The 69,967-nt window shown below is 40.4% G+C and overlaps 7 protein-coding genes and 1 pseudogene across 8 annotated transcripts; 3 read left to right on the plus strand and 5 right to left on the minus strand.

Annotated features, from left to right (window-relative positions):
• Positions 1 to 7,323: 7,323 nt before the first annotated feature.
• On the minus strand, positions 7,324 to 10,037 carry LOC104438380. 2 transcript variants are annotated; one of them, XM_010051522.3, is made up of 3 exons: positions 9,737 to 10,037; positions 9,238 to 9,514; positions 7,324 to 9,138 (listed from the first exon to the last, which is right to left on the minus strand). In XM_010051522.3, exon 3 carries the CDS (start codon positions 9,079 to 9,081, stop codon positions 7,828 to 7,830), a length of 1,254 nt encoding a protein of 417 aa, XP_010049824.2. In that variant the 5' UTR covers positions 9,082 to 9,138; positions 9,238 to 9,514; positions 9,737 to 10,037; the 3' UTR covers positions 7,324 to 7,827. The 2 variants fall into 2 exon arrangements, with proteins under 2 accessions (XP_010049824.2, XP_039163897.1); XM_039307963.1 differs by having other exon boundaries at positions 7,324 to 9,514.
• A 1,324-nt stretch (positions 10,038 to 11,361) lies between these two features.
• LOC120291074 lies at positions 11,362 to 18,746 on the plus strand. The gene is made up of 13 exons (XM_039307965.1): positions 11,362 to 11,581; positions 11,729 to 11,777; positions 11,886 to 11,934; positions 12,960 to 13,030; positions 13,852 to 13,910; positions 14,069 to 14,167; positions 14,573 to 14,621; positions 15,651 to 15,796; positions 15,876 to 15,932; positions 16,074 to 16,171; positions 16,592 to 16,791; positions 17,187 to 17,310; positions 18,264 to 18,746. The coding sequence occupies exons 1-12, from the start codon at positions 11,570 to 11,572 to the stop codon at positions 17,255 to 17,257; spliced, it is 960 nt and encodes a 319-aa protein (XP_039163899.1). The 5' UTR covers positions 11,362 to 11,569; the 3' UTR covers positions 17,258 to 17,310; positions 18,264 to 18,746.
• A 346-nt stretch (positions 18,747 to 19,092) lies between these two features.
• On the minus strand, positions 19,093 to 27,720 carry LOC120292109. Its single transcript, XM_039310008.1, has 14 exons — positions 27,580 to 27,720; positions 27,016 to 27,475; positions 26,663 to 26,718; positions 25,100 to 25,209; positions 24,260 to 24,334; positions 23,988 to 24,135; positions 23,045 to 23,233; positions 22,116 to 22,419; positions 21,957 to 22,027; positions 21,771 to 21,810; positions 21,508 to 21,550; positions 20,690 to 20,778; positions 19,803 to 19,859; positions 19,093 to 19,724 (listed from the first exon to the last, which is right to left on the minus strand). Exons 1-14 carry the CDS (start codon positions 27,718 to 27,720, stop codon positions 19,576 to 19,578), a joined length of 1,932 nt encoding a protein of 643 aa, XP_039165942.1. The 3' UTR covers positions 19,093 to 19,575.
• Positions 27,721 to 28,562: 842 nt separating this feature from the next.
• On the plus strand, positions 28,563 to 31,545 carry LOC104446990 (cytoplasmic 60S subunit biogenesis factor REI1 homolog 1-like). The gene is made up of 5 exons (XM_039308253.1): positions 28,563 to 28,704; positions 29,733 to 30,284; positions 30,414 to 30,583; positions 30,768 to 30,986; positions 31,130 to 31,545. The coding sequence occupies exons 1-5, from the start codon at positions 28,600 to 28,602 to the stop codon at positions 31,290 to 31,292; spliced, it is 1,209 nt and encodes a 402-aa protein (XP_039164187.1). The 5' UTR covers positions 28,563 to 28,599; the 3' UTR covers positions 31,293 to 31,545.
• Positions 31,546 to 32,205: 660 nt separating this feature from the next.
• On the minus strand, positions 32,206 to 38,207 carry LOC120286344 (HBS1-like protein). The gene is given in 15 exon segments (XM_039307921.1): positions 32,206 to 32,690; positions 32,807 to 32,941; positions 33,031 to 33,131; positions 33,134 to 33,269; positions 33,553 to 33,721; positions 34,328 to 34,712; positions 34,715 to 34,814; positions 34,914 to 35,024; positions 35,129 to 35,340; positions 35,436 to 35,597; positions 36,298 to 36,375; positions 37,099 to 37,135; positions 37,138 to 37,262; positions 37,730 to 37,833; positions 37,918 to 38,207. Coding segments are annotated over 14 exon segments (1,983 nt in total). The 5' UTR covers positions 37,830 to 37,833; positions 37,918 to 38,207; the 3' UTR covers positions 32,206 to 32,558.
• A 2,553-nt stretch (positions 38,208 to 40,760) lies between these two features.
• LOC104438374 (protein ACTIVITY OF BC1 COMPLEX KINASE 1, chloroplastic) lies at positions 40,761 to 47,460 on the minus strand. Its single transcript, XM_039310420.1, has 15 exons — positions 47,045 to 47,460; positions 46,634 to 46,840; positions 46,441 to 46,530; positions 46,182 to 46,328; positions 45,501 to 45,665; positions 45,266 to 45,406; positions 44,999 to 45,178; positions 44,142 to 44,329; positions 43,889 to 43,896; positions 43,039 to 43,166; positions 42,408 to 42,479; positions 41,596 to 41,712; positions 41,367 to 41,486; positions 41,223 to 41,292; positions 40,761 to 41,109 (listed from the first exon to the last, which is right to left on the minus strand). The coding sequence occupies exons 1-15, from the start codon at positions 47,348 to 47,350 to the stop codon at positions 41,045 to 41,047; spliced, it is 2,004 nt and encodes a 667-aa protein (XP_039166354.1). The 5' UTR covers positions 47,351 to 47,460; the 3' UTR covers positions 40,761 to 41,044.
• A 15,578-nt stretch (positions 47,461 to 63,038) lies between these two features.
• LOC120292251 (flowering-promoting factor 1-like) lies at positions 63,039 to 63,637 on the plus strand. Its single transcript, XM_039310497.1, has one exon. It carries the CDS (start codon positions 63,139 to 63,141, stop codon positions 63,457 to 63,459), a length of 321 nt encoding a protein of 106 aa, XP_039166431.1. The 5' UTR covers positions 63,039 to 63,138; the 3' UTR covers positions 63,460 to 63,637.
• A 5,053-nt stretch (positions 63,638 to 68,690) lies between these two features.
• LOC120291241 overlaps positions 68,691 to 69,967 on the minus strand; it is a 1,913-nt pseudogene continuing 636 nt past the window's right edge.

The following is a 69,967-nucleotide window of genomic DNA, read 5'->3' on the forward strand; positions in this document are numbered from 1 at the left end:
CTTTTTCGGAAAGTTTCCCAACACTTAGCAAATTCTAGAAAAGTCTCGGCACAAAGTAAACGTCTGCAATAGTAACATTAGTACCATCTTTTGATTTGATATCAATGTCACCTTTGCCCATCATGGGAATTTTGGATTTATTCTTGAAGTTGACTTCACCACGAACCATCTTATCCGTCTTATCTAACTGCGAGAATAGCTCCTTTCGGCCACACATGTGATTATTGCACCCAGTATCGAGGTACCAAAATTTTGAGTCCATGGTACTCAAGTCATCCGTTTTGCATGCCAATACCACGTTTTCATTTGCAACGACGACATGTACATGTTCTGGCTGCTCGTGCCCCATGTTTGCTCGGCATTCGGATTTTTAATGTCCGAATTTGTTACACTTAAAACACTTGACTTTTGATTTGTCACATGTTTGATATCTTCTAGTGGAATTCGGATTTTCACCTCTACCTCAGGCACCTCCACGACCTCAGCCACCATGACGACCTCCTCGATTTGAGTGAGTGACCCAATTCCGCAGTGCTTGCTCAAGATTCGAACTGATAGACTTCTGATTCATTCTTTGCTCATGCGAGCATAATGAACCCATTAACCACTCCAACATCTTGGTTGATATATCTTGGCCATCTGCGATCACTACAACAACGTAGTCAAACCTTTCAGTCAAAGATCTCAAGATTTTTTTCTACAACTCATACATCCTAGAGTTATCAACCCTCGGTTGGTTAACGATGGTTTGTATACGATCAAAGTAAGCCGAGATAGATTCAGAGTCATTCATGCATAAAGACTCAAAATATCCTCGAAGTGTTTGAAGCCATACCCGCCTGACATGATCATCGCCTTTGTAGGATTTTTGCAACGTATCCCATGCTGCTTTCGCGGTCTTTGGGCTCGATATTTTTTGAAATATCGATTCCTCTATGGCTTGGAAGATCGCATACAATGCTTTCCGATCTTCCTTTCAAGACTCCTCCAACAATTATTTCTCCTCCTTTCTCAAAGCATTGAATTCTTTAGCATCAGCTACTTCGGTGTAGCCATTCTCCACTAGGTTCCACAAATCTTGAGATTTGAAAAGAACCTTCCTCTGAACAGACCACCTATTGAAATTCTTCTTGTTCAACTTTGGAAGTTGTAACTGAACGGAAATGGTGGATGCCATTGCTAGCTCTGATATCAATTGTTGAAAACAAAGGATAAATGACGTTTGAAGGATTTGTTGAGGAAAGAATGCAAACACACAAAAGAGAGGATATAATATTCAAAATGATTTGCGAAGGCTTAATATAGAGTGTACACCACACTCTTACAAACTTAACAATACAAGCTTTGCTAAGTTTAACTCTCTTTCTCTGTATTTCTCTCTCTATGCTTCTAAAGCTCTCTCTCTACATCTAAGTTCTACCAAGTGAACATATATATATAAAAAAGAAAAACAATCGCCAAGTGAAGTTGGCAAGAAAGGTCCAGCTGGTGCAAGCACAAATCTCTAAGCTAGCCTGTAACCAGCCCGCACTTGATCACTCCTCTCTGGCGGTTTGCAGAGCTCAGTTGATGGAGGCGGTTAAAGGAGCAGAAGCTCCATAGCAACTTGAAAATTCAAAAATTGAGAGGGTGACGTGTGTGCTTCAACAAAACCAAAGAGTTAAGGAAATAAGGGCCTGTTTGTTCCTCGGAACAAAATTTATGTTCTTTTGTTCCGAGAAACGAAAAAAAGAATAAAAATGCGTTTGGTAAAATTTTTGTTCCCATAAACAAAAAATCTATTTTTTTATTTCCGGAACAGATTTGAAACAGAAACAAGAAGTAGAAAAAAGTAATTTCTTATTCCCGAGAATAATTTCTAGAATCAATTTCTCTCTCTCTCTCTCTTTTTTTTCTCTTTTCTTCTTCTTCTTCTTCCTTTTGCCGGCCTTGCCCATGGCCGGCACGACAACCGGCTAGACGAGGGCCAACGACCTTGCTAGAACGTCGCTACTCGCTGGCCCTCGGAGATATTGAGCCACGGCAAGGCCGGGCTAGCCTCCAGTGAGCTTGCCGAGCCTCGCCCTGGCCTAGCGAGGCTCGGCGAGAACGGACCATGGTGGCGACCAGCCAAAGAGAAAAAGAAAAAGGAAAAAATAAGAAAATAATTAAAAAAAATAAGAATTTTACCAAACATATTTCTATCCTAGGATTAGAAATTTTAGTAAGTTATCAAATACATTATTTTGCTCAGAAACTATTCCCAAAAACAAAAACAGAAAAAATCATTTCTCATCAAAAATTATTCCCCGGATATAATGGTTACCAAATGCACCCTAAATCACCGCATCTATCTTGTCTTCTCTGATCAATCCTTTTGCACAAACATGCTTGTGAGGACAAAGTTAGCCGTAACTTTATCCAACGACAGGTTCAATATTATCTCTTTCAACCAAAAGTCAATTTTACTTATTTTCTAACAAGTAGAAATGCGTTTTATAATCAAATGAGTGGATATATTATATAGAAATTCCCTTGAAGGAATATTCAGCGTGTCTCCTATAAAAAAAACTATCATTCATATTAACGGATTCATATGTCTGTTCAGCAGCTTAACACCTATATTCTAACGAAGAGAAAAGCTTAACCTCTATCGAAATTTTAGTCATCAAGAACAATGCTCTAAGTCAAGTCCATCCCCGGAAATTTCTCTAAATGTGTGTCGACATGAGTGATAGAGTACGCCTTGGAAGTCATGATAATATCCCCCGTTACCCCCAATCGAGTAATTTTCTGGGAACAAGACCCTTCAGAGTAGCCCACAAAAGAATATCCTTGTCATGATTCGGAATCATGACCACGCTTTCTGAGGTGGAGCATGTTGTTTTGGTTACAAACCATCTCAATTAATTCGGCAACGATTGAACTATCATCGCGCGATGGCACTTGCCAACAAGCAGCAGCATAAGTTGAAATATAGCACGAAAAGAAAGTTCATCCCACCGTCCACAGCAGCGTTATCAAATTATCAATGGACCGCGACAGGGCTTCGCTTCCTAGGCTTTGTCTCTTTGTCCGGCTCCAAAGAAGCCGGAACTGGAGGATAAAAAGTAGCGGCTGCTGTCACAATCTCCCAACACCTTCCCGCTTGTCTTCGTTGGGAAATTTCACTGCAAGTTAGAGGGATCAGTCGATTGCTGGAACCTATAAAATTGACTCTTAGAGTTGATGCTCTAACCTGACAACAACACTTCAGGTCGATGAAGAAACATTTTATGAGAAAATTAAAATGGTTGGGGCCAACAAGGAGCTTAAGGAGGATCACTCTAACTGGTATTAGCAACAATATAAGTCGTTGGCCGTTTTGCCATAATAAGAACGGTCGTGCTCCACTGCACCGCTGGATTCAACATCTAAAAGCGAAGAAGAAGCAAAAGAAGCTGCAGCAGAACTTGAAGAAGTCATTTCGAAAGCTCCAAGGTAATAACATGACGACCATCCATCAGATAATCAGCACAATTCAAGTTATCATAGCATGCTGGGGTTTCCTTGATTCATTGTCGCAGTAAAGCCCGTTGTTCCTTTTAAATTATTCATGCAAATAATTACTTTGTTTATCTCTCATCATCCACCAAAACGTGACAGAAGTTGATATTTTTAAATTAACTCACTCGAGGTATCATTTGCTTTGGCTCATCCCATATCTAGCCTCACAGTCTTATCATTTAGAGTACACACTATCACTTTCCCAAAATATGTCACCCATCATAATAATTCTCTATCCTGAACACGTTAATTTCGAAATGAAACTTGTCGTTATGTCAAAAGACCTCTTTTCACATATACATGTTGGCATGCTCTCCCTCTCCATTTTTGCTCCATTCGTCCTCCTAAAAGCCTACCGGAAGCCACTCCTTGTCGAAGGCCTCTAGCCCCAACAATCACTACCCAGCCTCATTGAACTGGATCATTACAATTACCATCTCATATCTCCAAACTTTCACAACAAAATCATTTGCCCTTATAATTTTCATTTGAGTTGTCTTTGAGAGTATGGATGCGATGGTGTTGCGGTGCATTTTCAACTGCTGCTTCCCACCCCTTTCTTGATATGCATGATTTGATTTCAGTAGACATGAGGACGCCCTACACGACTTTCGACAATCTTTGTAGAGCAAGGACTTTCTCTTGGTTCCAAGCGTTTCTCTTTTCTTCAGATAGAAAATTTCTTAACATCTATCCAAGAATTGTTGGAATGGGGGGAATTTGATCAATTTTGGAATTTGATTGCACTTTTTGTAAGTTTCAGAATTCAATTACACTTCCGTGATAAGTTTTAAGAAGTGCAGCTTAACTGGTTAGGGTTAGTTAAAGATAAAAGGATATGGTACAAAGTAGACATTAGTACAATTCACCACCATCACTTCCGCGTAGAAAGTGAAGAAAAAATTGTTGGATGACCCCCAAACCAAAAAAAGAAAAAGAAAAAAAGAATCAACAGCTCGAGTTGCACGTTGCAAGTGAAGAGTGGACCTTCGTAAAGTCGAATAAGATAAGACTCTGGCCTCACAAGCTCTCAAAAATAACCCAATTATTTTGGCCTCAGACTAGTACTTACATCCAGGCATTATTCTTTTAGTCTTCTTGGATCGCGTTTATCCCAGGACACTCTCCTTGACCCAAGCTTGACCAGTGCTGCATCGCAACTTAAGAAGAGCATACTTAACCAACAGATTGCTCTTGCATGAGCATGTCTAGTGCACCGTCACTTCATTTTGTTGCGCCATCGCAAGACCCAAGATCTGTTTTTGACAGCATGCAGATCGCACTCCTCCAAAAACATTGTATACAGTTAGGGGAAAAAAGTAATATACAAAGACCGATCCAGCGACAAATTGGCACACAGGAGATAAGAAGACTTGTCCAGTTTGACTTTCAACTTCAGTAATATTGCCACGATTTAATCCATGAAGCACAGCACACCTCATTAATATGAGACTCGACATAATGCATCAGCAGTGGTGCATGTTTTAGGCTAACTTTGTGATGACATCATCACTTACATACCAATAAAACGATGTTGTTAAGACAAGTTAATACCTGGTGGAGTACGTCTTAAGATGCAGATGCTAAAAAATAGTTATGGCAAACAAACCTTCCGACACATCTCTAGAGGAATATCGGACCAGACATCACTGAGTTTGAGAATGCGAGCATTACCTTTAGAAACTATTTCATCAGTCAGGAAATACTCTGTAGCATTTGCCATAGAGTTCAAATGCCTAACCTCATGAAAAAGCGGGGCATCAACAGTCAGCAATTAGTTTCTCCTCAGACTCCTGCTGAATTTACTCCTGCAGTTTCATTCTGCTCCATAAAACAAATTTAAAAAAGATAAAAGAAGGTAAAAACACAAGCTCACTTTAAAAGGAATGTGATTGTTTGTAAGAGAAGCTGGATAGCCTCAGACTATCTACCAAAAGTCACTGAATACTTCAAATAAACAGATGCAGACCTGATCAAGACACAGGAAAACCCATGTACTGTGTGAATATATATTTCTAGAAGCCTCAAGACAGAAAAGAAAAAAAAAAAAACTTACCTGTCTTATCCAATTTAATCCACAGTAATAGATGCGGCAACTAAAATCAGACAGATATTGGGGTTACAATCTGTTTCTGTATATCTTTCCAGTGCCGATAAGAAGTACTCAAATCTGATGCACCAATGAATGGCGATCAGCTGTTGCTCCTCCAGTCCTCTCTTACACAATACGCTTCAGATGCAGTGCCACACTGAATTAATTTAAATATTTCCAAACTACCAATTGATAAGCAATACATCTTCCTATTCCTTTCACAGAAGAACTATTAAAAGAAAAGGCAGTGAACAGATGCATTATTCTAAAGGAATAGAAGGAATTAAGACTCATGGATGACACAATTAAGTGCGAAGGAAAAATAAAGAGTCAGTAGATTGCTTCCGCTATATATAATGCATGCACAAGTGTTGAATATCTAATGAATAATAACTCCAACAGTTCATTTGCATGACAGAGGCTAACTTCACCTCCTCTCCCTCATGCTCATTTGATAAACCCAGGATCTAATTCCAGGTCGCCAGATGTTTCACTACCTAATTTAGTTGGGACTTTGGACAAAAAGTTCCTCCACTACATCACAACTCATGCTTGAACCTTTGCTGACAATACCTTCAAAATGAAAAGTGTCGGCTTTAGGGGACGAGCCTCTCTTATCTGTGAATGCACTTCTTTTCTTACTCCATGTGAAATTTGGAATGTCATATATGAAGCCACACTATTGTAGCTGTCTTCCACACAACTGCCTACGTGTCACGCGAATGACCCAAGCATTGCGGGCTCCTGATGCCAGCATACCTATCACGCTAGCTACCATCTTCTCAAGCCACTGTCCTACCAGACCAAGATGCACTCAAAATTTGCACATTACACATACCACAAGCGTTTTTCACAACTTAGATACTACTTTGTCTCAAGACATACTTAAATCCACATGGGCCCCAGGCATCTCAAAAGAGTGTGTCAGCCTGCAGAAATGTCCAAGCTAATGATGGAGGCATATAATTGACACCCAAGCTGGAACCCAGGTGCAATCAAGAAAGATATTAACATAACAAGACTATATGTGGTCCTCTGCAATATTAGATTGTACAACATAAGAAAAAATCCAGGATACATTGTATTACCATTGTTGTACACCTTCTTCAGCATGTTTTCAAGATGAAGCTCAACAGGCATTAATCTTTCAAAACTCAAAGGATTTCTCCTAATACCAATAATAACATAAGCAAAATATCTGAGGGTCTGCATCGTAGTTCATACGAATGTTGTTAATCTACAGATCTAGAGAAGTCCAAAAGGCATCCATCTTTTCCAACATACTTATCCAATTTCTGCAATTTATTACATACCAATTATCATATCAATGACAATAAACAGAGTCAACTAAATTCAATAGAACTTATCAATTTCTCATATAACTAATACTACGGCCAGGTAATGGGAACGCACAACATTATTGTGCAGCATGGTTATAGGGAGTTCTGTTTGCTTAGATGTCAGGATCAACTGTAAACTCACGTTGAAGGCACGTTCTCATTTTCAGCAGAAGTTTAACGAATATAATCATTGCAGCATCATGCTAATAATGTCAGTAATTTAGGCAAGAAAGTATGTGTTTGTCTTCTATACGAATCATGAACGCCATGTATTCTTATTGATGACAGCCCAAGGAAAAGACAAAATGATCAAAGCATGAACCCTCAAAAATTCATTTACGAGATACCCAAATACAGAAATACGGAGAAGTAAATGGAAATCAATGTGTTATTAATATTGGATTTCAAACAATCATGAGGTTCTAAAGTTACATACAATGGAGTACCGCAGCTCTTACAGAAGTGATTATACCTTAAATCAAGTTACATCCAGTTATCCCGCAAAACATCTTTGAAATCATCCTCATCAGCCATAAATAATAGGAAAAGTTCGAGTTGCACGTCGATGGAAGAGGATTACAAAGATTTTGAACTTGCATATCTGTAATAGATCAACTGGTAATGGGTTATGATCGCAAGTTCCCAATGTGTGGTTGCTAGTACTCCAAATTGTGCCCCATGCAGTGCAAGCTGAAGAATGCACACTGCGCTGAGACCATGTATTTCAAATGGTTTTCTGCATTATCCACCGGACTCCTCATGGTATCAAGACGAGATGGCAATCAAATGCCAATTGCCAATGACATCTTTCTGGAACTTTTGAACCAGAATGGACACACATTTGGCATGATCAAGGCATACCCATCACGTTTATTTCTCAAATGAACTCAAAGAAATCTTTTCAAGCAGCAATGGCCAGTCGTCTCCAAGTTGCTGTGGATTCAGCTCCATTGCAAGCTTAAAATCAACCAGAGATACAGAAATTGGGAATTTCTTCTCGGGCATCCCTCCAATGACATTATTTCGCATATGTAAGTGATTACTAGCAGGCCACGTACCATTAAGGACCTTATCTGGAACCTGATGCTTCTGGACGAGATGACTATGTGGCTCAGGTGTGGACCTTGCTCCGACCACCTGGATACAAGACTTTATAAGCCGCTTCAAGTAGATATCCAACATCACATTTAATATATTAGCACACTCAACCGACACTCCTCCAATTCCTAGTGCAGTCGCTATATGCTCTATACGTCTCCTCAGGGATTCCGTGTCAGACAATTCCCCAGTGTCATGATAACTAACAAAATCATCAGAGTTCCCCACCGACATGGCTTTGCGGCCACCACCTACGCTAGCAGAACAAAATGGAACTCCAAGTGGTGCATGCAAAGAAGTTCTAGATAAACTAGAGAGGGTTGCCTGGTCCACCTCCTCCCCATCTTCCACTATGGCCATTGCAGCCTCATTTTTACTGTGCACTCTAGATTTATCTGCTGGTTCCTGAATAAGACCTCTATCCTTCTCAAGCAGCCCAGGAACAGATTGATAATTCTGCAATGATCTTCGGTAATCACATGGAGACAAAAGCCCATTCTCAGTCATAACCTTGCTACCACTATCTTCTGTGGCAGTTGAATGATACAAGCTTTCCCCCTTTCCATTTGGCCCCAGCGGACTTGACCTATCCTTGAGCTTCCTTTCACGAATTCCAGATCTGGCCTTTCGGAGAGGGACTTGAGGAACTCCATTTGACCAAATAGAGGAACTCTGGTTTTGATTTTGAATAAGTGACCCATTTTGGTCAGAACCGTCTTCTACGCTAGGTGAAAGTTTGGTGGTTCGTGAGACAGATTTTGCAGGATCTGCTTCATAAACTGGTGGCGGTGTTTTGGCTTGGCATGCATTCTTCAATATCGACCTTATGAACTGATTGTGCAATGGGAGATTCTCCCTTCCAAGCACTCGACAGCATAGCTTGTCGAAATCGCCCTTACTGAGCTTTTGGCTCAAGAATTGGTTCAGAAAATAAAAGTAGCGTTTTGATCTGTCCACTCCAATCCTCTTCACAATTTGAGCTTTCAGGTCACCCAGATCGATTCTGAAGCTCTGCTGCGGTTGCATTTCTTAAAGAATAGGATCGTGCACCAAGCACGGCCCCACAAATGCCCAAATTAACAACTGCAGCCACAAAACTGCCGTTAATTCCAACTTCGAATGACCTGCAATACCTGATTTACACCCATCAAATGCAGATAAATTCTCGAGCTCAGCACATACCAGCAGACCAGTAAACCATCTTCATACGCACCAGAACCCCATCAAAACACCCAGCCACTGCCGCTACTTCTGTTTCCAAAAGAAATATTCAGACAGCCACATGTCCAGAGCGCCAAGGCATATACAAACTCCGGGAAATCCCGAAAAAACCCTAGGGCAAGAACTTCCGCGAAGAAAATTCGCAGAAAACCAAAATGGAGCTCCCCAATTGATCAACAGCGGACACGAATATCAGAAACCCTAAGTTCCGAACCACCGAGCTCGGCGCTTCCACGAGCTGCACGGACAAGAAATCAAATCAGCTCCCCCGGGTAAAACGACCGTTCCCACACGCAATTGAAAAGCTACCCACTCGAAAAAGAAAAATTACAGACCCAAACCCACGGCAGTCGAGTGGAACGGAGGTGGAGGCCGGGAACAGAGAATGCGGTGCAGCAAAAGAAGAAAAAATTACGAATTGACCGGCGATTAGAGGTGCGCGGAAGGACTGAATTCTGACCTGGCGGAAATTGCGAGCTCGAATCTCGCGGGCCCCAACGCCTCTCGGTTCCCCCGCGCTCTATCTTCTCGGGGGGTCGTCTTCAGGAGAGAGCTCCGTGGGGTTTCGGATGCGGGCGCATTGAGCTGAGAGACTGCAGGCCGAGTGTTCGACACGAGGAAGCTCGAGTGTTTAGGGGAGCGCAGCAATGGCGGAAACTTTTTTTTTTTTTTTGAAATTGCAGGCAGCAGCAGAAGGAGCAAGAAGAAGAAGAAGAAGAAGAAGAAGAAGCAAGGAGCAAAAAGTCCGTCTTCGCTGGCTGGCTGGTCTTTCTCTTTCTTCGCTCGATTCGCTCGTGCGTCAAAAAGGTCGGGGCCGGGGGAAGGGGCGATCGGGCGGGTCCGCGCCGACCGAGCCGTGGCGACTCGGCTCGCGCCAACTCCGTGTGAATGTCTCCTGGACCCGATATCCGGATCGGATTGGATCGGATCGAATCGGATCCATCCATCATCTGGACCCCCCGGCCCGTTTCTCCTACCCGATTCCAAAAACCCATCTCGGACCAAAGTAGAACCCTAAAAAATGCCTACTTTGTATTGCATTAATTATTAAGCTTTAGACAACACAATTTAACCCATTTCAAGGTTTACTTACATGAATGAGTAATATGTGCGGGCATCGCAAGGGTTTTTCTTTTTTCTAGGTACAAATGACTTTATTAAAATGTCTCATTGTCGACGGTTGACGTAATAATTCTTAATCAAAGTAAATAATCATACAAGAACATGCTTGCATTAAGTGAATAGTAAGCGTCGTTTAATTAGTCCAGTTCTCGTGAGGCATTGTTTTCGTTAGTTATCACGGAACATAATCGTAAGATAGCGAGAATTTTTGTATTTTAGAATTATGAATTAGAGAATTAATGAAGGTTTTAAATGTCTACAACTCAATATTAAGAAAGCGCGAAGCCGAGATAAACATAGAGTGTAATCATACAAAATACGACTTAAGAGCCATTACTTTCTCAAAAAGAACACCGTAATATATAAAGTTATTAATGATTTAATTAAGCAATTTTTAAGTAGATGTAATGTTTACAACGATGCTCCATACATATCTTAATTTTTTACAATGATACAATTGTCAAAAAGAGTCTTAAAAGATCATATAAGGTGTTGGCAAATTTCTTGAATTAATAACATCGTCACAACCATAACTACTTTTCAAAACAATCCTAACGCGGCCATAATTGTCCCTAATATCCCTTGCAAGCATGCGACCGCTTTGTCCTTTTTTTTTTTCTCCTTTTTTGTCTCTCTTTCATGTCAATAGAAAACTGTATGCTTCTATCTTTTTCCGATTTGCTTGTGTTTTTTTAGCCGGTGCAAATGAAATTCCAAAGGGCACAAAATATAAAAGAAAAAAGTCCAACCGAAAACCCGAACGTAACCGAATCGGTCAGTCTGGGTCATAATTGTCCAGCCCCACGGACAGACGGGTCGGGTCGGGTCGGGTATATCCGAAAGCCCATGGAGACCCGCTGAGTTCCGGTCCGGTCCGGTCCGGTCCTGGACCACACGACACGAGATGAAATCGTTCCGAACCAGTGCCACTTCAAAACTGCAAACTCCTCCTCCTCGCTGATTTCCAATTGTTCCACGGAGGCGAAGCGGCGGTACTCTCTCTCTCTCTCTCTCTCTCTCTCTCTCTCTGCATCCTCTGAGATTCACGATCAATCTGAAAACTTTGGGAGCACTCGAAGATCATCATCATCATCATCATCATCATCATCATCATCATCAGCATCAGCTGGGGTTCAATCCGTTCGTTCCCTGACTAAGTCCTGCCGCGGCTATGGCGGAAACGGTAACTGTCTATTCTCTCTCCTCTTCTCCTCCCTTCCCTTCCTTCTTCTTCAACATAATGACCGCCCCAAAACTCCTTTCTTCTTCCTCCTCTAACTGTCCTCGCTCGTCTTGCCCAAACCCCCGCGGAATTCGCCAATCCCCTCAGAGCTTCCTGCCGGACGAAGATTTCAGGTTGGAGGCCACTCGATCCAGATGTAACCATCTCTCTCTCCCCCCTCTTTTTCCCCTAAATCTTGCTTCTGTTGTTGCTGCTGCATGCGTCGGCGAATTTCATCGGCGTCGATTTTTGTTGTTTCCGGCAGTTTCGAACGTCCTCAAGAAGCACGCGGAATTGTCCGAGCGTCTCTCCAGGTACCCTCTCCCACGTCGGCATTTGTTTGTCGATCGTCGCTCCTCATCGTACGGATTCAGTGGCTTCTCTAGCGTTGCAGTCGCGAAGTATATGTGTATGCGCAGGCAGCAGAAGTTTCCTAGTCTTTGATCACGAGTGGTAGGAATCTATTTGGGATTTCTCCTCGTACTGTGGCCTCAATATCCATTTATTGTGTTCATAATGGAGCTATTTGGTAATCCCTCTGGCAAGAAAAATTCCAATATTGCTCTAGTAGTGAACTTCAGGCATGGTTACGTGGCTCTGTACTATGATTTCGTTCGCTCATTCTGACGTCATCTGTCTGCGGTGGATGTGATTTCTCATGACATTGTATGAAATTAAATGAGCAAAATTGAGTTGTTTCGAGAAAACAATATTGTCCTAATCAGGAATCCGAAGGTTTTGTAACATAAGATCAGCTGGTCATCAATTATTGGTTAGTCCTTGAATATGCCCTATCGGTGTTGCCCTTCAATTCCTTTTCCTTTTCTGGCCATGAATGCGTCGGGCCTTATACTAGGTTTATATCTTTCAAATTTCAGTATTTTAATTGAGAGTTCTTGATCCTGAGTGTTGACATAATTAATAACTTGATTCGGATTTGATTCTCATTTAAGCTGATCAATTTACACTGTGGTCACAGCTCAAGTAAGTATTGTACTCGATAAACTAAAATAAAAACGATTGGGAATATAGTCGATACAGTTATTGGAGGGAATACTCTCTTTATATTTCTGCCGGTGTACAATTACATTTTATAGTTCTTACAGGCTACTTGCTTTCTGGCCAAATGATATTTAGTTGTCTATGGTTATGCCCAAGAGTTATGATGGTGTTCTTTTCACATAACCTCGAGTGGTGCTCCTGGTTGTAGTGCTATTAAATGCTTTTTAATTCAGTGTCTAGTTTCACCTTGGTGTATACGGATCTAGTATCAGATGATTGGGACAGCTTTGACTCTAATAGACTTAGGTACTGAGGCCAGACTGATCTGAAGTTGCAGGGACTCTGACAAATCTGTTTTTGAGCGTCTACAGAAAGAATTTGACACTGCACGTGCTTCCCAAAGTCAAGGTATCTCTTGACATTGATAGCGTATTTATCTATCATTTATTAACCTTTTATCTCCTTCAAACAGCATTTGGCTTTTGGATCCTAATTCTTGTGTCACTTCTGGTAGTAAATTATTCCATCTCAATTGCCTTCCGAATTCTTTAATGTGTAACAGTAAAATGTTCAGTCTTAGGTGGAAAAAAAAAAAAAAAGAGTGCTGGGTAGGCCCGTCTTTATATGGCTATTGCAGTGGACTTGGGCTATAAGTGCTGGCCTGATCATCGGCCACATTGTTTTTTGACAGATGCTTCTAGGGCTAAGCTGAGGCTTGTCCCTTGCCTGCCCTGTCTTGGCGATTAATAAGGTCCAGCCAAGGCCAACTAATAGTATTCCAGAAAAATCGATTTCAAGTTGCCGAAGAAGCTTCTTTTAGGATTATGCTTCTGAGTTAGGATTAGGTTTTTTATTTGACTTACAACTGCAGAGATCTACTCTTCAAGTATTATTTATTTAAGATCTTTCACGTTAGCCAAAGTCTTTTCTTGTTGTTGTGTCCATTAATTGAACTTCTTGTTGACCATGTCAACTATATTTCATGCAGTGAGCAGCTGCATCTTGAGGTTGTTAGATTGTGCTATCCATTAGTTATGTCACCTGTACAAACTATGTGACAGATTTACTAGGCTAGTCAGCTATGATGTAGATGACCTGCCACGGTATATATTGTTTAGATTCTCATTATTGTTTAGATTCTCATTATAAGTGCACCATCTCCTGCGTTTCTATTAGCAATCTGCTTAATCTGCTGCTTTAATAAAGTAAACACATGAAATATTTTTCAGAGATTCACTTGGATGGTGAAGAATGGAATGATGGCCTCTTAGCAACCATAAGAGAGCGGGTACTTTTCTGCTGATTACAATTTTCTTCCAAGTTCTCTCCTCCTTACTAATGTTTGGTTTTCATGAATAAGATTCTCCTTGTATTCTAGCAGTTCTTGCTATTACTTGTTATTACTCGATTGAAATTTAATTGAGAACTTCTCACCTTTCGCATAAGGTTCACATGGAGGCAGACAGGAAGTCTATGGCAGGGGACACAACTATCTCTTCAGGCACTTATATTCAGGAAAAAATTACTTATAAAGTTGGAAACAAGGCAAGGTTTTGATATTTATACACTGTTTTGTTTGGATCCTTGAACTTATATTGATGATCGTATAACTGTAGTTTTGAGATACTCTAGTCTGTGGCTTGTTACAAAGTACACCGCAGAACCACATGCTGAAGTATCCCACAGAAAACATGGATGCACAATGCAGTAGGTTTCATTGTTAGATTTGAATTTGTGGTGCTTGCTAGATTCATTGAACATGGGAAGCCAAATATAAATTCTTCACAAAATATCTACTTTGGCTTTAGTATCATCTCATGCCAGGATCAGGGATAATTGTGAAAACTGATTGGCAGCCCCCTCTATTTGCAATTGAAATCCGGGGCTTTATGTTGATTGACACTTTACATGCAAATGAAGTCTTGATCTGGTGTTAATTTTTATGAGCAGGTGATTTGTTGTTTGGAAGGCGCAAGAATTGGCATACAGTATGAAACCTTTTTGCTGGTAATTTGTTGTTAATTAGCTGGAGTACGAACTGTCTATCTGGTTTATGTACCATATTTTTCATAGAGGGTTTTGCTTGCTCCCATAAAATTTGATTCTTCTATAAGCAAAAGTGGCTAGTGTACTTGATCAGACATGTGGGACATGCATCACTTACAGCAACATGTGTGTTGGTGGATAAACTATGAGATACCAATTTAGTGATTTAAAAGTACCAAGTACACTAGGGATTGGAGTGAGGCTGAGGGAGAGAGAGAGAGAGAGAGAGAGAGAGGAAGGGAGGGACCAAACAAAACACAGTTAGAAACATGATCTTGAGTCATGAGAGATGTTTCTTCCTATGATCCTACTTTTTCTTCTTTTAGCTACTGCACATCTGTTACACACACATGGTTGCCAAGTTGATCTTTCTGTGCAGTTGAAGCTGCAGTTTCAGATTGATCAAAATGCAACAGTTAGTTACACGCAAAGATTATCTACATTATGATGATTTAAAAGTGAATTTTTGCATTGTCTGGACCTATTGTCTTTCCCTTATTTGAGAATTTGAACAACGGTTTTATCTGATGAAATTGATGTCTGATGACATGGGTGTGCACCCTAATGTTTTTCATTATAATTGGGTTGGCTGATGAAATTTTTTTTTGTCAAAGGCCTTATCTACTATCATGTAAATTATCTATACTTTAACATTTTTAACAACAAATTTTGTGTGAGTTTAGGGTTTTCCCTATCCCTATTAGCATGATTTTATTTTATTTTTTATTTTTTGGTGAAGATAAGAGAACCTATTGGCATGATTGTTGTACAAAACATTGCATTCTTTAGAAAAGGTATCTTGAGCTTATCTAGGGATAGATACATGCTGGCCCAAGTGGAAGTTGTAAAGACCACAGTTTACCCTATATTTTCTTGACCCATGTACTTCACAAATAGTTTTGGGGAAAATTCATGTATCAGCCATGTCCCTTTTTTTTTTATAAATAAATCTACCAAGGGTAATAGCTCATCTGTCTTCGAACCTTTGCAGGAGAGCCATGTGAACTATACCACATCGTTCTTGAGAGTAAATCATTTTTGCAAAAGATGACTGTCCTGGAACATACAGTTCCGTTCTTTATACCAATACGTGATGCAGAAAATGAGCTCCTTTCTTCAAACGCAATGGTGAGGTCTCCTGCCTGAATCCTTTGGGAATTGGGCTTTCTGTGTTAGATCTTTTCTCATCAAAATGATTTATATGCAGAAATTTATAGACCGTGTTGGAGAACTTCTGCAGGCTTATGTGGACAGACGTGAACAGGTATGTCATTATGTGTATTTACTTGATGTTTACTGCATTTCTGGTCTTTTCTGAAGTTTTGGTTGCTTCGAGTCATTAATGTGTAACTGCAAACCTCAAATTGGATTCTCTTTTTCTTATCTACATTGCTTGTCTATGCAGGTCCGCCTTATTAAAGAATTGTATGGGAACCAAATTGGAGAGCTGTATCACAGTCTTCCATTCAACATGGTCGAATTTGTACTTGATGACTATGAGTGGTTGGTGATTTTTTTTTTTTTATCTATTCATGTGTATAGGGATTTTTAATGGATAGCCTTTGATTCTGACGACATATTGATAATTTGATCACATGCTCTGCTGTATTTTCTCTATGTTGATTGGTTTTAATGGTTAAGCTGGTCCTGCAGCTTGTCTTCTTTTGTCAAATAAATCTGTTTCATTTGCACGTATAGTGCTATCAGAAGGATTTTGTCCCAGTTGAAGTAATCTTGCTGTTCTTCCTTATTGGAGCATTTTAGTATTATGCCACACTTCCTTCTATCAACTTGAATTTCTAGATGAATCAGAGCGGTGGTCTCACTAATTCTACATAATCTCAGTGTAGGAGGTCCTTTGTTTGAATATCCAACTCTTAGGAGGTCCCCGAATAGATGACATTGTGATGGTATCTTTTGCAGCAAGGTAACTGTTACTCTGAGGTATGAAGACCTCATTTGCGTACTTCCAACTCGTATAAGAGTCCTGGCATGGCCAAGGAAGAACTCTACCAGTCCAGTCTCCATGAACCGAAGGGGAAATGGAGTTGTAGGAAGTCACCCTAGTCCAGCTCGTCTTTCTTATGCTGAGGAGGCCTTGCGAAGTATGAGCTTGCCAGAAGGTATTTTTCCCTGCCTATATAATTTGTGAAGCTCTTGCCCACTTTTCAGGTAAGATGTCAAAGTTTCACTTAGAAAAAGAAAGGATGTCAAATTCTCTCAAGGCTTTTAGCAGGTTGAATTTTTTATCTGGTGCACTGAACTGCCAATATTCCTGGTATACCATGAGCTATAAGATTTGAAGGCTAAGACTTTTACTGGATATGCAGTTTTTTAAATAGAAGTTAGTTGTTATGAGATAAATCTTAGATTGAGTCCGTACTAGACTATCTGACATGAACAACTTTGAGAATGAAGGAATAAGTTTTTATTATGTGGATCTATCATATGGCATTGGAGTGATGGAGCGCTTGACACTAATTTTGTTTTCTGTTTGTTTTCTCTCTTCCATGTTCAGCATTTGCAGAAATTGTTTTAAATTTGCCACAAGCTCTCCAGCAATTATATCAGCAAAGAAGCACCTCCTAGTAATTTGGACTTGACAAAGCTTCAAAATGTACAATGTAACAGCAATATCTGAGGTACTCACGTCCAACTTCTGCTTGTTTGTCTTTTTTTCTCCCTTATTCTGCACTATACTTCAGAACTATCAGAAAAGGAAAATTTTCTTGTCACTAAGCTTCATTTAAAATGTGCTGCTCATCATTTTGCTGAAAATATCACCTTTCATTAACTTCCAACTTTGCTAAATTCATTTTGGGAGTTACGGGAATTAGTTGCAATCGTGTTTTTGGATTAGTATTAATGTTCTTATTGGTTATTTTTGCATCCTGATCATAGTGAAAAACAAAAAAAATGATTGGAACGTCCTCGTGATATTCACCCGTTTTATTTCCAACTGATCAATATATCCAAATTCTTAGTGAGGCCAAGTTCTACTGTTTTATATTTTCAATGTGTAAAAGACATTGTTGTTCTTGTTTCACCAACACTGCTGTGCCACCCAATTGGTCCTTTTCTTCCTTTCAGTTTTACTTTGTCAGGTCCATTAATTATTGATAGTAGTTTTAACATTCTTTAAATTTTTAGGCCCGTCTTTTGGTCTTCAAAGTATGCGTAGATTTTTTTCTTGGCTGCCTTGTTTGTCTGTTTGAATGCGCGCTTATGAGCTCATTTGCCTTCTGTCCCTTGTGGAATCCATATTGGATTTATGTTATTCTTGTTATTTCACTATGCAACTGTTCTTTACTGCCAAATCAAGACAGTGGAATGAGGTGATGACAAGTGAAACTAAGGTCTTACAGGGAGCAACTGATTGCATTGTAGGTTGTATGACCTGACAGGAGCTTGAAAGATGAGGAGAATTCAAGGGAGTTGAACTTTTATAACTTCATGCAGTGTAATTAGCAAAACGCCCAAATTGCCCAACTATATCGTTTATGTGAATAATTTGTACTGCTGATACTTTTTTCCTAGTAGTATATGGATTTGATAAGTCTGGACTCAATATAAACGCTTTTCATTTTTTTCTCAGAGGACGCTGAATTGAGATCTATTAAGAATGGGAGACGATGAAAGAGTAAGCTGTGGATTTATTGTCACTTGAAGTTATCATTTGATCCTTGTTCTCGACTGTCATTATGAAGCTCAAAGGAGGGACTACATTTTGGCGGCAGTTGTTCTTGGGAGTGCTCTGATTTGTTTCCTAAAAATATCATGGATTTTGTATCAACAGTCTTAGTAGTTTAAATAGCCCCCAAAGCTCGCTTCAACATACATTTTCTGCCTAGATTGGAGTTTCCCCTCTGGCCATCCTCTTTGGTTTAAAGTAGGGGCATTCAATGCTGTCAATGTCCTCGAAAAAGAGGCCTGACCCTTTCGCTCATTTTTACTTGTGTGATAAGGGCTATTCTTTTTTCTCTTTTTTTGGGGTCAGAATGAGGTTTCGCGGTCAGAATGGGGGATACTTGAATTGGTCTATTATTGAAATTGTAAATCTCTTTGGATGTTACTCTCTCGGGAGGACTTTCTCCACCCTTGGCATCCTCAATTTTCAATGTGGACACGATTAAATACCGACATCACAGGCAAGATAACCTAAAGTAGAAAAAAATGGACTGATTGATTTATGGAAAAATGATTTATATGCAAATGCTTTTCGGGCATAAAATAGGAAGTCCCATTATATTATTAACGGCAAATCATTTGCCAGTCTTCTTTTCATTCCTAAACAATTGTCATCCCCAGAGGAATAGGAGCACTTCCTTTTCGTATCCACCACCTATTCCTTTTGGCGTTAGAAATGTCGATTTGTCGGTAGACAACGCACTTAAGGACATGCTGTCAATTTCTTAGACTAGACAAAACATTAACATTTTTGCGACGCCTTTTTTATAAATTTTATGAAGTGGAAACATTTCTTCCCTACTGAACCTCCACCCAATGGCAGTGAAAAAGAAACAAAAAAACAATTTGAAGAGCCCCAACAGGGACAAAGTACGGACTAAAAAAGATAAAAAGAAAACCACAAAGATCTGCTCACAGAGCATGCAACTTAAAAAGGCTGCCCGGTATTATCCTATCCTACCATTCACTGCCCTTTAACTAAGTTACAACAATAAAAATCTAAATACAAGATCGCGACTTAATTTTGTTTTCCCCGTCCTCTGCCCCTCCTGCTGTATCTGGGTTGCTTTCTTCCTTCTTGTTTCTCACTCACAATGCGTCTCTTACCTGTGCCACTGTATTTTCATGTGGTTGAGTAAGGTCCTGAGATAATTCTTCATATTGCATGTCAGCATTGTTTTGGGAGCCGGTGGCAACACCATCAATCTCGCTACTCTCATTTACAATTGGGACCTCAATAGAAGTTTCGCTGAGGAGCTCACACGTCTCCTCCGCATGGGGAATGGTAGGAATGCTCGGTTCAACAGGTTTAATCTCCTCGTCATATGACCTATGATTTTCATGTTCAGGTTCCATCCCAGCTGACAAGCTATCAAGGGAGGCATAAAATTTCAGTCATAACGGCCCGATAATGCATTGCCAAAAAAAAGGTCAGGTAGGGGCTCACCTTGCTCCAGGAGCAGGAAACCATTAGCGTCAACTGAACCTTCAGTTTGAGCCCCCTCTGTAAACATTGAAGAGACATTAACAGGTTAACATTTCGTTGGTCTTCATGAGGAGCAAGGAGCCAAAATTTCTGGACATTTTTTATTCTTCATAAGCATAGACTTCACAAACAGGGATCACATTCAAATAAACAAACAGAAGACTGAAAAAGGAGGCAACACTCAAAATAAACCAACAAAATTCCCAAAATGACCATGGAACATTCTGCAGCAGATGCAACTCAATGACTTTGCACAAGTCGAGCTAAAAAGTCATCTATCTTTAAAGCAAAAAAATCAAAGTCGAGCTAATCATGCAAAAATTCTTGAACAGAGCTCAGGCTTTTACTCAGATTAGTCCTCTACTTTCTAACTGAGCAGTAATGAGACCAGACTGTCTGTTGGAACTCCTTTTACTCCCACAATAGAACAGCATGAAACTAATTCTGAAGAAAGGACACCCTTACTCAAGCTCTTTCAAAATGCTTGCAATCAATATCATAACATTGATTCCCAATAACTCCAAATTGTAAATCATTTTGCATCTTTTAAAGTACAAGTTTTATACCCATTCACTATTGAAACAAACAACAGGACATGAGATGAAGCGTAGTCATAATGTGCAAACACGCTGAATGTCAGTAGCAAGTTTGATGAATTTAGTGGAAGAAAAATGCTGGATGATAATCCCTGTAAAGATGCAGAATTGATTCTGCTGCACATAGACAACCTCAAGTTAACATCTCAATAATTCCTCACGAGCAATCACAAAAAGTTCAAAGAACTAAGTAGCTCACCCAACCAAACATATGCATAATAATTCGTGAAGACCACATGCATGGACAATTACCAGGTATACTTGTCTTCAGTGAACCATCTTGCTGGCTAAATCCATTGAGGTCTTTGGGACCATCACAAACACCAGTAGAACCAGCACCACTGTGAACAAAATAACACACAGATAAGAATAATAAAGAGGATAAGAATGAGGACTGGCTGGAAGATGGATCCTCCTCAAACGCATATAATTAGGAGATGACAATCTAACTTCTCATCAGTCAAAAATACCTGACAGAATTACACCACGCTGCATGGAGCTATGTACTACATGCCCACAAACATACAACAAATACTTGCAAGTTGCACAATAGCTCAACAAATGTATGAAGACTGCTTATACTAAAGCTTATCAGACCAAAGCAGGAGCAATATACCTATCACTCTTTTTCTTTTTTCAGAAGGAATTTGATAAGGAGGTAGTCCAGGTGTCATTCGACAATTCTCAAATGGCCCCTTGTCAATATGTCAAATTATATAGGTAATAGAAAGCATGCGCCACTGGAAGATTTTCACATGAACAGGAGAGTATCATGCAGAAAGCTCCCAGATAGAAGCATGTATGAGCAAGAGGAATCGCAGAACGATAACTTCCTCAAGCTCTCGCAAAATAAGGTTTGAACACAAAACAAAATGCTCATGTGAGTAATAACTATTCATTAAACAGAATAGTAACTGCACCTTTTTCTGCTTAATAATATGTCCACACTTGACACATTAAACTATTCAAAATAGAAGTATCAAGAATAAAGAGGCAATCAGAGGAGGAGGATTATTTAGAGAGGCTAAAAGTAAAATGTCAAGACCACCACCAAACAGAGAAGAGATTACCTATGTAGAACAGTCACGGTATCTCTTGAGCCGTCCTGCAGACCTAATTCACAAACTCTTTGCAGTTACCACTTGATGGTTATAAACACATGACTACTAAATTTAAAATGGTACAGAAAAGAAAAGGCCACATAATAGCTGCACATGCAAACAAACCACAGTTCTTGTAAAGATTGTTGAAAAGATATATGCAATCAGGCACACTGCAATAGCATGAATCTTGCATAATGATAAAAAAACAAGTAGATGGGATTTAAGACAACCTCCTTTTCCTTCAGTCATGACCAGATCTCCTTCCAAATCCTACAAAGCATTAAGCAAGCAAAACATCAAACATGCAGTAAGCCACATTGCACCATTAGAAAGATCCATATATTAAGCAACTTATTTACATACAGTTTAGATAAAAAGCAAAACTCTTTATTCCTCACACAAAACCCACAAAGTACCTTAATCTGTTCAGAAATTATAGCAGGTGGAGAAGGCAACACTCTCTCTTGCAGATCATCTTGCGCGCTTGCTGAGATTAGGCAAAACTGATACCATAAAATGGTCTCTATTTTTGATAAAATATAATTGAAATGCTTGATGTTCACAAGCGCTTATACCTGATGGCTGAGAAGCAGCTTGTGGGTCAGGCAGGTCCGAAGATGCATCAACCAGTAATGCAGAGCCAGGCCTTCTCTCTCCCAGGACATCTGCTAGGTTGCTGCCCAAATATGAGCTACGATTGCTTTCATGTCCAGATGCAGACCAATCGATTTTTGCCATGGATGAATCCCTCAGATTGGATCCAGGATCAGCTCTTTTGGAAGATGAAGCCCTTAGCAATTCTTCTGTTGCCTTTGATCGCACCTTCCTTATTTCCTCGGAAATGTTCCATGAACCACTGATAGGTGAATCCCTTTTCAGCTACATTCAAGTTGGGAAAAAAGAAGTGTCAGTAACTAGAATGCAGTCAAGAAAAGAATATCCATATCACACCACAGTGCAGAAGAAAAACAAGAGCCTTTTCACATATTTACAAGTCCTTTTCATACATATACGTGACAAGCTAAATCCAAGTTCCTCCTCTATAAGAAACTGAAAACTGAGTATAAAACAACAAAAGGGAGAGAGTGTCAAATCTTTCCTTTATTTCAGTTATCAATGCTTTGCTGCATGGTAACTGCTGTAATGACTGAAACTTTGATAAAGTGGTGGTATACACCATTTTAAAGTTAACTTATAATTCTTGCTTCTTCATCCACTACAAGTCCTAAATTTAGTTGATGCGAGTTTTAAAGTTAAAAGAGTAAACCGTTTAGACAAGTCCTATCTCCACTGTTTAAAAAGATTAAACAGTTCGAAAGAGCTCTATCAATATATTGCCACCCAATATTCACCGGTTCATTCATTAAGCAACTCTCACACGCATTCCTCATAGAAAGGCCTAATACACTAATTTAAAAACGTTACTGGTGAACATACAGCAGTGTCCTGCCAACCTCTGACAAAAGAAAGCTGAAAATATTGCCCCAGGACACATATCCCTAACCTGAAGCTTCGATGGAGATAGGGGGTTTCCACCAATTGAAAACAGTGTATCTTCCTTGGAAAACTGCATCCTCACCGGCGAGGCACATCTTTGCCCAGCAGTATTAAAGCATGGAGAGGCCCATGGAGGACGTTCACTCATATACGACTTGGCTACATCCACTGGTGAGCCAGTTTCACCTTCAGTAACCTGGACCAAAAGAGAATTTCAGATGCAACACCACATTCAAGTCACATGACGAGCAGCTGAGAACTTGGAAAAAGGTGGTTAAGAATGGTGCATCAGAATGATATTGTAAATAACAAGTTATATAAACTGGCACATTATAATGACATTGCTGATGACAAGATTGACATACAGTGGCACATAAGAATGATATTGTTGATAACAAGAATGTCATGATTCAAGGACACCGGAGTGAACTCATGTATATGCTTATTTCCTTGTTAAAATGTAAGAAAGATCTCATTACGAATTCTACTCCTTTGAATGGCAATTCTATGAAACTCTACTTGACGTTCAGTCTTTATATCCTCAAGCTGTGTGTTAATAAGGAAGAAGTCCACTCTATGAGGCATAAAAGCAAGGGCACAGCATGATAGGCGTCAATCAGCACTTCCCTAGGGCTTAGGGGAAAAGACGCAGTTAGAGAGGTGAATTGTCTAGCAAAGAGAATCATGTGAACTTCAATTTAACAGTAGAAACTACAAACTCATTCATAAGAAAGAGATAAAGAGAAGAATATGCTTTGACCAAAACGAAACTATATGGTTCAAGCACATCAACACATTTGGAGACATTAAAACAATCAAGCAGATTATATCTTGCTACGTGAAACCACAAAAATCGTCTGATGTTTGCACAATGTTTAACAAACAGAAGACCTCAGTACAGGAAGATATTATATCTGAAAGAAAAGGAATTGGATGAAAGGATCACTAACATGTGGTGACCAGCTAGGGTTTACACTGGGGGTTGCATTATCCAGATCCAACTCTGAATTTGATCCTAATTTCCTCTCCTGCAACCATTTCTTTGCTTCCACGACAGCTGTACTGCATAGATGAGACATGTCTACATCTGAAACCAAAAAACCAAAAAAAAAAATCAAACTGCATGATTTCACCAGGTTATCTATCATCCTCTATTGGGTCTCCAAACATCCTAAAGGGCAGTACCTCCACAGTTTGCTCTGTCGTGAACTTCACTCATCCACCCTCTCCATCTAAGCTGAGGGGAGATCTCACTACTCTAGTTTTAATGATGCCAATTAATTTGTCATATTCTTCCCTGTAAAAGAATCATCAAACTCAGTATTAAGGATAAACCCCACATAGCATGAAGAACAATTTATTTTCAAAATAAATCAAAACAAAACTTGAAAGATCAAAGCGGTTCAAAACTAAAAGCCTAGGAACATCTAATAAAACTAATCACTAGTCTGCCCCAGGAATAAGGGTGAATCGCAAATGTGTTTGTACATCCTCATTGAGAAGATCGATTTCTTTTCTTTATTTGATAAATGAAGAGATTCCACTACAAACGGTAGCAAGATGGCACTGCCCTTTGTCTGAGGCCTGTAAAGAACTGACTAAATTCTTTCCTCAACATGCGCTGTGTTATTCTCCTCCCTCCCTCCCTCCCTCCCTCCTTTCCCCCCCCCCTCCCCTCAACCTAATAAGCACACTATGAGGCTAAAACATGGTGAGAGCAGGATCAGAGACTGGACAGTGAGGTGCATAAGCAATACCTACATTATATCATTTCATTGTACACAAATATCGTTTAAAAAAAAAAAATCATTTAGTGAGCTAATTAAATAGTGCTCCAAGAGGAACATGAACTTAATGGAATTCACACGCATAGTACATGGTATTGGTTCCCCATTAGTCCTAGCATTTGGTGCTGAGAAACATCAATTTAACTGAAAAAGGAATAGTTTCTGAAAGTATTGTTCATGAAGAAACATGGAGAGAAGAGTAAAAGCTCTGCGGTGGATGCAACACACTAAATACTAGACTTCAAAAATGGACATAAAACAAATCCTTCAATTACCAAGAGAAATTCTCCTGCAAAATTAACTTCTCGATTAAGTGCTTTGCTCCAACCTTTCCCACATTTATTGGGGCCTCTGTCCTTGGTTCTATTTCTGATGACAGATTCTCCTAAAGAAGCAACAATCAGTATTAATTCCATTATGGTTCAACCTTTGCCATAAAACAAATAAATAGAAGGATGACATGCTATCAGAAGAACTATTGAACGTATAATGTAAAAGGACCAGTCATGCAATCGGTATTGTACACTGTAACTTGGAAATGGACCTTATGCTAAAGAACACAAAGCCATGAACAATCTTTTAGAATCCTACTGGCATAAGAACCAGTCATGCTTCCAGGGTGCCGTTTAAACAATTAAACATGCCAACTTATTTATAAAAAAAAAAAAAAAAAACAGACAATATAAAAGATATAATTGTGCCTCCCTTGCCACCAACTAGTGCACTTTTATGGAAGTAAAGCTCACATGCAAGTAATAAACAAATTGTTCAACATGCAAATGCTTATGTTTGTGTTAAACAACCGTTCTCCAAAAATACTTTTATTGTTATGAAGCGTGCCCATGATGCATGTCGAGCATATAACTTAACAATCCTTGCACATAAACTAGAACTTAGAAATGAAAGAGAGGATGTGGACAAGAACACAATATTAGGAAAACTATAGAATAAAAGTATCAGGGAGCATTTAGATTCAAGCTCTAAAATGAGTTCCCCAATACAACTATTTTTCCCAAAACTTTTCAGATGTTAAGCCACGATACTTAGAGCTTGTAAGAAAAGTGAAGCTCGACCTATCGATCTTGACCATGAGATGCTTTCCTATGTGACACAAGTCTCATGCCAGTCCTTTCAACTTAGAATCTAATATCAGAACGGCCCAGATTTCATCGAACTGGATTGATCGGTTGAACAAGGTAAACCCAATTTCAATAGGCTTAGCCAAGTTGAGCTCGAGGTTGTGAAGGAAATGGTATAGGATTGATAAAAGCATGCTTATAAACGCTCTCTTGATTGGGAAAAAAAAAGTTAATATGTTGCATCAATGCGAGCAGCAACAAGAAAATTTCACTGTGTTGACCCCTTCGTCTCAAACTATTGATCTCCATTTCAGCAAACCAGGACCAGGACAGTTGGCCAAAACACAATATGACTCAGCATGTACGAAATAACTTTCTTATGCCTAGAAATGGCACATCAAGTAAAGCTGTAATTACCCTTCCCTTAGAATCACAGGAAATCAGCCATCGAGATTATATCATAAACTGTAGGATGACATATTGTCCATATGGCGTAGGTACATGCTTTTTACCCCATTCTTCAGTTACTTATAGACTAGATAGGCAAATTGAAAAAATAAAAAATAAAAATGCAGCATCAACCTAAACCGAGGTCCAAATGTTCACAAGTTCAGAAAACCGAGCTTAGTCATCAACAGGGGAAATTAAGGACATATGGTTGTGCAGAAATCCAATAATTATTCCTAATGAGATTTTTATTCAACTTTAAGTCTCCAAACCGTCAAACACGCTAGGGCAAAGAAAAGAGATTGTAGCGACCTTATGCAATTCGACGGCCCCGCCGAGGTCATTGTCGTTAGAATCAATATCGTCATCTGCACCGAGAAAAGAAATGACCAGCTCAATCAAACTCATCAGAGGATGCGGTGCAGTAGCAAGGTACCGAAGAAGAACCAGGTAAACAAGCAGTGCATCCCCGTTAAAAAAAAAAAAAATTGAAAATCATGTAAATGTAGAAGACAATATATATATCCGACGCATTCATCAAATCACACTAGCATACGAGTACGCTCCACTAATGTCCCGGTCTTTTGCGAGGAATTCGATGCTCGTAAATCGCAGAGAGAAGCAATGCAATAATCCCTTCCCATTCGCAGGAAAAAGAGGCGTACCGGAAGCGGAGGCATCGCCGGAGGAGTCGGAGCCGGAGCCGGAGTCGGAGGAGGACTCGGACTCGGGGCCGAAGACGGAAGAGAGGACCTTGCCGGCGCCGGAGGCAATGAGGCGGGTGGGGGAGAGGATGAGCTTGGAGAGCCAATTAGGGTTTGGGACGGGGAGGCGGGGGCGGAGGCGGAGGGGCGGTCGTAGGGGGTGGCGGAGGGGCGGAGGGAGCGGCGGGGGCGGAGGATCTTGCCGCCGGATCCGCCGCGAAGAGATCTGGAGACGGAGGCCATGCGGGAGAGAGAACGTGGCGGAGAGAGCGCGCTTCCCAAGTAGGCGTCGTTGCCTTTTTCTCTTTCGTTGGTTGGAGAGGAGTTGGAGTGTGTTTTTGGGGGGTAGGGGAAGGAGCGTGTGGGAGAGGGAAACAGGGAAATTGGTTCGGGGCACGGCCTCGCCTGCTGCTGCCACGTTCTCCCCGTTTTAACTGAATTTCGATTCTCTCTGGATTTCTTTGGAGCCTCCCCCCTTCTGTTATGACTGCGGAATCGGTTGCAAAACACAAAACTCTTATCTACTCGACAACCACCGATGACGACGACGACGACGTATGTCACCTCCTGGAAGAATATATTAAAAAAGGCTTCATCATTAGCACGTCGTAATCGACATTCTTCCACCATGTCCCATTCGCCTTGTGGCACAACCCTCAAATTCATGGCCTGTCCTGTAGATTGGACCCTAGCCCCCTCTCCTCTCCTCCCTTCTTTATGCACATCAACACCGAATAGAAGTTATCGATTTTACATTTGATAGATTTCAAATATAAAATTTAGAACTTATCATGTTAGAATTGGTCCTCATTTTTTGAAGTTTTGGAACCTATGCTTTGATTCGAAATACTATAAGGGAATCGTTTTCCTTTTTTTTTTTACTTCATCTATTAAAAAAAAAAACCAAGACAAATAGCAATTATAGCTAAGTAGTATTGAGTACCAAAATGACTTAAAAGTAAAACATCAATGCCAACTTAAAGCTCAATTAATAATAAATCACTTTCTTTGAACTTAAAAAAAAAAATGTTGCAATTAGTTCTCAAATGAGTGGGTGAGTGAATAGTTTTAACATCTATAAATCTATAACTTATTTGCATAATACCAGTTCCAAAAATTTACAATCAGGCAGCAAACCTGTTTTCTCTAAAATTGGGAACCAAACCTGTTTCTATGGATGATCCCGTCCGATCCAAGATGGAATTGGACTGGTTGCATGCACGTAGATACCAAGCTTGGTGTATAAATGTAGTTTTACATCAGTATATGGTTGGGACATTGACCTTATCAACGTTTGGGGACGCACTCGAAATGGGCTAAATGTCGGCCCAGGAAGGAAAGTTTGAGAAATTGGGCCGGACCACGTCATGCGGTGCGTAGTCCGCCGATCACCGCCGCCGCCGTCGCCTCCGACTCCAAATCCGCCGTCGTTTCGCCTCTCCCTTCCACACCCGCAAACCATAAATACAAGAAGGAGCGGCGGAGGGAGACTTCTTTGCTTTAGGGTTGGAAATCTCTTGTTTTTGGTTTGATTGTTGGGGGGGAATGCCGGGGCTGACCTGTAATGCCTGTAACAAGGAATTCGAAGACGATGCCGAGCAGAAGCTCCATTACAAGTCCGAGTGGCATCGCTACAACCTCAAACGCAAGGTCTTTCTTCCTCTCTATCCATCTTCAATCGCGCCATCCTCACGTTGTTGTTGTCGAGCATGGGCGATGTCTTCTTGGTTTCAACTAAAGCAGCGTGCTTTAGCCTCGATGAAAGTCTCCGTCGTCTGTCTTGACGGCTTCTTTGTTCGACAGAAAGGCTCCCCCGTACCTGATGATTCCCTTTTGGGTGTCTTCGGGTTTGAGTTCTTCTCGATCAGATATGTTAATTTGTGTTGTTCGGAGCGGATGAGAAGGGGGGCATCCGTTGTTTTTTTAGGAGTTTCGTTTGATTAAAATTCATGCTTTTTATTAAAATTCGTGTTCGAGCAGTACCCTTTTATCGGATTTCGATGTTGATAGCCGCAAGGGGAGTTGGGTCGGTGATCCCTTCCTGTTCGTTAGCTGAAATTTTGTTTCTTTGTGTGAAGAACGATGACATCTAGCCTGACATTTGCTACTCTAGGCTTAAGGAGTGTGTTATTGTTTGAACTATTTGAATTTCCGAATTCTTCGCATTCCATTTGTTTGGAAGAGATCGAAGTTCGTTTTAGTACTTCTTTCTTTTAACTACTGACCTCAGTAGCTTCGGTGTGAGGTTACTGGGACATGGCAATGATCTTTACTTGAGAGCCATGACCTATTTAAAATGCTATAGGAGGTTTCTACATTGCCATTTCCTGATGGGCTGTACTTTGCTCTGTGTCCAATGATGTATTGGTCGGATTTCTTTTTGCTTATTCTTACCAAAGTTCTAGTAAAATTAATGAACATATATATAGGGTATTAGCGCAGTGATCCAAACAGAGAAAGCTGTTGCTTCATTGGAAGCTTCGAGTCGATGCTTCCTTAATGTATTTGATGTCCGATTTATCACAGATCTCTTGATGTTTGTGATTCTGTACCATCTTTGCTATATTACCAGTTCAATCGAAAAGTCATGTAACAGTAGGTTGAGATTCGCATCAAACTATTCCTGCCAGCATAAATAGCTTTGAATTGAACACGACCTGATGAGTTGAATTTGTCAGGTTGCTGGGGTTCCAGGAGTGACAGAGGCTTTATTTTTGGCTAGGCAAGCTGCACTGGCACAAGAAAAAAAAAAGTCCAGTCAGACTCCAATGCTCTATAGCTGTGGCATTTGTGGCAAAGGATATAGAAGTGATAAAGCACATGCTCAACATCTCCAGTCCAGAAGCCATATCCTGAGGACTTTGCTTAGACCACTAGCACCACGTGTTCAAAGCAAGCCTGCTCCACAAAAGGAGTCAGGTATGGCAGAAAGCGAAGATAGTGAAGATGAGTGGGAAGAAGTGGATTCAGAGGATGACTTGGTTGGGGAAGCTGCAAACTCTTTGAGTGAAATGAATGTAGATGAGCCGTCCACCGACCATCATATGGAAGATGGTTCTGATGACGATGATTTCTGTGAAGTGGATCCATCATGCTGCTTTATCTGCGATCGCGAACATGATAGCATAGAATTGTGTATGGTTCACATGCACAAGCAACACGGTTTCTTCATCCCTGATGTTGAGTATTTGAAGGATCCAGAAGGACTTCTTACATACCTTGGCCTTAAGGTATGATCTGCAAAAACTGTGAAAAGCATGCTGCTGCAAGTAGTTCTGTTTCTTGATTTTTTTATTTTTTATTTTAAAAAAAAATTGGGCTCATTTTTTTATCTTATTTCGTTCTTCACCCTTATACAGGTGAAAAGGGATTTAATGTGTTTGTACTGTAATGAGAGGTGTCATCCCTTCAGCAGCTTAGAGGCTGTTAGGAAACACATGACAGCAAAAAGTCATTGCAAAGTTCACTTTGGAGATGGTGATGATGATGAGGAAGCAGAGTTAGAAGAGTTCTACGATTATAGTAGCAGGTTATATTTCCACCATCGATCTCTACTTCTAAGTCATATGTTGACAGTCGATCACCTTTTTTGGATAGGTGCCTTGACTTGTTATAGTGAAAGGAAGGGCAGTCTGTAAATGATTATATTGTGATAGCTCTCATATCTCATCATTAACTTGTCTATTTCTGTTCTATTTCCTCTCTATTTGCAGCTATGTGGATGAGGATGGGAAACAACTGGTTGCCTCAGGTGATATGGGAAATTCTGTAGAACTTGGAAGTGGTGGCTCTGAGCTCGTCATTACCAGAAGATCAGATGGTGGAGTTTCAATGAAAACACTTGGCTCACGGGAATATTTGAGATACTACCGCCAGAAACCTCGTCCATCAACTGGAAATAATGCGGCAATTACTGCTGCACTGGCCTCAAGGTTTATCCCAATCCATCCTCGCATCCTGTCTCTACCTCATGCACACACTCTCCATACTTGTTTTTGAAGTTCTTGATGTTGGCAGAGAATCAAGAAATTTTTTAAATATAGACTCATGATGGTATGCTATCCCTGATGTTCAGGTACAGGAGTATGGGATTAACTACCACTGTACGGTCAAGAGAACAAATGGTCAGGCTGAAGGTGATAAGAGAGATGAATCGATCAGGAGTGGAGGCGATGCGCACCAAAATTGGGATGAAGAGTAATGTCATTAGAAATCTGCCGAAAAATGTTACACATTAGAAAAAGGGATTTTGTATTTTATCTGTCATGTTTTTATGGCCTAATATGCACGTGCATGTAAGTTTCCGTTAGAGATTCAGGCTTTCTGGCTTTCGTTGCTAAAGGATGTTTATTTCTTGATGACTACATTGAGCAGTATCCAATTTTGAGGTCTGTCTCAAATCTGTTGCTCTTATAGAGCTTCTTCTCATATATTGATGAGCGAGTACACTGTTGGATAAATATAATGCTGCGACCGATATGATCTTTCTCTGTAACTTGTGATGCTAAAGAGCAATGTATGTCCTGATCAGTTGTGTTGCATAAGGATGGAAGTGATATCTGGCAGTAGGATCAGCGAGTGGCAGGCGGTTAAGCTTTGGATTGGCTGGGGTCTGATGACTGCGGGAAATGGAGAAAGGTAGCTATGATTTTCTTGTCTGACTGGATAAAACACACTTCATTCTTCTATGATATGTATAAACTGGACATCACGTCCGATAGTAATAGAAGGGAATTGAACATAGATTATGAATATGTCTAATTACTGCCAAAAGCAAGCAAGAACGGACGCAACAGTGAACAGCTGATACAAGGTAAGGGATGAAGCCAAATTGCACCCCTCATACTGCCAAGCTCAGTTTAACTGGGTTGGAGATTTGGTACTAAGACTGACGTATCTTTGCATGTGGAGAGAATTTAATAAAGACACAAAGCCAAAAGTCAAACGGGTTAAATGAATCCTAACCGAGAAAGGGAACCCCTTCTAAATTTGGGTCCTGTTCTTCCACCGCTTTTCCTTTATTGTCATGGAGACGAACTCGAGTCATTTCTATTGCGACATTATCAGTTGTGACTTCTCATTTGCATTAATTACAACAATTTATCCATGAAAGTTTTCCCATATGGTTTGCCTTTGACAAAGACTCGAAAATTGCTGGAAAGACAACTTGAAATAAATAATTTCTTCCCTCCGTAACATAGTCAAAGAATGAAAAAATACTCCATGTTACAATGGGATTAGGCTCTGAACTATAACCCACCCAGCTCTTCTTTGCCTTGGTATGCAATGGCCAATCGTCTTTTAGCCTGAGAAGATACTGTAAGCGCCTCTATCGTGTCCCATCGAGTCTTCTCTGTATTATCTATATCTTACAACTTGTCCCTCTTATCATCCATTAAAAATTGATGTTTTACTCGACACCATGGCCGTTGCTCAATAGTAAACATGCCATGCCATGACATGATCATTTTCCGAAGAATCAAAAATATTTAGTTCCGGAAATGCTATGGCTCTTTCTCAATTACTTGAGTGACAATTCCTACAGCAATAGTTCTCCCCAGTGCTCTTAAGGAGACCCTTCCGAGAGCTTTACAGCTCGAAAACTCTTCTGCACAAACTGGTCCTTGCAAAACCACCTGAATTTAAAGATAATTAGAGAAAGATATATTTATAAGACCTTGGAGCATAATGGTGAGCTATCAATGGTTAAAAATTTCTAGTATATATGAAAATCATAGTAATCCAATTGCACCTCAATAACTGCCTTCTGCTTTGCAAGGAGACACCGTGGGGCTTTCTTCATCACCTTGCCAGTCTTAGGATCGAGCAATGACACCATTTTTTCAACTCTCGCAGCTTCCTTTGCATGGTGAATATGAAATTCCAACTTCCCATGTCAACCAAGAAAATGGTGAGTTTCAGCACCAAGATTCACAAAGGGATCAAAGCTAGAACTTGCAACAACCATAAACTTACCTGAGAACCGATCAGAATGGGGGAAGCACCATCCAAGACGAGCACTTTCAGCTCCAGATGCGTTGCAATGGAAATGGGGAAATCGGGGTGACAAAGGACCCGCCAGATATCACTTTGCTTGTATCAATTCCCTGAAGAACCACAGCAACATTATCCCCAGCTCTCGCGATTGCACATGGGCGAGAGTCACGTTCCAAAGACTTGACTGTCCCCACATCCCCTGATGGCATGACAAGAACCTGGCATTTAACACGAAGTTAGGTTATGGCTTGCAATTCCAAAGATGTAAAAGTACTCCGTCTGGTCTATTACATCTAAAAACCTATTATCCAACTTGATGACAACCTCTAACAACAGATGTAGCAGCAAAATGATGTTAGTAGTCATGATCCATATCAAAACTTCTGCATTGACAACTTAAGATCTAAACCTCAAGGTGATCTTAAGATTTTCACCCATACAAAGATGCTTTATAGCTTCAACTGTACTTCAATATCATTTGTTTAAATCTTTATAGTGTACCTTCACTCCACTTCGAAGAGCTCCAGCTTCCAATTTACCACAAGCAGAGACCTGACCCATCGAAGGTGATTTAATAACATCACATATGGGCATGACTAGAGGTTTCAAAACATCCCTCGTTAGAGGTTGGAGGGAGTCAATAGCATCCAACAAGTATGGTCCCTTATACCTGCATACGAACAAACCAGAAATTTCCACTGTTAGTATCTCAGCTATGATATAACTTCAAGTAGGACATCAGCCAGTGAACATGCCCTTCCATGTTGGATGCTGGGTTCCCAAGGCTTTGAGTGAACCAATGTCATAAGATAAACAGAAGGGGAAAGGGCCAGATTGACCAAACAAACTCGTAGAAATCTTGCAGTCAAGGACTGTGCAATGGTTATTGCTATAGCAGTGGTGGATATATTTCACCAACATATTCGAAATGCAGCAAAAGGGAAAAAAAAGGAAAGTCGGCCCCGAATCATCTAGTCCAAGCTCAGAGATAAGGAAAACTTGCTGGGAGAAGTAGTGTCTAAACAGCCAACCCAAGGTTAATGGAGATTATCAATTTGACCCGGTCAAACCAGGTCCATACAGCAAAACAGGACAGGACCAAGACTTGTGCTTGGTTGAACGGGACCATTTTTGGCACACGGACCTTCATTCACCCCATGTTAACTCTCTGAACCAGATATCTGTTTTCTTTCGGAGTCAGGTTCACCATAAGTAATTGTCTCCCCAACCCATCCTACAACTGCAAGAAGTCAAGAACCAGAGAAAGCATACTAACCAGGATAGTAAACGAACGTCTGAAGGAGCTGTGACCAGATTTTGATTTTCCATGGCACTCAGAGGGATCCAACATACCGATGAGTCCCTAAAACCGCTAGACCGGAGGAATGTTCCAAGTTGCTGTTTGATCAAATCGAATCTATCCTTTGAGTACTCCACGACGTCCATTTTATTAACTGCAACAATAAGTTGATCTACTCCAAAGCTTCTGATAAGCTGTGCATGCTCTTTAGTTTGGCCCTTACTACCATCCATGCCAACTTCAAAAGAACCAATGGACGCATCAATGACGAGCAATGCGGCATCAGCTTGTGTGGCTCCTGATATCATGTTCGGAACAAAATCCTTATGCCCTGGGGAGTCCAGCACAACAACACGATATTTTTGGTATCAAAATAAGCAACTGCCACTGTCATGGTTATTCCCCTTTCCCTTTCCTCTGGGCTCTCATCCAATGCCCAAGCATAAGCAAAGGACCCCTTGCCCTAACAGGGGAAATAGAAGCAAAAGAAATGGATTTGAGACTGACCGGTAGTCACACATATATAATTGGAAGCATTCCAAATTTATGAAAGTGAAGGTACCTCTAGTTTGGCCTCTTTTTCATGCTTGTGCATCTGCTTTTGAGATATTCGTCCCAACAGGTGCAGAAGTCTACCTGAAAGTGTTGATTTCCCAGAATCAACATGCCCCACCTACAGAGGGATTTTAATAGAATTAAGGCATTAAAGATTTTATGGACTTAGGGTAAGCTTAATGAAGCCTGAATCATGAGAATCAAATAAGAGTGCTAACTCACAATGGCAAGATTCAGCTGACTCAATAAGCCATCTTCTGCTTCAGGAAGCATCCATTTTTCAGGTTTATACTGCCCCTGAGAAGCACCTTTTCCAGTGCCACCTCTATCATTAATAGAGACACTGTCTAAACTACGCACAAGACTTTGCGGCTTGATCCCATCCGTTGGTAAAGTGTACTCAACCCCACCCTCATGATAGCTTGACGAGGTGCCTGCCATTTCATCTTTAGATTGTGGTTTACATAAGTAGATGAGCTGCTAATGTCCAAAAAACCAAGTATGTTTTGCATTAATGTGGATGAACTACCTGGACTTTTAGCACTTGATCTTAGATTACGCTCTTCATCTTTTACTCGATTGTTCTCGTTACCAGTGACATTTCTGCCCTTTGACATCATAAAAGATGAGCTATTTGATGATCTTGTGGTCATCGGAGCAGAAGTGTTATCCTTCCTTACGGTTGCACTTGCTAAAACCAAATCAGAGTTTCCATGAATTAATATAAATCATACAAGAAACCAAGTATTACAAAATAAGCACATAAGTGAACAAATGAAGATTACACCCACTCATTCACTTCATATTTATGTGTCTCATCAGAAACTTTACGGGGTCTATGTCTAAAATGATTCATTCCATTCCACCAGGCAACTAAAGATGGGGTGGCGAGGGGTATATGTGATTCTGCTCACAACTTTTTGGCCATCAGATAATAACATTTTTCTTTCAACTGCTCTACCTATTAAATACTGAATTACCGAGTCACCATCACTGCATTTGGTACAGCCATGTTCTAGAAGACCATCAAATTGGTAAACAATGCAGTCGAACTTCCCATGACAACCTTGCCAAAAAAAAAAACTTCCCATGACAATCATTATACAATTCAATTTTCTCTATAAATGCAGGACAAGTGGAAATTCTTAAGTAGAAACAATGCAAATATAAAAATTTCAAAGAACACTTTCACCAGGAAGAATCACATTCATTGAACAAAGAAAAAGGCACTCTTTCTAGATTAAAAAGAACAAGTCATTACATTAAAAATACAACAGATGCTAATGCTCTGGAGCAAATTCAGTTCTTTCCCATCTCAAAAAGAAGATTGACAATAAACTTTTACTCAGAGTAGAAGGAAGAAGTATTTAGGCCTGCAATTTAATGAATACCTTTCAGACCCCTTTTGGAGGAGTGCAATCCATTAGTGACTACATCATCTGGGGATGGGACGTCAAACTTAAAAGGCACTGTAAATATATAAGCGAAAGATTAGAGTAAACAGTGTGGTGCTCTACCATCCAAATGTTCAAAAAAGAAAAGAAAACTAGACAAGACTCCAGAAAATAGATTCATTACAGATAAATTGAGGGGTTTCAATTCTAAACTTTCAGCAGCATTACAAGACAATCCACAAACAAGAAAAGGTGCTAAGTCTCTAAAGCAAACACATGCAGACCTATATTGACACTTTTATGGGCACGAGTGTTAAATGCCTCATGTAGCTTATCGAAGTTCCCATGCACATCAGCAAACTCATGTAAGATGGTGCGCTGTCCTGTCAAGGGATCATCATTTTGCTGTTGGATTAATGCAGCCCTTTTAGGTGTCTGATTGGGCAATGATTCAAAAAGAGACCTGGCCATTTTGGATGCTCCAGAATCTTTACACACTGCATGAAAGAGATCTATGCTATAAAGGCACAATTAACTGAAAACAAAACACCACAAAAGATAGCAGCTGGTGCAAATCTAAAAAAGGCCCCTGAATTGGCACTGCAACTTTCAACTCAATCGCAACAAGATCTCAAAGCCCAAAGTACACAACATGAAATGCATCAAAAGACACAGGAAAAGAGTCAAAGGGTATAAGAGAAGGTACACCGTTCACAACAAATAATTTAAAAGCCAAAGGTCGATCCATACAATAGCTAACTTCTCAGAATGGCATGCCGCTCCAAAAAGATTACAAACCTGTTTTCAGGTCATTGCCATTGCTGATGACACTCAAGGCAAAGGATTTCGAAGAACCCCACAAATATCACATGCGGTCATGCTCTGGTCATTATCGTAGGTACAAATGGAGCAACGCCAAACAGCAGACCTGGTGGTCTCTTGATTTGGCTTAGGTGAATTGCCTGTTACATCAGAAAAAGCTTCAGGAAGCCATGCCAGAAAAGAATTTCATGACCACAGTCTTGTGACTAGGAGCTTGGTAGATACAATCCAACATGTCCAGACAGAGTTAGTTTTTCAAATGAAACACAAAACTACAAACTGCGTGACCTAATTTCACACTTTCGATAGCATTTTAAACCAGGCCTTCATCTAACCAACAATTTTAGCTTTCAGATTAGATGGCAGCAGTCTCACCATTTCTACGACCCATACCTCTCATTTAGGCAATGGAAAAGCGGCGTGCACCGATAAATGGGATTATGGAACTAAAGAAAATGAGCCTAAAATAGCCAATTCATGTGGTTGTAACTCATACCCCTATCGTTTTAAACAATTTCAGCACAAGGCCTAATCAAGAACCCCTAAGCCAAAAAACGACCAAGAAAATTCTTGCCAGGGGACTCCGTATCGAAGAGAGAATGTTCACCATTATCTTCTGCATCATAATCAACATCGTCGTCGTAGTCGTAGTCATCATCGTAGTCTTCATCATCATAATCAAGGCCGTGACTAAATTTGCGCGGCATCGTCCTGCCGAAAAAGGGACGAAACTGCTTTGAGCTATCAAGAAACAAAGCCCGGACCAGAACGAGAGGGGCAGAAAGTAAGAAATACCCAGGAAGTCCGTTCCAAGACTTTCTCACGGGAAACGATCAAAATCGCATCTTGGGGGGGCATTCCATGGAGTCCTGCTGCCAAGCGCAAAAGAGGAGCAAAGCGAAATCTTTCAGTCAGTCGATCGACTGTTCAACTTCATCCATGCTGCTTGGTCTGGAGCTGGGCAATAGCAACGGAGAGAGATTCCGCGATTCTTGATAGAGGCATTGATTCTCAAAGCGAAGCACAGCGAAAGCAAGCGCAACAGAGGAAAGAGGAAAGAGGAAAGGGAACTTTGGAAGAGGAATACTGACTTGCCGAGGCGAATGCAGACCGACCGAGTCTCTACGACACTGTAAGAACCTCCTTCTCCTTCTTCTCCTCCTGCTTCTCCGACTCTCTCTCTCTCTCTCTCTCTTCTTTCTCTCTCTAGAAGGTGATTGCTTACAGAGGAGGATTTCCGTAGATCTCCCACTTCTCATAGATTTTACCTAGCGTTAGCTACTTGGCATGATTTCATGCTGATTTTAATTATTGCCAGGGTAGGAAAAAAGTGCATAAGAATATGCTGTTTTCTTTTCTTCTTCTTCTTCTTTTTGTCACGCCCTTGTATTTATTTGATATAAAAATAAATAAAAATGTATTCGTGAAAATAAAAATTAATGCCGATTTACTTACTTTTCTTGTGATCGATATTTTATGGAGGTAAAATGATATGATTTCCCGGCTTAATTTACAATAGTGGTCTATCAACTTGTTTGGAAAAAAGAGGATTATCAAAATTACTTTAAAAGGTGGAGTCAATTACTTAGAAAAGTTTGATTCATGAATTGGATGTCATGTAATTCACCAGGCACTTCTCGAGTGTGCAATGACTTCTACATGCGTGATTGAATAGATTAGATTTGAAATATACAAATGATCAAGATCTTGTCAAATATGTGGTTGTTTGAATAGTCCGACGCTTGTTTGAGAAGATGAATAAGATGCTAGCGAGGCTCTAAGCCTTTCGCTTTTTGAAGTGAATGCCACACCTGAGCTTGGGTAGGATGAGATCTAAGTTTAAAAATGCTTTCCGTTTTTTTTTTATTAAAAATGAGCTTATTTTTTAAATTTAATTTAAGTAAAATTTGTATGAAAAATCAAATTTAGATCAAAATGATTTTATTTTTTCACGTCATCGTCACATAGGATAGAGAAAATAAAATAAAATAAAAAGTCATGTTAGTAATTTCCATTAATCAAATTGGATGGAGTTAATAAAAGAATTTGATTGAATAAATTAAATAAGTTTTAGAATTTGATTGATTTTTGTAAGTTTTAAGATTTACTTATATTTTTAAATATTTTTTCTCTTTTCTAACCCAAGGTCAACAACTCCACCTAATGGCATCGCTACACTTATCGACCACGGGAGGGCCTCCATGCCCTTCCTAGCCACAAGTGAAAGCATCGGCCCTCATCCAAATCTAGGTGAGGGCTACAACCCTCTCACACTTTGGTCGACAAGGGTCACTATGCCCTTGCCTAGCCCAGGGTAGGGGAGGCTCAAGACACCCTTGTTTAGATCTAACAAGGGTGTTGTGGCCCTTGCCTAGACCAAGAGAAGTTGTCGGTCCTCGAGGTTGACCAACGACCTCTTTGACTAGAGTTAGAAAGAACAAATAAATAAAAATTTTGAAAAAATGTTAAAATGTTATTAAAAATTATTGTCAGCATCAACCATGCTATGTAGAATAGATGCTTATGTAGAATAGATGGACTTAATGGGCAAATTGTGAAATTATTTATATCTCAATTGTATAATTAAAAATTTTAAAATTAAATTGACAAAAGTGCTATAAGTTTTAAGACTTTTAGGATAATTTTCTCGATCAATTTTTCATCAATGCGGGCATCCTTAATTGCACGACATAAATGGGAAAAGTTTTTTAAAAAAAAAGTCTGCTTACTGCCTCGGCTAATGCTGGACCCGGGAAGTTTATATCTCGTCACAGTTCGAACCCGCGGGTTGGAACACCGAAAAGCATCGACCCACTCCGTCACCAAAACACGAGAACTGTACGGCTGCTAGTAGATGCGTGGGATTTTAGACAGTAGGATCACCCTTGGAGTTCTCCAGGAGAATCTTCACTATTTCGGGCCTCCTCGTCAAGCCAAAGAAGATATTTATATGATTAATTAACTCCTGATAAAAAGGTGAGAAGTAATCGTGCTCGTAATAGTCTCCACCTTTTCTTTCTACGGTTTCAATCGATTGCACGTACACAAGTCGCTCGCAAATCAAGCCCTTTTAGTATTAACACTCCAATCTAATCTTATTATAATCATACAACAAAATCAAACTCACTTAGACCAAAACCTTACAAGGTGGGAAACACATTGGCCAGCTACAAATTTCGCTTTTTATTCTAGTATTGAAGAATGAATCGCCAAATGATCGTTCAATCTTCCTAATTTCCTAAACCTTCCACTTCTCATTCGCTCAAGATCTCTGCAAAGGCCGATGAGTACATAAACTCTCGACTCATAGACAACGATTCAACCATATGCAAAACTTACAGTCAAATAAGACAATCCAACTAGAGAGAACCATATGCCGCCTTCCTCCACTGCCACCGCCACCGCCGCCACCACCAGCCGCCTCCCCACCGCCACCAGCCGCCTCCCCACCACCACCAGCCCCACTGCCGAGCAGCTGCATCTCCTCCTCCCTTTTCTTTTCCTTTCTTTTTTCTCTTTTTCTTTTCACCTCAAAATTACTTTGCAAAATACACACAAAAATGAGTTCCCAAACACACTTTGCATTCCCCAAATGCTCATTCACTCAAGGATACTTGGGGAAATGCATTTCCCCAAAGTTGAACCAAACGGGGCCATAATCAATAATCTCATGCTGTCGCACCCAAGGCGTCCGAGGATCTATACAGTTAATTCAAAAAACTCACTGTAATTCGTATACTAACAAATTATATACATCTCTTTAGCAATTGGAACCAAAAAGAATACTGTGGTTTCAACATGTTGGAAGAGCTTCAAATCAGTAAAGCAGCAAAAAAGTTATCGCAGGCATCTGCAGCAACTCAATAGTGTTTTTGTTTCCCTCAAATTGATCTCCCTTCAGGGTGCTCCTAAGTGTTCTCAATCATCTTTTAGACAGGACAGATTCACTCCATGAAAGCATAAGATCCCGAGCAACTGTTGGTAAGTCTGCAAAATGGAAGGCACGTGAATGTTAAGAAAGGATGTAGAACTGGGGGGGAATGAACTTGTTTTCGTGTTTGGCAGTGCTAATCATCCTTTGAACATGGTTAAACTTTTACCTCGTACTACTTCCATAGCTACTGAGGGTATATCTATTTGATCTTCAATTAGTCTGTAAACATCCACGAGCTGCAAAATCAAGTGCCACAACTCAGAATTCACATTAAGTTGAGTTGAGAATGTAAAAAGCTTTGGACACATACCTCCTGAATGTGAAGCTTTGAGTCTTCTGTCAAAGCAAGGAGCAGCTGTCTTCGAATTCCTTCATCGACGATGAAAAGGCGAGCTCCATCCTTGATGGTATCTTTAAGGTCGAGTTTCCTCTCAACTTGCCGGTCTCTTGACCTTGCCTGTGAACACAGGATCACCCCAGTCATGCTCACATACCATGATTACCATATAAGCGAAAAAATCTAGTCGGCAACAGGATACATACACGTCCTTTCCCCGCAATGCAGGGTTGCTGCTCATCTTAGCCACATTTTCCTTGGCAAGAACAATAAGGTTTTCGAGCCGCTTCCACTGGAAGACACCATCTTTAAATAAAACCTGCGATAAGATGAGAACTTTCATGAGTTGCACCATCAGCGTGACTTTCCAGTTTGCAAGTCATTCCCCAAGTGCTGCTACGCATCACCACTCAGTAGACAGTTATCTTAGGAGCCTAACTTGGCCAATTTGGATGCACACGCTGTTAAGAAGGGGGGAAAAAAGCAATGCGCTTCGCAAAAGTTCTCATCAGAGAGAAGCAAGGTCAAGCTGCTTCGAGGTAAATTGCCTTGCAAAAGATAAGTGTGCAAACATGATCTGTTCCCGAGTGAACAAACAAATAAACAGCACTATCTATGAATTGATTTTAAAAACTACAACTCAACACATACTAAGAGTTAAGTATCTTAAAACTCTGCATCTTGGTTGAATTACAAGAACATCCATTACTATTTTTGGACTGCAGAAATGCATATATATAATCTACTAGAGTTGGGAAGACGGTTACACAGCTTGCCCTATCTTTGGAACTTCACTTGCTGAAGCTGAAAGCTAAATCATTTAGCGTTAATATAGGGTTTGTAAGAGATAGGGATGCCCAAGCGATAGAGGTCTAAAGCACACAGGAATGGATGTGTAGGGTCTACAAGTCAAGCATGCCAGAATTAGACTTTTTTCGTTAAGAACTCCAACAGCAAAGAAAATGAAGTTCATGTCACAACAAGATTGATTTAACGGAATATGCCCGATTGTACCTGTATCAGGCGCTCGCGTAGCGCAGGATTTGGGTCAGTCAGAAGACGATTTGCCACATATGGATAAGCAACCTAGTAAGTGAATGTTGTCAGCAAAGCAAGAAAATATAAATGCACATAGCATTGGCTAAAAATTAACTGTTAACTAGAAAAGACAGCTATGCAATTCTCTGTATAAGCTGTTGCTCTGTGCCAACAGCATTTAAGCGTAGTTTAGTTCCTTAATGCAACACGAATGAGAAAAAAGCACATGAAGCTTAAAATTTTGTATTGCTCAGAGAAATTGATACCTTGTTACATAAATGAAGTGAATCTATAAAATGACTTGCAGAAATATAGGAAGCATGGTTTATTTTTCCACTAAAGAGCACCAACATCTCCAGAACAAAAGATAAAAGTAGATTGTGATCATCTCATTATTTCTAATTACATTTAAGCACAAGTAGGAGTAATAATAAGATTTGAGAATATCCAAATCAGTGACAGGTATTGACAATGGAAAGTTGATTATCCATTAGCCATCTTATGAGAATGAAATATCCTTTTCAATCATGGAAAGCAAGGTAAACTGATGAGTCGTCTTAGCGGGGAAAGAAAAGAGAAAGAGGAAAAGCATGCCCTTAAGTTGCACCTCTAGAAATTTGAAGTCAGGCTCGAGAGTGAAGCAGATCCCCTCTTGAGTCAACAAAGAACGGATAACCAGTGAAAACCTCTCAGGGATACGGATAGGATACTGATACACTAATTGGTTAAACTTCCCTGCAAGCATACAAGGTGAAAAGGACACCTGACATGTCATTATTTCTTACATGAATAATGAAATTGAAAAGCAAAAACTGCTCTCTCTTAACATTCAAGGATAAAACAATTTCTTGAGGTCCTTGTGAGGACTTGCTCTCATTATATAATATTCCCATAAGAAACATACATGTGCAACATGAAAATTGAAGACACTCCATCCTCGACCATGAGAAGTTTGATCATACATGACTCGAGTGCTCATGGTAACTTCCAAGCTCACTTGAGCGGTTTGTAAGTTGTATTAACAATTTAACATGCTTTTCCGTTAACAATTTAACATGCTTTTCCGTTACAATAAATCATGTCTCTATAAAAAGGCATAAATCTGTTGCTGTGTTAAGTTTGATTTGACTTGAAACTTGAGTTCCATGAGTTTTTTTTATCTTAACAATCTCCTAGACTCTACCTCACTCAATGTAGATAGATCAGGTATATCATCAAGTCAAACTCGAGCAAGCAATATGAAGGTTGATTAAAGCCCAGTGTGAACGATCAGCTTCTCATCTGTGCAAAGTGAGCATAAGCAGTTTATAGTGTCCACTTAACAGAAGAATCAAACTAATGCCCTTTAATGTGTCCAATAGGATTCAGCTACATGGCATTTCGTCTCTGCTGAAAAGACACAAGCCCAGTCAATGTGAACCAGGCGCCCCAAAATGATAATGGGAATTTAAATTTGCCAGTGGAGCTCCAAAATAAGTACTTTATGGCATGAACTATAAAATTTTCCTGCTTCATCTGGAATTTGAGTTGTTAAATCTAAAACTTGAACTGTCCCTTGAAGATTTCATCCGTGAGCAATGAAGGAAATTGACTATCCTTTACAAAGAGCGAAATCCACCAGGGACAAAAGAAGTTGACAACTTCCAGATGATATTTTCCTAGAGCAGAGATGTGAGTGTAACAGAAGTTGAGAAAGAAATTACCAGTAACGCTCGGAAGTTAAAATCAGAGAGTCCTTTTCCAGCAGAGTTCTGCCAAATTGCTTCTAAAGCTGGAATAATTGGAGAGACATCAGTGTCACTAGCCAAGAAACCAAGCCTGGTGAAATCATTTGCCATCTCCACATAGTCCTCATTTACAGCATGGACAACAGCATCAATCAGAATCTGCTTATTTTGCTGAAAATTCCAAAGTAGATTCACTTTCAATTCAAACACTGTTGAAAGGATATTAACAAGACTTCATAGCTAAGAGTGTGGTGAGAAAAAGGGCTTCTGAATTCATTACTCTGCATTAATCCTAAATTCTAGCAAACAGGTCATATCACTGTCTTTTAATTGTTCAGGTTAATCATCTCCCTTTCTACTCACTTCCTTCCATATAGTTAAACAGTGACTATTTCCATGTTTCATGCACAAGGTCCTGTTTCTTGGGTTTTTCTTAATTCAGACTTTTTTAAGGAGAAAAAGGGAAAACGGGCCCCTCCTTACTTCATGTAAAGCTCTTCTTAACAATGAAAGAGGTAGCTGAATAACCCAAAATAATATCTATGTGCTGTCGAGAAATAGAGTTGACTCACAAGCCGTCGACAATGAATCAAGAGGCACCTTGTGTAAGAGGAGAACATATCATTTAAAAGATGATGACTTCTTTATGACTTGAAATATATTTTCGTACCCTACTTGCCTACAGCTCTGTCTCAGTAGAAGCTGTACACTGCATCCTATTGATTCCTTTATGCTATATTTATCAGATTTCTCTCAATATTTCCTTCAACTCTTCTCATGGTGCCCCCTTGAGTAATTCATGAACAGGCACTCACAGTACTTCGTTTCTTCGTACATTACCTGACTGAGGACAGCAACATTGCCAAAGTCTACATAAGCGATACGTCCATCGCGCATGGCAAAAATGTTTCCAGGATGTGGATCACCATGGAATAACCCAAATTCTAGCAATTGCCGTAATGCGGCACTTACTCCAACTGTAAGAAATCCATTTACATCAATGCCAGCATCTTTGATTGCCTGACATAAATGGGAAAATTAACAAGTTTCAGTTACTGCCTGGCTAATATTCAACACCAGAAGTTTATATCTTGTCACAGTTCAAACCTTTGGGTTAGTACATCGAATACCGTCAATCCACTCCATCACCAGAACACGAGAACCAGAAAGCTGCTTGTAGACGCGTGGGATTTTTACAGTAGGATCATCCTTAAAGTTCTCCAGAAAATCTTCAATATTTCGGGCTTCCTGGTAAATCCAAAATAGATATCGATATGATTATTAACTCCAAAGACAAATGCACATGCATTAATAATTTCCCTGACATGACAATGGAAGGTACCAATGTGTAATCCAGCTCCTCGAGAAGTTTTTCACCAAACTCATCAACTATCAGCTCTGCATTGCACCCCAGCTTCTGCAGACTGATGCCATTCAGAAACGAAGCGAGAGTACGAAATAAGAAAAGATCTCGGTATATTATGGGTTCTATATCAGGCCTTTGCACCTGTAATCCAGTGAAACTCATCATCAAGATCCGACAATCATCTGTGGCAAAGCAACGTGATATGAAACTTCTAAAAGACAAAGAAATGAATTTCAGTGCTAATGGCATAGTAAAATATACAAAGTCAAACAGTTAGAAGTAACAAGACAAGTGACAGGCATTATTGCATAAAAAAGAACAATGTACAGAAGGACAAAGTAGAATGTTCAGTAACCATAGAGGTAGATGTTGAATTTGAAGTTATATCATCTCCCAAAAAGAAATGCTACATCATGTATGCTTCTCAGGAAAATGAATATAAAGAACTTCATGGCAAAGATGCCATGGGCAGATAAATATATTTATCTTGCATGACTACCGCTCCTAAAGCAATGAAATAAAATTCAAGAACTTCATCAAATCTGCTACAGCAGAAATGGGTGAAAACAAGATGGGCCTGCAAGTCTCAATTTTCTTTGATAATGTAGAGCCGTAGATGTCAGTGATGAAAGAGCAGTTCACAGCATGGAAGATAACCTTAATTGCAACATCCTCTCCAGTATCACGTAATGTAGCTCTATAAACTTGACCCAAGCTGGCAGCTGCTATCGTCCGAGATGAAATTTTGCTGAACACAGCTTCAAGAGGCCGCCCCAACTCCTCCTCTATGATGTTGAAAGCAACCTAATTGTCATATTGATAAGATTCATATCCTATAACATCCAAGATAGTGTGAAAAAGCTTATTGAACTATTAAATTAGAATGCTTCTTTCTCTGTTAAATTATGCCATTCACCTGATTTGGGAAGGAAGGAACATCGTCTTGTAGAATGCAGAGTTCATTCATGTAGTCTTCTCTAATAATATCTGGTCTGTTTGCAAGAACCTGTCAACAATGAAACAGAAACTCAGGGAAAAAGGGGATCAGACCACCAAACACGTACGCATCATCAAGAACATATTTTGCAGCGGAAATACAACGAACCAACCTGACCGGCTTTGATAAAGGAAGGCCCCAAGTCACACAAGAGATTCCTAAGCTGCATGGCTCGGAAGGGAACAATTTCCTCATCCTGTCCGACGAAACAATCATACATGAGCGTGGACCAGTAGAAGCCCAGTTTCCACACTATCTCGACTCCCCTCATGACGAGCGACCAGATAGCCCCTTGGGATTCCAAGACCTTGCTCCTCACCTAATTGCACAGGGCAAGCGAACACATGCTTCAACCTCACATAACACAAAATTACCATACCATAAGAAGCACAGCAAGCAGAATGAATATCATCAACAACAACAACAACAACAAACAACATCAGCAACACCAGACAAGCCCCCCAATTCTACGCAGCCAGAACAGTAAAATCGGAGACAAAGAGCGAAGACGAAAGATTGGTACCATCTCGGGACTGTACTTGCGGAAGGGCACGCAGACGCCGCGCTCGATGTCGAGCTTCTCCATCGCAGCGCTGGACTTGGCGAGCTCCATAGAGCCTGAGCGGCCGCCGCCGCCGCTTCTCCTCAGGGCTCGCGACGCGGCGGCGCCGTCCAGCTCGACGGCGGTCGCCTTGCTGATCACGGCGAGACGGGAGGCGCGCGTCCGGCATGCGGCTCGGGCGCTTCTTCTTCTCCTTGTCGGTGCCGCCGGAGAGAGGGAGCTCCGGCCGGGGACGGAGCAGGAGCAGGAGCAGCAGGCCAACTCCATTCTTCGTCTCTGGCTTTTCGGTTGCTGCGATGGAGGAGATTCGGATCCCAAATTTCGAAATTCGGTTGATCGGGAAATCAGACCGGAAAGAAGAGACAGGAGCACGGAACGATGCCCAGCCACATAATGAAAACTCGATTTTTTTTTATTAATTTAATTTCCACACGGTTCTAATTAACTGGAATTTTTTGGGATGATTCTCTAAAAAAATAAATTCTTAAACCGACTCAATGACTCATCAGTCATAAATTTACCATAAATTAATTTTTTATTATAAAAATCTCAACCTATGAAAGAAATTTATCCAAATTATAAAAAACTTCAAATTGATAATTATGATAAATTTATTCTAAACTAAATTTTTTATAACAAAATACCTCAAATTGATACATTTATAATAAATATATTATTTATATAAAAATCATAAAAAATAGTATGAAGAGTAATATTTAAAGTAAAATTTCGAATTGATACATAAATTAACTATTATATGTCATCCAATCTAATAGATTTAATACTAAAATTTAATGAAAACTAACAGAGGTACCAATTTGGGATTAATTTGTCAAATATATTAATTTCCGATTTTTGTGGTTAAAAAATCTATTTAAGAGTGTATTTGGAGTTTTTCATAATATATATATATGGCAAAGAAATAAAAGGAAAGTCGAGTGGTTCTCTGTTTTGGTGACGCTAGAAATTTTCATGGGAAGTTTTGATAAGGATAAATCATTTCTCCAGTGTGGGGCCCAACGCACCACACGTGTGGTGATATTGTGGGTCCCCATTGCCCTCCCCCATACCGACGTGAAGCGCTGAACGGACGTCTCGGCCGGTGGTCTTTTCCTGTCTTCATCACGGGCCGGGTCCACCGCGGCCCATCATAAAAAGTGGGCCGCACCTTGCAGTCCACTCCTCCTCGCCCATTGTCCGGGCCGAGTTGACCCGGGCCAGCCTTTGCCTTATTTTCGACTGCATCAAACTTTGAATTGGGTTTAGGGCCCATCTATCGTTAAGCCTATCCCCTAGCCATGACACCAAAAGTACTTTTTTTGCAAAATGTGAAGATAGAGAATTCTAGAATCTTTTCATTAAATGAAGGAGGATGGAGTGAATATAACGAAAGGAAAACCACCTACTGCGGTGGCGTAGTTAGCTTGAGTTTGTGCCTCTCACGAAAGGTGCCAAGTTCGAATCCTGGCGTTATTTGGTGACTCAATTGCTGGCGTGAGTGTGGTAGAATGCCTTGCATTAGCCTGGGATTCTTCCCGCCATTGTTGTCGGCTTTCGATTTCCCTGATCAAAAAAAAAAAATATATATATATATATATATATATATATTTACACCCAACCGTGGGTAAATGTATTCTCTCCTTCATTGCCGAGATCGAGAATTCAAACCCAGTTGCTAGCGTTGTAAGTAGGGAGTTATGATGTTAGAGTCCTATGCTAGTTTTCCTCGAGGTAGGCCCGGCCCTTCAAGCTGCCGTTCGAGCACGGGGAGCCCGTGGTGGAGTCCGGTGCTATATATATATATATTTTTACTTGTGATATTGAATCGAAGTGTCTTTTAGCCATATTCCATACCTGAGACTCATGATGAATTATTACAAATGTTATTGATTGTTGCGACGATGAAATTTGCTAACATATAATAATTTGCTTATTTGGATATTTTTTCCTTGTTTCAAATTTCTCGCTCTCTCTCTCTCTCTCTCCACCTCTCTCCACCTATCTTCTTCTTAAAACCCCAACAGAGCTGAGCTCACCTATCCATCAAGTCGAACACCCTTGCAACATGCAAAACCTCTTATTCGTAAATGTTCACTTATGATCACCATTAGTGACCATGAACGTGAGCTCCGATATGACGAGCTCTTGATCTGGTAGCGATCATGATAGATAGCTAGGTTCTCATCATGGCCGAGAACTCCGAGCTTGAGTTCCCATGCCACAAGCTCGAGATTCAGTAGTCTTCGCAGCAATAAGTCTGGCGCTGGAACTGTCATTATCGCCACGAGCTCGAGAGCTCAGGTTCCTCTCCCCCTTTCTCAATTTTGCTAAGGTGAAGTTGCATAACAATTTTGAGCAAATCATAACATCACATACATACTCCGATGCCCAATTCAACAATTTTATGTAGGCAAAATTGGCCAACAAGAGAAAAAAATATAACAACATGACTAACTTGAAACATTTTAAGAAAAATAGAGGGATGCTTTTGAAGAAAGAGAGTCGAAGAACGATTTTGATTTAAGGACAAAAGTACAGGGTCGCCTATGCCATTATCTCTAAGTGTTATTAGTTATTCCCTAAAGGAAAGTGCTACATATACTGAAACATCTTATTTAAAATTCTTATCAAATCATGGCAAGTTTTTGAGAAAATGATGATGTAAATGTCAATAACTTTTATGCAACGCTTATTTTAGTACCAAAACTTTTGACTAGACCAAATCCAAGAAAAACGATTACTTAAATGTCTTTAGTAACAAATTCTAGCCAAAAAGCCCTATGTAACTTTTTTTAATTAATTAATAATTCATACGTGGCTTTTTTTAATTATTAAAAAGCAAATCCGACATAGACTATGAGGTGGCAGGACTCTCCATAAACGGCATGGTATAGTCGTTCGCTTTCCTTCATTCTCGTTCAATCTCCTTCACCTTCTTAACTTTCTTGTCCAACGAGTACACAGAGAGCCTTTCCCAACGCAACGCAGTTTAGATTTTTCTACATGGATTTCAATAAGTTTTAAATATCACTTGATTCCTTCCTGATCGGTCTTCTACTTTCTGTTTCGATTTCCTTTTTCAAATCTGTTACTGCAAACCAAATTCCCTTGCCATTGGTTGCGCTGAATTTCTCGTCATCTTTTATTTTTCCTTCTTGTTTGATTGTATGCAAATTGAAAAAGAAAATTTGATATCAAATGTGGACAAAAACCCTAATTTGGATAGATCAAAATTAGGGTTTATATTCGAGGCAAAGATATAGACAATGACTACAATGGCTGATTGGGCATGTCGACAAGCCACATTAATCGAGGAAAATTGATAAAATATTCACAAGTTAGATTTTCGGCAACCCCAATCAGCACTTAAGAGATGATTTTTTTTTTTTAAGTGTGGCATTTAAGGCTGTGTTCGGTAACGTTTACGTTCAAAAATTGTTCTTCTGAACAAAAATAGTTCTTTCTATTTCTATTCCCCTAACAATTTTTTAACGAATAACATATTTGATAACCGCACAAAATTTCTGTTTCTGGAATAGAAAAAGAACTAAACACATTTGATAAACTTGTATAATATTGTTTCTTTTAATTTTTTAATTTTTTTCCTTTTTTTTCTCCCTTTTGGCCGCCACCAGCCTCGGCCATGGTCTGTGATCGGCCGACAAGGGCTAGCGGCCTCGCCGGTGGTTGGATGAGGCTCGGCCTCACCGGTGGCTAGGTAAGCTCGTCCTCACCGGATTTGGGCAAGCTTGAGTTCGCTTAGCCAAGGCGAGGTCGCCGACCCTTAACGGCTAGTCGTCGGCCATGGCCGAGGTCTGCGACCGGCCAAAGAAATATGAAGAAGAAAAGAAAGAGAATGAAAAATATGAGAGAGAAAAATTGTTTTTCTAAGTGTTCCCGAGAACAAGAAACAATGTTTCTGTTCCAAATTTGTTCCCGCGAACAAAAATATATTTTTTGTTCTCGGGAACAAAAGTGTAAATAAACGCATTTTTGTTCTTTTTTTTCCCCGGAACAAAAAAAAAATTGTGTTTCGGGGAACAAAAATGTAACTCAAACAAATAGAACCTAAGGGTCTGTTTGGCTACACATTGTTTCTATTCCTGGAACGTAAATTTCGCTTTTTTGTTCTGGGAACAAAAAGGAACAAACGCGTTTGACGCGTTTCTGTTTTTTGTTCTTTTGTTCCCGCGAACAAAAAGCGAATGTAAACAAGAAACACAAATTTTGTGTTTTGTTTCAAACACAAATGAGAAATACTTTTTTTCTTTTTCTTTTTCTCTTATTTTCTTGTTCTTTTTCCTTTTGGTCGATGTCCGCCCGGCCATGGCCTGGGCGACCGGCCGACGAGGGCTGCCCCCTCGCCCGCCACGGCGAGGCTCGCTGCCCCCCCGAGGCCGAGGCTCGCGGCCGCCGGGCGAGCTCGGCCTCGCCGGATTGGGCGAGATCGAGCTCGCCCGGGCCGGCGCGAGGTCGACGTCGCCATGGCCGGGCGAGCCTCGGCCGCCGAGCCACCGCCGTGTCGGCGTGGCGGTGGCTCGGCGAGGCCGAGGCTCGCCGGCCGCCGGGCGAGCTCGGCCTCGCCGGACTGGGCGAGCTCGAGCTCGCCCAAACCATGGCGACGTCGACCTCGCGCGGGCCCGGGCGAGCTCGATCTCGCCTGAGATCCGCGAGGCCGACCCTCGCAGCCTGGCCGCCGCCAAGGCCTTGGCCGCGACCGCCAAAGGAAGAAAAAAATGAAAAAGAAAAAAAGAAAAAAAGGAAAAAAAGAAAAAAAATAGAAAAAATAAAAGAAATAAAAAAATTATCCAAATTTACCAAACATGTTTCTGTTTATTTTTTTATTCTCGAACAAGTTTACCAAACGCGTTGTTTTGTTCAAAATCGTTCTCCAGAATGTAAACACTTTTTCTATTTCTCGTTCCCTAACAATTTTTAAACAAAAACACAACCAAACGCGCCCTAAGTGATCTAACGAAATGTTTTGACATTTGTTGACACTTAATTTAGGAAAAATAAAATTGCATTTTGAAAAGAAAAAAATAAAAAGGGAAAATTGATTTGATTGATTATGCATGGAAGTTTGAAATTCGATAAGTATTCGATTTTGATAAATGTAGAAACAATTGAAAATCAAGCGAATTAAGGGCAATGATTTCGATACAATGGAAGGAATCAAGCAAAATCGGTGATCACGAAATCACGCTCCAATTTGCAAGCTTCGATTTAATGCGACGTAGATGAAACTCGGAAAATGCCATACAAAGTGGCCGTTCGGAATTAGTATAAAAGAGAGCTTCATTTTTCGTAACTGGGGGGTGCGAAAAAGATTGGGGGAATTCACTAAAAAATTTCGTGAAAGGAACCGAGAGGATTCGTGAAAGTGAAAAAAGAGAGAGGAAATCTTATTTTCTCGTCCAAGGGTCATTTTCTTTTATTTTTCCTTCTGACAACCTGCAGAAGAAAAGAAAGAGAAAAGTCAGCAAAAGAAAGAGAAAAACTGCAGAGGAGTGACGTGTGGCCAGAGAAAAAAGAAAGAAAAAAAGAAAAACAGCAGCAGCAACTGTTCTTCTTCTTCGCGTGGACACCAGCCCGTGCCCGCGCCGGCACCACGACGCCGGCCACCGTCGCACCTCGTCACCTCGCCGGTTCGCTCTTCGCGCCCACCACCGCAACCGTCGACACCGCCGGATCTACAGCCAACATCCCCGCGCCTGGACCCGAGCCCCCTTGCGATTCGGAGCCACCATCGTGCAACCGCCGTCGCCGCCTTACCTTTCCTCTGGACCCGCGCCGTTTGCGACCCGGAGCCGCCACAGCGAGACCACTGCGACGCCGCAGCCCCGACCCACACAGCCGCTGCTCCGCGTCTCGCTGATCCGCCTCCGCCCGCACTAGATCGCGATTACCTCGCCCGCGACGTGCAGCCTCATCGCCGAAGCCCGCCGCTGCTGTCCTCCGCCAGACGACCCAACGCCGTTGCCTCTTGCTCGCTTGTCACCGCGCCAGAGTGCCGCCCGATTCGACGCACCCCTGCGCCGGAGCTCGACGCCGTCACCGCCCAGCAGTCCGCGACGCCCCGACGCCAGCCGAGCCCCGCATCGCTGCCGACGTCGCCACCCAGCGACCCGCGGTCCAGCTCCGCCTCCGCCGCTGCTCCAAGCTTGAGCCCCTCACTGTCGCCGTCCGCCAGCTTCCGCCGGAGTCCCGACGCCGGTCACCGTCCATCCGGCGCCCATCAACGCTGCAGCAAGCCCTCTTTCTTTAGGTGGTTTAGCTTTTTCTTTTTATTTATTTTGTTTTATTTTAGTTTATCTATTTAAGTTGTAATGTTGGACGTTAATATTTGTGAATTTAGTATGTATTATCCGTAGGGATTTTGTCCGAAATTAATATAATTATTAATTTGATCCGAGAGACATTAGATCATTTTTTTAATTATTTTAATTGTTGGGCTTTTTAGTGGAATTTCAATTGTTAAATCACAATGATTATTTAATTTGGTTCGTAAGACCGGATCAGATTTGTAATTATTTTGGTCTCTTTGTTGTGATAATTAGGGTTAGAATAATCGTTAATTTGACCTCATGAGACAACGGGTTATTGTTTCGATTATTTTAATCCCGTATTTTGTTGATAGTTTAGATTTAATATTCATCAAATAATTACTTATCTAAAAAAAAAAAAAATCAGGAAATCAAAAAAATTATAATTCTGCATGAGCATATAGGATTAGCAAATCATACATGTAGGTTTAGTAAATTGGAATCTTCTTAGGATTACACTTTTAGGATTGTATTTTTAAGAATAAGTTAGGGTTGAACCTAAATATTTTATTTTAAGGTTTTAGATTATGTTCGCATATTCTAATTATCTCATTTTCCCAAAAAATAGCTTTCTAAGATAGGATAGGGTTTAAGTCAAACTAATCCCTAGAATAAATTAGAAAATTATCATTTTTAGATAGATTAATTAAGGTTTTCATGAATTACGAATTTCAATAAAAAAAATACAAAAATACTAGGTGCATGTTAACTAGTTTGCATAATAGGATTATTTAATCGAGCTTGTTAATTAGTGAAATTAGGTCATGAGGTGCATAATAATTAGTTTGCATAATAGGCCCATTTAATTAAAATTTGCATATTAATAAGATTAAGTCATTTAGTTTAAAAATGCATTTTCATAAAAGAATTCTAATTTTTAAGAAAACCCAATAAAAATGATTGCTTGCTTTGTGTGATGCAATTTATTCGAATGCTTTAATAATGGATGAGCACCCGTGTGGTCACCATATTTGCATGATAGTAATTTAGGTTAAAATAAATCAGCTGCTTGCAAAAACATTTTGAAAAATTAAAAAGAAATGGTACCGAAAGGGCATTAGAGAAATCTAGTGTAATCAAGTCCCCGTACCTCGCCTCTCTGTTCGTAGGAAAAAATAAATCTCCCTTTTATTTTACTTAGGTGTCTAATCGACCTACCCTAAACCGATTAGTGGCGACTCCTAAATAATAACCTCTTGCATGTTAAATAATTGAACCTTAAGTCGCGATTTGGTATGGGCTTGGGAGAGCCCGAGCTAAGTGTAAAAACTTAGCAGTCCATTAACCTAGTTTTAGGTGGTGCACCCGAAAAAATTAGGTCGCGACAACATTAAAATGAGCGTCATACAAAGGTTATGACATTTCTAATATTATTTTCTCCAAATTTCATATTGAACGTATGAAAGAAAAAGGTAAATCAACACATGGATCCAAAATTTTCCCCAAATTTTCTAATTGAATAATACTTCAAGGAAAAAAGTAATTGTAACACACGGATCCTACTCATTTCAATACGTGTTTAAATCTCGCCACATCGCTTAGCAAAGCCATATTAACAAGAAACGATTTTATTAGGTATTGAGTATCTCTCCTATCCTATCCAAGCCAATTGCCGTATAATCTTAATCTAACTTTATCCAAGCCATCGCTTAGCAAAGCCAATTGCTTCACATATGCATATATTGGTGAGAGGGCAATCAAGAGTAGAGGTGAACGGTTCCATTTCATATAGGTTTTACTTGGAATTTGGACCTACCCATTGGAAAGGTTTCTTATTTTTTGGAATGAATCAACCATGCACGCCCTAGAACCTAGAACTTATTTTGTCGCAAGTTCCGAGGTTGGTTCGAAGGTCTACTCAAGTTCTACTTATATTATTAGTTGAACAAATACAGTGAATTATGACATTTAATGATTATCATTTATTGCTTCAATTCACTAACTATAAAATGAAAGCTTAGACTGGTACTTTCGGATTATACACTAATCATTAAAAAGCATGAAATATCACAGGATCTATCGAAGATATTGACTAAGAAAAACATTAAAATTTGTTCCAGATTCTAAGTTACAAGTTCCAGATTCCAATTTCTCCAACTTAAAACTCAGAATTTACCTGTCAAAGCAGGTTTCGAGAACCTACCTTGCATACCTTGAAATTTAGAATTGTACAAGTTCCCACTAGTCCGAATCCTAAAACCATGCTCACTCCTAATCGAGAGTTCAAGTATGGTCCTTTTTGTTCTAAGTCCAAAATATATAAAGCACACATTAATTCTTGTTTCATGTCAATTGAATATATAGATGATTTCTTAAATAATCTATATAGATAAAATACTATGCGGATTTTTATTTCAAAAGAAATGAGCTACAACTCTTGAGGCAATTCTAGTTCATGGTTTCGCATCATGTTATATGACCAAAATAAAGCATTTCTTTTTGTTATCATCTTGTTGGAACGATACATTCGAATAGAACACATTAATTATTTAGCAAAGAAAGTGGCACCTTTCGAATGTCTTCTCTCATTAATCAACACATATAGGAGTGATTCTTTGTTCGTGACATTGTTTAAGTTAATTTTTTTTTTTAAAGACGGTGAATACCATATAAAGTTCCAAGAAGTTGGGTCATTGGGTGAAAACAGGCATATGCTTACGTTATGTGCGTATCTCGAAGAATAATTGTATTTTCGTCTAGTGACAGATTTTTCTAAGAAGAAAATTAGTTTTGAATATTTTAAATAAATTGAAAAGAAAATTTCATATATGAATTTTTTAAGTAAAAAGAAGAATAAAAGATTCTTCTAGAGAGATTACTACCAAAAGGAAAAAGGTTTATAGCACCAAATAACGAGCTCATTAAAGGAAGGTGTAGGGGAGCTGGACATTACAATACGCCATTTGAGAAAGGCTAGAACTTTCTCAAATAGAACTTTTTGAGTGAAAATTGGTCAATAAGGTTTTCAAGTTTCTTTAAAAGGAATTTGCGACTTAACTCTCACTAGGAATTGTGATTGCACAATTACTTACTTTAATGTGCTTCGCTAGCATAATAGTCTTTTGACTTAGTAGCTTGTTGTAGGGAAAATTGTTCAAGAAATCCTAAACCTATTATATTTTTGCTAATTCAGTCTTAAACCTTTCGATTTTATCAATTTAGTTCTAAATCTTTTCATCTTTTGCTAATTGAGTTCATCTAGCCAATTTTTGTTGGAAATTGCTGAAGTGGACAATTGGTGCTGATGTGGCAATTTTTATATAATGTTTAATGATATTTTAATAATTTGTTGAAATTTTTATGATATATATATATATATATATATATATATATTTTTTTTTTTTTTTACTTTTGTTTCTTCTATTTAGGGTTTGGAGAGAAGGCCGGCAGGGCTGCAAACCCTGCCTTGAGGCAAGGGCCGACAAACCCTCACTAGCTAGAGGCAAGGGCCGGCCAACCCTTGTCGCCCTAGGCAAGGGCAATGGGGCCATCGCTAGCTTTGGGTGAGGGCCGCAACGCCCTCGTTGGCGAAAGCAAGGGCGCGTGAGCTCTGCCCAAAATCGGCGAGAATTGGGAGGCTCACGTGCCCTTGCTTTCACCTATGAGGGTCGGTCGGCCACCCTTGCCGACCTTCTCTCCAAACCCTAAAAGAAAATGTAAAAAACATAAAAAGCATAAAAATTCAAAAATTATTAAAATGTCATTAAATATTATTTAAAATTATCTTGTCGACATCGGCACTAGTCGTCCACATCAGTCATTTCAAGCCAAAATTAGCCATATGGACTTAATTAGCAAAATGTGTAAATGTTTATGATTCAATTGATAAAATTAAAAGATTTAGAACTGAATTGGTAAAAGTGCAATAGGTTTAAAACATTTTCGACAAATTTCCCATTTGTTGTGAGAGATAAATTCTTAAAGTAATGGACTCTACAACAATTTATAATTATTTGTTATTTGATTTTTTTGTGGTCCAGAATAGATTGTCACATAATCATTTCTCTACTTTAATCTCAAATATACTATCTATCACTAGTAGTGATTCACTACTCAATAATCGAAGGAGAAAGTCTCAAGCGGAGTCTAAAGCATGCTGTCTGCAACCTTAGCCTGGCCGCCTGAGGTCTTGGCTGAGGCCTTGACGGCGATGGCTATCTCACCAGTTGGCATGGTAGATGTCATATATGGCAACGGATGAGAGAGATTGCTAGGTTGGGGGACATGGGTTAGCTCATGGAGGTTCAGCCGTGATCTTTCGATATTGCTAATTTTCTGAGGAGCAACAATAGATTGCTCTTTGCAATGGTCGAAGAGATAATATTCTCATTCAAAGATAATGTTAAAAATGAAACATACGTTCAATCCAAATATTAAACATGGGAAAGTTAAGATGCCTCTCGCTAGACAAATGTATAATAAGTGTTGTATGAAAATTACGACACTTATAGTGTCATTTTGCCAAAATTTTCTAATTAAATAATACTTCAAAGAAAAAAGTAATCGTAACACATGGATCCTACTCATTTCAATGCATGTTTAAATCTCGTCACATCGCTGAGCAAAGCCATTTTTTAACAAGAAAATACTTTAATAGGTAGTGAGCATCTCTGCCTGTCTTATCCATGCCGAATGCCGTATAATCTTTAATCTAACCTTCAATAAACGGTGTACAGCCCCGTAAAGAACTATTCCGAACCTTTTCTAGACTCTTCCTCCGTCGCGTTTACGTAATTCGAACGTGGGTGGGGAGCAACTTTAGGGAGCGTTTGGTTGTGTTTAAAATTTGTTCCAGGGAAAAGTAGAAAAAAGTATTTCTTCCGGGAACAATTTTTGAACAAAATACGCGTTTGGTAAACTTGTTCCGGGAATAAAAATAAACAAAACATGTTTGGTAAATTTGGATAATTTTTTTATTTCTTTTATTTTTCTATTTTTTCTTATTTTTCCTTTTTTTCTTTTTCATTTTTTTCTTCTTTTGGCCGGCGACCGCCGGCGAGGGCCGAGCTCGCCTGGGCCGGCGCGAGGTTGGCCTCGCCTTGATCCGGCGAGGCCGAGCTCGGCCAAATGGCGGGCGAGGCGCGGCCTCGCCGGCCACCGCTGGGCGAGGCCGAGGCTCACCGGCCGCCGGGCGAGCTCGGCCTCGCCGGATCTCGGGGCGAGATTGAGCTCGCCCGGGCCGGCGTGAGGTCGGCCTCGCCCGGGCCACGGCGGCGTCGGCCTCGCCGGGGACGGCGAGCGTCGGCCTCGCCGGGGACGGCGAGCGCCGGCCTCGCCGGGGCCGGCGAGCCTCGCCGTGGCCGGGCGAGGCCGCCGGCCCTCGTCGGCCGGCCGTCGGCCATGGCCGAGGCCGGCACCGCCAAAAGAAAGAAGAACAAAAAATAAGAGAAAAAGAAAAAAAAAAAGTGTTTCGATTGTGTTCCTGAAACGAGAAACACAAAATTTGTGTTTCTCGTTTTCATTTTGTTCTTGGGAACAAAAGAACAAAAACAGAAAAATTGTTTAAAAACAAAAAAAAAGAATACAACCAAACGGGGCCTTAGCCGCCATGAAGGTACATCCCGCCCCTTGCTCAAAAAAAAAAAAAAAAGGTACATCCCGCCCACTGACATGCTCTCGGATCCGTCAAATCCGCACGAATGCCTCCCTCCCGTCCGGAAGATGGGGAATCCCGCAATTATAGAATTGGGTTAATTAATCATTAATAGCGCACGCGCAGATGCCTCTATTCTCGATGATTATAAAGATTGGGTTTCGTTACGTGCTCCTTTTGCATGGGAATATGGCTTATAGTATGCAATTATTATTGTTTCGTGCTAGAAATCTAGCTAAGTGCATTATACCCAATTCCCATAAAGTTGCCTTTTGAAGACCCTTTTGGCGATATTATTCCCCTAAGTCGAGATGCATTAGTGTTTCCTCATGCAAAAAGGTTGCTTCTTGTGGCAATATAAGATAGCGTAGATCCGATGGCTCAGGTTAATTTAATTTGGTATAATCTCTCCCTTTAAGCTTTGCTTTCGCGACTCCAGCAAAGACATTCCCCGACGGCCTGCAATTTGTACTGCCTACTTTCTCGTTGATTCCTCAAGCAAAACGATCCCCTTATTAAATATTGCATGCTTTTTGTCAAATTCCCTCGCGCATGTATTCATTGGATGTATATAATATTTGGCTTTCGTACGAATACGAGATCATAAGGACCCAAAATGTTTCATTGCCATGAGTTTTGTTAATGCTTAATTTTAATGAAATCAAGAGGAATTTTCCCTAGAAATTTCTTTGAGATTCGAATCGGCCATTTCGCAACCGTCAATTCTGCTACCTAACATGAATTTGGCCACCTCCCTTTTGTGCACCTCCAAATCTAAGTGTTCAAGTGGAGTTCGAAGTGAACAACATGTTGCAAGTTTTAGTCGAATTCGTACAACGTTAACTTTTTGGTTAGAGAAGAAAGGAGGCAACCAAAACCGCAAATATACATAACTTCAAGGAAAAGAAACCCCTGCTCTATCTCCACATATAAGGGATCTAAGCCATTTGGGTGGCTCTTGGGGACGACTACACTCAAAATGTCAACAGGTTTGCTAGCCAGATTATGCAAAAGTTCCCTTCTTGCTATCCAAAATTTCAGTCTTGGGCTATATTAAAACTAGATAAGGAATATTTCGATAGCAATCGCGTATGACAGATTTGATGCTGAGTTATCTTAATTTGATTTAATTTTGTTCGTCATCTAAGTTGTTTGAGTTGTTTCAACATGACTTTATATGTTAGAAGTGTTATTAATGAAATTCCATAAGGGGAAAATTCACAGAGTCTTTCGGCTTCTCGTTTGTCTTTACTTGGGACGTATGAGACACTCAAGTTATTCAATGTCACGAAATGACCTCTTTTAATCCCGTTCGGGAGTTCCTACAATGGCATTGTGAATTGGCTCAATGATGCGACATCGGATTTGCAATCGATGCACGAAAATACTCTCTCGGGTATAGTGGCGATTGCTGGCTGGCACTTGCTAGAAGGAAAAAGAAAGAATCGAGCAAAGAACGGAAAGTTCCTCCCATCTCGACCACGCCACAAAACACGTCCTTGTCTAAATGAAGTTCGAAAGTTCAACAGAACAAGAGGACGCATGTGATGTGCGATTGCGAGAGGGGCAGAGATCAACAGGCAAGAGCAGCGAGTAGGACCATGATGCAGGCTTGAGTGGGAGCAAGGCCAGGCAAGGTGAGCCCCATCTGCATGGCTAAAGGCATGCAAGAACGTCGCATGTCAACCATCCGCACGAGGGGGTGCGTGGCGTCCCTTTGTTCCCTAACCAAGTACGACGGACCACGCGGACAGAAAGTGAGATGCAACCTAAAGCTTTTCATTTCCTACTTCCTGCGGGGTGGACTGGAACCTTTCTAGCGGGGGCTCTGCAATAATCGATGGAAGGAGGCTAGGCTAAAACGATGATGGCTCGAAGGTTTGTAGGTGGAGGACCAGATGACCCATGTGGGTATCATCCGCCTAGAGCTCGTCGAGCTCGAGGACAATTGGATGAGAGAGTTGTGAAATGGAGTTGCAACGTGAAGAGTGGTCCCTTGCTGAGAATCCCCTTCCTTTTTGGACTTGATCCTGCCTTGAGAATGTGATTTCTTGATGGTGACCTCGTCTGAGTATTCACACTGATTTTCGTGAACTAGAGTCTACATCGTCAAGAGATCCTATAGATAGAGTTACTCTCCTTTACTCCAAGAAACCCTCATGCGTAAAAGGGAGCATTAAAAATGTACATCTCTATAAGTTAGTTTCATATGGCAAGACGGTACCGATCTACATTTCGTAGCTTTCCAAAACTCTTAAAGATGTCAATAAATGTGATAATCATATACTATGTTCTAATTTCCTAACAATTTAATTTATGAAATGGAAAAAAATTGTTTGACATGCTATCGGAATACGTAGTGAGAATTGAACTCATCATATTCTCTCTTATTGTTATTATATTGGGTTATCCTTTATTAAGATTTCAAAATTTTGGAAAACTATCTGTTTTAATAGTCTCAGTGCTAGGTTTCTCACAATTATTCAAGAATTGATATATGAAATGATGTGACATGCTCTCAATTGACATGTTACACGTCCATGTGCAGTTTGCACTACCGATTTGAGATTAGTTTTACTGCCGTACTTAACATTTATTATCATGGACGATAGTGGGTTTTCCTGGCTCCACGAGCTTCCTACAAGGAATAACCTAGTAATCTATTGTAAAAATCTCTTGCGTTATGATTAATGCGCTGTCCTTTCATGGAATCTCTCGATGAGACAAAGGTTGCGTTTGGTTGTATTTCTTTTTTTTGTTTTTAAACACTTTTTTGTTTTTTTGTTTTTTGTTCCCAGAACAAAAAAAACAAAAACAAAGAAACACAAATTTTGTGTTTCTTTGTTTCAAACACTTTTGAGAAACACTTTTTTTTTCTTTTTCTCTTATTTTCTTGTTCTTTTTCTTTTGGCCGGTCGGCCGGCGCCTGGCCATGGCCGGCGACCCCGACGAGGCCCGGCGGCCTCGCCCGCCACGGCAAGGCTCGCCGGCCCCCTGGCGAGGCCGAGGCTCGCCGTCCCCGGCGAGGCCGACTCGCCCAACGGCGGCGAGCCTCGCCTCGCCTAGCGGTGGCTCGGCGAGGCCGCGCCTGCGCCCGCCGGGCGAGCTCGGCCTTGTCGGATCAAGGCGAGGCCGACCGCTCGCCGACCGGCCAAAAGAAGAAAAAAAAAAATGAAAAAGAAAAAAAGAAAAAAAAAGGAAAAAAAAAAAAAATAGAAAAAAAAAAGAAATAAAAAAATTATCCAAATTTACCAAACATGTTTCGTTTATTTTTTATTCTTGGAACAAGTTTACCAAACACGTTGTTTTGTTCAAAATTGTTCCCGGAACAAACACTTTTTTCTATTTCGTTCCTCGGAACAATTTTTAAACAGAAACGCAAACAAACGCACCCAAAGCCTTTCTTTGTTTCTCCGAAAACGAAAAGAAAACAAAACCCACGACGTTCATGAATAGGACAATCGCCACTTCCAGTTTTTAAGGCCTCTATTCTCCTCTTTGTTTTTTTTGCTTTTTATGCTGTGTCCAATGATGAGTAGGCAAGGGAGAATCCTTCCTTTTCAGTTCCCAAGCCATTAGCGCTTACCAAACTCCCTATCCTCCAATCCCTTCAAGTCCCTTCACGTGGACTTCTCGTGACATGAGTGGGTGCACCCGCCACGTCGTTTAATCTTCATTATCAATCTTGGAGGGAGACAATTCCCCCATTTTTCCTAATTTAATATAATTCCAACCCCCCCCTCTCCCCCGCCCCCTCCCCCAAAAGATTCCCATTAATAATTCCCCCGAAAGCAAGAGGAAAAAGTCGCACAGCATGAGATTCTCCCAATCCCAAGCCGAGGAATAATGAGTGTGCCCCCGATTCCTATGTTTCCACTGATTAGAACCCGTTGGATCGGGCCCGCGATATCTTGATTCTACACCCAAAAACAAACAATTCTGTACTTCCAATCGAGCGATGGATCGTGTGTTTTGTGCGCCCCTATGTTGCCTATATAAACCCCCCCGCACCCTCGCCATCTACGTACCGCAAGAACCTCAGCTTAGTCCTACATAAGTCTCGTGCTTGCGATCTAAAGAGAAGCGTCTTATTTCACCCTAAAAGGGGGGAAAGACAACCGTTGCGGGGTGGGAGAATGGCGGGGGTTTGGGTCTTCAAGAACGGGGTGTACCGTTTGGTCGAGAACCCGCAGGCAGACGCACAGGCGAGGAAGGTGCTGGTGCACTTGCCGAGCGGGGAGGTGATATCTTCCTACTCTTCGCTGGAGCAAATTTTGAGGGGATTGGGATGGGAGAGGTACCACGGCGGCGGAGACGCCGGCCTCATACGGTTCCACAAGCACAACTCCAACGACCTCATCTGTATCCCCCGCGACTTTTCCAAGTTCAACTCCGTCCACATGTTCGACATTGTCGTCAAGAACCCCAACATCTTCCACGTCCGGGATCGCTCTTGATCCGTCGCTGCAGTGAGGCCCTATTCATGCGTCTGGCATCTGGGTGCCTGTGCTCTCGAGTTGGTCTCCTGCTTTGATAATCATGTGTCATAGATGTTTCCCTTTCCACGCTCGTATGTGTTTCTCGTCATATTCTCAGTCTTTCCTTAAGTCCATTTGTGGGTGCTTAGAGTGCAGGGTTTCAGTGAGATTTTGTTCTCCATCTATTGTCCTTTGTTACTTCTGAATAATATTGTGAGTGATAGTGCTATAGTATACCCTCTTTTTGTCTCATTCTACATAAAAGGCCTAGCTCACTACACACTTGCATGCAATAAGCTGATGATGTCCTCTTCACGAATCACGAAAGTAAGCAAAGAATCCTGAATATTAATCACGGACCTCGGATTGGCTGAGATGTCTCCACGTCCACTCGACGTACCATAGATTAAAAAGTAAGGCCGGGATAATCAATTGTTGTCTTATTGCAGAGATACTGCGATTAATACCAAAAACAAGAAAAACAAGAGAAAGAAAAACAACGAAAAAGAAAGAATGGGGACATGCCTGATAGGCAACTCTAGCAAGAAGCAAAGATTCATTGGAAAAGTGGGAGTTTGTCTGTTTGTGTGAAAACAACATCAGCATAGTGAAAACCTTTGTTCTAAAAAATCGCTTCTTCCTTTCTTAACACATCACTTTCTGTAACAAGCCTCCAGTAGGAGTGGATCTTCTATCACCCGTCTACCTCTAAAACGTGATTCATGATGCATAGAAAAGCAGACGCTGTACAGGATCATTTCCTTGATGGTGGGGGTAAACAATACTGATACCAATGTAAAAATTCAAGTTGTCTTGTACTTGTTTCTTGGTTAGAGTGATGTGCTTCGTACTCTCCTTAGATACCTTTGTGGTTAGGAATCCATTTACTAGAAACACAATCGGTAAGGCACGATCCAAATGTTTATCTATTCAAGAAAATGGCAGATATTCGATATAAGATATTTCTCAAACCTTCATAATGTTGTGTATTTGCTACGCGTCAATAGCCGAATAAATGGACATGAATTGAGTCAATGAATGGTATGGCTACATGTGAAGGGTACCATCAAGGATCGAAGGCTTATTCCATGAATCGTCCGACTATTATTTAGAAATAAGATTTGGCCTCGTGATAGCTATAGAGATCCTTACTGAAAGAAAACAAGCATATCTCAGATTCTCGGGCCTTGTTCTTGATATTCTCCCCCCTGAAATGAGACTTCTCATTTGCCAGTCAAACGTAGGGTCTCTAGACATAGGTACAGATAACGTTGACTCGATCTCTTCTGGGGAACCGCCCGTCCTCGGGCATCCAAGTCATGTCCATGATGCAAAAAGTTGTTGTTCAAAGCTGGAAAACTCGCTACGGTTGGTCAAAGACAGATGACTCATGATTGGCTCTTTATGAGGAGACATTCCGGTAAGAAGACTACTCCAGGGACTTGTCTATTCCATTTACTCCAGTCTATAAGCAAAAGGGATAATAGGCTATGCAAGTAAAGAATAGCTTCGTTCGTCATTGGGGGAATTTGCTTATTTGTACTCGGCAGTTAACATCATCGCTAGTTGGGGTATGTATGTATATTCTCACAAAAGCTTATGTTATGCTAAAATTATTGTCTTTGATGCATAAAAGCAAATTCCTAGTGTGTACAATGTCACATGATACTAATTAAGTGAAGATAGATCCATCATTATGGCAACTAATATTCTCAAGTTATTACTATTTTGCATAATCAAGTGGTGAGGAGCAACGACTATTGTTGCGACTTTTTCAGAGGTGAACTATCAAGGGAAAGCTAATGAATAACTAGGTCGGTACAAATGGTTACTCATTAAAGAGATGGCCTTGTCGCCTAGTGTGGATTCTCATAAGCTCACACCAATCGCAACTTGGGGTTTTGATTTAAACAATCTCAAAAATGCATTTTAATTTATATAAGAGTAGCTGCTAATTAGTTAGGAGTCGATTAGATGCTCAAGTAGAATGTGAGAGTACATTTTAATTTTGCGATGGATATGGGGACTTGATTCTTTTCGGTACCTTTTATCTTTATTTAAAAAAGTCTTGTAAATAGTCTTTGTCAATTAATCCTAAACCATTAACATGTGAAGGGTGATCATTCATCATTCGGGTGCGCAAGCAAATAATTTAACAATAAATAATCAAATTGATAAATAAATTACTTGGGGAAATGGAAGAACCTTGATGTGCTAAGCAAATAAAAAGCAAAGTTCCATTATCGGCCAATGCAGCAAGGATTTTGCAAAGATATTAACCAAAAGCCAAACAAGAATGCGACATATGCATGACCTAGACATGATTTCTAAATGTGATTATGCTATGTTATTATTATTTTTTTATTTGGGTTTTTCTTGTTTAAAACGAACATGATTAATTTAAATGGTACGATTATATGAATTCTAATCTGATCATGCATTAATGAGCTAAAATTGAGTCTAAATGACATGTATGCTATTATTATGAATTGAATGCAAACTACATCCAATACTAATGACATGAATTGGAACCAACTATAAATTAACCCTTTTATTTAACGATGCGGGAGATTTTATTTTTTTCGTTTTATAAATAGAAGACTAGACTCTAGGACACCAAATATGACCTAATGGCTTTATTTATTAAAAGAATAGTGACCTAATAATGCGTACTTACTCTTCTGGCATTTTTTTATGTAAACTATATGCAACGTGAACAATGCATTGGATGCAATTAATATATTTTATCTATATGATTGATTTTTATTAAAACATTAATAGTAAGTCATGTGACCGACTAAATGACGTGCAATTTATGACATGCAAGTTATGAGATTAATTAATCCTCCAGGCAGTAGAACTAAATGACTTCTTTTATTTGGTTTTTCTTTAATTAATGAAAACTTTAAACTCACCTAAGTCTATATGAATTCTAATGTGGATTATCCTCAATAGGAACATGAATGTACCTAAATTGTAAATGTGCAAGTGACATATAATTTGCGATGCATGTGATAATTAAGAGTGCGTTTGGTAACCATTATGCTCTTGAAAACAATTTCTATCTATAAATGATTCTTTTTCTCGCTCTGAGGTTTAACCTTGCAGGTGAGTGGGCAAGCCTACTTCACCGCTAGCAAGGCTTGACCTCGCCTTGGCCCGGCGAGGCCGAGTCTTGTAGCCTTGCTATGAGGTTGAACCTTACAGTGACTCGGGCAAGCTTGCTTGACCGTTGGCAAGGCTTGACCTCACCCTGGCCTGGTGAGGCTGAGTCTTGTGGCTGTTGGGGGAGAGGCATGGTGAGGCTCGGCCTTGCTAGATTTGGGGGAGGTTGACCCTTGCCAGGCCAAGGCGAGGCCGAGCCTTGTCGGACCTCATCCTGGCCTGAGGAGGGTCCGACGAGGTCGCCAGACCTCGCCTAGTGGTCAAGCCGGCCATTGTCATGGCCGGTGATTGGCAATGAGGAAAAAGAAGAGAAAAGAAAAGGAAATAAAGGAAAAGAAAATTTGGTTTGATTTTGGAATTGTTTCGGAACAAATAAGCAACTTTTTTATGCTTCTTAATTCCGTTTCAAACTATTTTCGAGAACAAATTGTTATCCGGAACGAAAAAAATTATCAAACGGATTTCTGTTCTTTTTTTTGTTCTAAGGAACAAAAAAAAAAAGAATTAGTTACTATTAGGCTAGTTAACAAACAAGCCCTAATGAACCTTAATATGTATCAAAATATGAGTCTTAATCCAAATTCATCAATATATTTTCATGACATATTATTTCAACACGGGCAAAGTTTATTTAATCAGTTATGCATCACATTATAAATCACGTGTGATGCCCTAACACGTTGTACCCCTGGGATGCCCCACCACGTCTTAATCAATGCAAGGAATAATCATATATTGAAATAACCTAAGGTCTATAGGCCCCATTTGGTTCAGCTATGGGAATGGGCTTTGGGACTCTAAAGTCCCTTGGCCAAATGCAAACGCGTTTGATTTGGATTTTTTGGGCAACTTTGGCAAGATACAATTGCATTTCCAAATGACTCTAAGGCCCTTAGTCCAAAACAAGTTTGAGGTCTTTGGGAACTTGCATTTTCGGAATGCAAGTTCTAGTTACTATTCATCTTCGAAGAAAACCACTGCATGGAGTCCGATGACCACCGGCCAAGGGGTTGTGCATGCTGGCGACGTGCCGGCAACCACTGCTTGAGGGTCACCCAACCCCGGCGACCGTTGCCGGACCTCAAGCAACGCTTGGGTCCCGCGACCTTCGACGGTGGTCACCTAGGGTCGCGCGACCTTCGACGGTCGTCGCCTGGGGTTGCGCGACCTTCGACGGTTGTCGCTTGGGGTCGCGCGACCCTGCTGGCCGGGGCCGATCTAGCCATCTAGCCGCCGATCCGGCGGTCCAATGGCCATATTGCAAAAAAAAAAAAATACAAATATTTTTTTGTTTTTTTAATTTAGCAAAAGTCATTTACAAATGCAAATTTTACCAAACGGTATTTGTATTTTGAAAACTCCCTTCACCCAAAGGTATTTGCATTTTTGCAAATGCATTCCCAAAAGCCGAACCAAACGGGCCCATACTAGATAACATGCAATCGAAACAATATACTAAAGAAAGAGTGAATGTCTTATTGCCAGTTGAATAGATACACAAGTGATTGGATGCACCAACACCCTAAAATTCTACAGATATTACTAGGTACCCAAAGATTAGTTTTTAAAATTAGTATATATGGTGACATCACATTTTTTTGTTGGGCCCATCTGTTGAAACACACACATCTACAGTCTCATATTGTTCATTTTGATATTTAATATGGGGCTGCCTATGAGAGTATGATAACTTAAATACTAACTAGATGAATGGGGAGTTTCGTCTGCAATTTTTTTTTTTTTTCTCTATTGTATTTAAATCTAATTAGTCACCGTACACGTAATTGATAATTAGATAGGTTTTGCTGACTAGACCAGCCGTCATGCGGGGACGACCATCTGTTCAAGCATGCAAAACAACATCATATAAACATAAACATCTGTGACTAGAAAAGAATCTAGAAAGAAATTTTATCTGCCACACCATCCCGTTCGGGTTTTGATTGGAATGCAATAGAAGAATAAAGAATAATGGAGTCTGATCGATTGTTTCCTGACGCCTTTTTTATACGTCGTTGCATCAGCTCGGTGCTAGTACAACTTAGAAAGCCAGAGACATCAAGCAGTTGATGAAGTGGGAAAGCTAGGGAAGCGAGCGTGTCCGTGGGGAGACCGAGCAAGGCGAAGCCTCTTCTCTTCCGAAAGTAGCTTTGCAAACCTTTTGAGAGCTTCTTCGTTAGTCTCTTGATTCAGCAGCTTGAAGATTCCGGTGTCCAGGTTAACCCTAGATACCGGCTTCTTCAGTAGTCCTTCCCCCACTTTGAGCAGATCATTCATGTTGTTCTTTGTGGCTATGTCCACCGAAGATACTGGTCCGCTCAACGTATCATCCTACAAAGATCACCGAATTTTGTATCAACATCATGTATAAATAAGCAAAAGAACAATAAGCGGGTTAATATACGCACAAGTACGTGTTCTTGCATATGTATGCCCTATGTATACTGGTATTGATATATACCTGGATGCGGAGATAGCTCTTTGCCGAATGAAGAGCTTGGAAAACAACAGCGAGATGGAGATCAACCATATCTGCACTTGCTTGGGTGAAGACGTCTACTAGAGGGGTGGATCCTCCGCTGGTTAACCAACCGATGATCCCCCACTTTGCTGCTTCATGTGCATTGTACCTCTGTTCGGATTTTGGCGAACCGGTTCCCAAAGATATCACCAGAAAACGCCCGTAGTCCATTGGCTTTATAGGAAAGAAGTCTGGTTCCCTTGCTTATCTCTTTCGTCACTTCACTTATAGCAACTAAAGTCTGCATATCATTCATTGCAATTGACAATAAGTTTCCGTTGCCATCACATATATTGACATGCAAGTTGCTGCCTGCACAATTTATTTATCGTCATGGTGGAGTTACTTCTTTTATTTTTGTACAGACCGGATTATTTGCAGCCACCCCACCATCTATAAGATTGAACTCTCTCACTGCTTCTGAGTGATCTTCAGTTTGGAAATAGTGGGCAGGGAGATAAGTTGGTGCAGCCGAAGTGGCAATGCATATATCAGAGAGCAACGCATCAACGGATGGTTTGTTCTTCACCTGTCCAAAACAATGGATACAAGACTGGCAACTGTTAAATGATATACCAGCAAAGTTGAACGGACAGAAAGGCGATCGAGTTTATTTGATTGGGGAGTGTGCGTGCCACGCTGCAGGGCCAGGATGCACACCTGGTAGGTAGAAAAGATGGTTGGACGGAGACGCTTGATGTCAAAAAGTTGGGATCACAACATGGGTTAACGTCTGGTGCAACCTTGTGTCCCCTAGTTTTTCCCTTATGAGTTTATGAAGGTAATTTCCGTCATACTTTG

Source organism: Eucalyptus grandis, chromosome 3 (genome assembly GCF_016545825.1).
Source record: "Eucalyptus grandis isolate ANBG69807.140 chromosome 3, ASM1654582v1, whole genome shotgun sequence".
In the NCBI taxonomy this organism is placed as follows: Eukaryota; Viridiplantae; Streptophyta; class Magnoliopsida; order Myrtales; family Myrtaceae; genus Eucalyptus; species Eucalyptus grandis.

Bases quoted from the DNA above. Each gene is read 5' to 3' on its own strand.
- LOC104438380 (XM_010051522.3), bottom strand. From the start codon at position 9,081: ATGCAACCGCAGCAGAGCTTCAGAATCGATCTGGGTGACCTGAAAGCT.
- LOC120292251 (XM_039310497.1), top strand. From the start codon at position 63,139: ATGGCGGGGGTTTGGGTCTTCAAGAACGGGGTGTACCGTTTGGTCGAG.
- LOC120292109 (XM_039310008.1), bottom strand. From the start codon at position 27,720: ATGAATTTGAGGGTTGTGCCACAAGGCGAATGGGACATGGTGGAAGAA. The intron at 22,420-23,044 runs GTTAGGGATATG...ACTTGAATGTAG, and splicing joins TATCTCCATCGAAGCTTCAG to CTGAAAAGGGATTCACCTAT. The intron at 21,551-21,770 runs GTTGTCTTAAAT...TTTGTGAATTAG, and splicing joins CATGACTGAAGGAAAAGGAG to GTCTGCAGGACGGCTCAAGA.
- LOC104446990 (XM_039308253.1), top strand. From the start codon at position 28,600: ATGCCGGGGCTGACCTGTAATGCCTGTAACAAGGAATTCGAAGACGAT. The intron at 28,705-29,732 runs GTCTTTCTTCCT...TGAATTTGTCAG, and splicing joins GCTACAACCTCAAACGCAAG to GTTGCTGGGGTTCCAGGAGT. The intron at 30,285-30,413 runs GTATGATCTGCA...ACCCTTATACAG, and splicing joins TTACATACCTTGGCCTTAAG to GTGAAAAGGGATTTAATGTG.
- LOC120291074 (XM_039307965.1), top strand. The intron at 11,935-12,959 runs GTACCCTCTCCC...CTGAAGTTGCAG, and splicing joins TTGTCCGAGCGTCTCTCCAG to GGACTCTGACAAATCTGTTT. The intron at 14,622-15,650 runs TTTTGCTGGTAA...TCTGTCTTCGAA, and splicing joins TGGCATACAGTATGAAACCT to CCTTTGCAGGAGAGCCATGT.
- LOC104438374 (XM_039310420.1), bottom strand. From the start codon at position 47,350: ATGGAGTTGGCCTGCTGCTCCTGCTCCTGCTCCGTCCCCGGCCGGAGC. The intron at 46,329-46,440 runs GTGAATGGCATA...TATGACAATTAG, and splicing joins TTCCTTCCTTCCCAAATCAG to GTTGCTTTCAACATCATAGA. The intron at 41,110-41,222 runs GTAAAAGTTTAA...TCCATTTTGCAG, and splicing joins AGCTATGGAAGTAGTACGAG to ACTTACCAACAGTTGCTCGG.